At 32.6% G+C, this 72,089-nt stretch overlaps 1 protein-coding gene across 1 annotated transcript; it reads left to right on the forward strand.

Annotated features, from left to right (window-relative positions):
- Positions 1–27,557: 27,557 nt before the first annotated feature.
- LOC149484337 (peroxidase-like) lies at positions 27,558–37,810 on the forward strand. Its single transcript, XM_089700456.1, has 12 exons — positions 27,558–27,775; positions 29,817–29,956; positions 30,709–30,873; positions 31,816–32,003; positions 33,790–33,991; positions 34,337–34,534; positions 34,715–34,859; positions 35,181–35,331; positions 35,711–35,878; positions 36,382–36,580; positions 37,201–37,306; positions 37,557–37,810. The coding sequence occupies exons 1-12, from the start codon at positions 27,645–27,647 to the stop codon at positions 37,654–37,656; spliced, it is 1,893 nt and encodes a 630-aa protein (XP_089556582.1). The 5' UTR covers positions 27,558–27,644; the 3' UTR covers positions 37,657–37,810.
- The last annotated feature ends 34,279 nt before the right edge of the window (positions 37,811–72,089 follow it).

Below are 72,089 nucleotides of genomic sequence, written 5' to 3' on the forward strand. Positions count from 1 at the left end.
CAAGATGAAAACTTGTTTAAAAGAAATAAACCATTTTTATTTATTATTTAATTAATTTCCGAAACATAGTTACTGCCTATCTCGTATCTACTTTGCTATTATTATCTTCGTCCCCATAATCAAAACACATTGACAACAAAAGCTTTGATGTCGTAATAAACAGAAATAATTACAGGAAAATTGATAGTTACACAAAACAGATGAGCCTTTCTTAGCTTCACCCTCATGTGGCGTGTCGAATTATGGCTGTGGTCTGGTTCCAAATTAATATTTATATTCTGTAAGGGTTTGTTCGCTTTTCGCTTCATTTACTTTTTAAAAGAACAAGGATTACATTTTCCATGGAAAAGACATACAGATTATAACTGTCGTTTTCGCTGTTTGGATAAAGGTGTTTGTTAAATTTCGAGCATAAAATAAGAGTTATTTTAACACGTAAGGATTTTACATGTCTCTATTCCTTTCCGCGTGCTTTCATTATAACTGGCCAGAAACTTAATTTATCCTGTAATATAATATGTACCTACTTTGTATTTTTTTGCGTAACAGTAACACTGACCAGACTGAGCTATTTATGTGCTATTTATATTTTTAATTTTTTAGTTCTAATTTTGAAATCTATAAACATAGGTAGTATGTTTTTTTTATGGACAATAGGAAAGCGCTTGGGCCCACGCACTAGCCAAATGTTCTAGAAAAAAGACAATCGTTGGGAAATGATTCAAGGCACTACAGTTCAATCAGACGGCTATGATCAATACAGTAACTGGGTAAACAAATGGAAGAGGAATGTAAATAGCGGGGCACGGCTCCGATTTACCCCAGTTACTATGCAACGTAAGCTTTACCACGGTTTACGCTTTTTATCGAAATAATTGCTAGACGGTTCATTTATTACCGACTCCTGCAATATGCTTTGTCCAATTTTAAGTTTCATTCATTTTTTTTATATTTTCATTATAAAGTCCCGGGGTTTATGAGTAACATTCCAAAAAATCGATTTAAAACCGGCCAAGCGTATGTTCAATATTGTGTCTCGTAAAAAGTTCAGTATTGCAAAGATATAGGTACCTATACAGCCCAATAAATAGAGACCAAGAAAAGTTGATAATAATTATATAAATTAATATTCTGTCAATGCTTTCTTCTGAACGACTGCGACTATTTAACAACTCTATTAATTAATATTTAAGTTATTTTCACCACAAAGCTTTGTATAATTTTACCAGCTGTAATGTGTCGCACACGTGCGAACTAATCGATCGATGTTAAAACAAAAATAAACAAAATCCTCTTCAATTCACCCTCCCAACTCCCACTATGAACAATTCTTGATGCCAAACTGACGGTTTGTCGGGTCATGAAGTGGGAGATTTATTTACCTACGTATATAAGTTATAACATTCATACAAAAATTTAGTATTTTTTCCGTATTCAAATTTGATATGCATGAAATAAAAAGTTTATGTTGGATTTGATATGATAAAGCTTACTAAAATATTGAAAGTTTTTGCCAATTTTTGTTAGGAATTCTCTCTAGAAATTTCGTGTTATTAGTTGCGCGTACATTTTATATTGTAATTAATTATTATCTTTTAGATTTATATTTTGTGTCCAATAGTTTAAAAATATCATAAAATATCAGTACAAGTTCGGTGCACGTAAATAATCGAAATATCTAAAAGTGTAAGACGTAATAGGCCAATTAAAACTAAGGTAAACCTACCTACCTATTGTTGAACAACAATATTTGATTTAGAATTTAATCTCAATGAAAATAATACATGACTTAAATACACCAGCAATTTTGATTTAATTTATTTATTTATAATATCTACTATAATATTGTAACCGCTTTTTTACTGGCCGTGCGTACTCCACGCCACGTGACGTGACATTGTGTTCAAACTGACATGTCCGAAATCGGTGCGACACTTAAGTTAACGTCTTCTCAATACGGGGGCTTCTTCGAAATCGACTCATGCGATTTTTAACTTAATTCCTTTCACTAAAAGTTCGTTTTTAATCCGGGACAGCTGAACCGATTGTAAAGGTATTTTGAGTTTTGTATGCGTGTGATAGAGTTGTTTTTACTTTGCTGCTGCAGAGTTAAACTTTGTTCAGCGCGCAGTAAGATTGTTTAAGTCGAATTTTCTTTAACATACAGGGGTGAAAATTATAGGGGAGTATGAAATGCCGTGATGGATTCGGTTTTAAATTGTTTATTGTTAGCATTTCGTATTTGCGACGGCGAGTCCGATTGTGACTGATATTTTGTGTTTGTCAGATTTATATTGGAGTAACGAGGGGAGTCGAAAAGGCTGCGAATTTCAACTTTTTGTCACTTATTCAAATTTATCGAATTTGAATTTTAAATCAAACACTTTTGGATGATTTAAGCGTTAAGTTGCTTTTCGTACAATGGGAGATAAATGTGCGTTTGCATAAATAAAAAAAAAAAATTAAAAGATTTGTTTACCAACTTTTTCTCGGAAATATTTATTATAATAACTAATAATTTAGAACTTAAAACTTTAAATATACCTAGTGTGATTAAACTATAAATCTATTTTATTATCTTAATTCTGCAATTTATATTTGTATGTATCTTATTTAAAGACATATATACTCAAATGGAATGAGAATTGAACCATACAAACATCAAAAACCCTATCAAAGTACGAAACTTCCAAACACTATCCGTTCAGTACATTTCGTACAACAAGTACTATTTTAAAGCATTTAAAACAGAATTCGCCTGAAGCGTGAATCCGCCCCTCCGTCAGCGAAGCGTACACGCCGGACAATTTGAGGCGCGCAAATTGGCAACTTACTCTAATTAACGCTCTCGGCTCTGGCAGTGTGGGGCTAAGCAATCAGCGTTTTGTATATTTAGATGTTTAAATGAATGTTTGTATTAATATTAGAAGTGGCCAACTGTGAAAATAGTGGAGCTATTATTATTATAGTTTAAACATAGAAATATAAAGTAATTTAAATATGATCCTTGCTTTATCTCCCTACTATCAAATTCTGATTTTATATCTATAGGTTTAACAATGATAAAAAAAATTGAACAACTTTTAAAAATATTTTTTATTTTTCTATTTTAGCACAGATAAAATAAAATATTACGAGTAGTGGTATGAGTAACACGTGTTTCCTCAATTGAATAAATAACAATATCTATAGTTTATTGTCTTTTTAATTGAGTCTTTGATGTAATTTTTACAAAATTAACTAAGCTTGATCTTTATAGTCGCGTATCTAATGGCCTCCCAGACGGTGTCATGATAATTGATAACTCATGATACCACAGAGTTGCTCAGTGGCTATTTCAAATGAAACGTTGACACGACTATAGTAAGGCGATTAAAGAAAGCTTACGGCAAGCAATTATACGTTGTAGCAATTGCATAAATTATCGTATTTATTTTAAGTAGGTACTTCTGTGTATAATAATTGTGGATTGCTGTGCGATGCGTAGAAGATTTTATTTGACTTTGGTTGAAATTACACGTCATATTTATCGAAAAATAATAACAAAAGCAATACCAATACCAACAATAACTGTAATTAGTGTTTACCAATTTCGAAAAAAAAATCATACATAGAAAGCATTTCACTTACATTTTTTGTAACAATATTATTTAAGGTAGGTTTTGCCGCAGATTTTATTAGGTAGTACACGATTATAAATTAATTATTTTAAAACAAAGGTGTTTTTGTTTTGTTCAAAATGTTTACTTTTTTTGTTCTCACTGACTGATCACATGAGTTTTCATTTTAACACATATAAAAAAAATAGTGTGTGTACTTATGTACACGCGTTAGAAGTTATACTTCTTTGGCGTATGGAAAAAAATACTAGAATATAAATAACTTGAACATAGTTATCAATTTTCATACCACCTAGAACTAACTTCATGTTGTTAAATTTAGGTGTCGGTGTGCGCGCGCATCGTAAAAATTCACTCTCATTATTTTTCTCCATCGCGCCAAAAGAAGTATAACTTCAAAAATGTTAATTAAAACACACAATCATTACCCGGAAATTTACATATGCACCACTAAATCCCTCCCATACCCATAACTCTAAGTTTTGGGATAGCGAGTGAGGGTGTACGGCCAAACATACAAACAGTACAATAAACAGTCGATAGGATTATACATCGTCAATTAACGGATTAGTATCGATGTCCGATTAAGAGGTGCGCAAATAGCTTATTCAAATGGATCTGTTAAGCTGATTATAAGCTATTGCTTTTTTAGGTCACCTAGTTATTATAAATATTTCCAGTGAAGCTATTAAGTTGTTATTGAAATAATATATAGGTAAGTTATAAAATATATATAAATCAACATAATAAAAAAATAATAAAAAAAATAAAAATTCTTTATTTTTGCCTTTACAAAGTAGCATTTTCGTTGTAAGGGTAATAATTTTTGTTGTTTTGGTTCGTAGCTTTACTAGTAAATCCCTTAAAAAGCAGACCTTAGTCATCCAAAATGTAAAAACCTAAAATATCGATTTTAATAATACATATATAGATTCATCAATTCTATATTTTATAGCAGGTCAACCCAAGCAAAGCCGGGACAAGCAGCTAGGCAAAAAGATACAAAACATCGCGAATATTCATGTACCCAGAGTGGGGTCATAGGCATAAACATGGCGCATGCGCATTGAGTGATTTACACCTCGACCGGAGATAACAGGAACACAATATTCAATATATTTTATGGTCTTTTATGTTAATCTCACTGGGGGTTATAAAGCTTCGCGGTAAGATATATGATAGGAATTTGACACGTTTAAAAGTGATTAGCTGACCTACGACTTAACGTCAAAGAGCTTTTATTTGCTAGGAAACCTAACATCGCAAAAAAGATTAGACATTACTTGTATTGAAATAAACTGTTTTTTCTGGAATGTTTCATTTAAATCCGGAAACGTGGCAATCTCGAAAATCCTACTAAATTAGGTACAGCTATTTTGTATGTACAGACATAAGTTAAATCTGTGTGCACTAAAATGCTGGAAGTACAGATGTGTTCCACCCAAAACTGCCTTTATATTTTCACAGAAAAAATAAAATACCTAAATTCAGGGAAAAACGTATGCTGATGGGGTCACGGAAGAATTCTACCTATACCCGTGGCCCCGTCGTTGATGCGGCTTGACGGAACACAGTGGGGTTTGGGTCGGTAGGAATCCGACATAACCCACGGCCCTTTCCCCGGAGGCCGTGGGTATCTATGCAAGATTTTCCCCACTTAAAAAAAAAAGAAAAAAAAAGGGAAAAACGTATACGCATCAGTAAGCTTATATCTTACCTACCGGTTCATAAATTACATTCGTAAAAGCTGTCCTATAAAGGAATATGAGACTTCAATTACACCAGAAGAACATATATTTGAAACGTCAGAAGTCATGGCTTTGTCCAATAAGTATTTGCGCATACGCTTAACATAAGCGGTAAAAGGGCATTGAGAAATTTTAATAGCTCTTAAGTCTCCCTCAGAATCGAAGTAAACAGTTTCACTGTCCACTTAACGGTGTATACGTATCGATATTTTGAACTCTATCCCTTTGTAATAAGGACACATTCAGCTATCGTTCTAGAAGGTTCCGTTCGTGACGTAACTATGGAAACTCCGAGAATATTTTTGCATGTCTGCTGTTCGGACATTGTGTCTATTAAAATTGATGTACAGAGATGCAATTTATCGGCTCTGTGGAGGATTTTTGTCTGTAGTTGCTTTACACAGCTAGGCTTTTTATTTGAGATAGATACTGATCTAACACACATCAAAAATTCAGTAATTAAGTACAGTAGTTTTTGTGTTAGAATATCCAAGTTCTATCAAACTTTTCAATGCATTTGATGTGTGAAGAATAAACAGATTAATAATTGACATGGTGTTCTTCTACTAAGTATGTACGTATATATAACAGTAACCTTTATATTTACTTCGGGTAGGAAAAAGGTACGTAATGTATTGAAATTTGCAACGGATTTTCTATTTTAGATGCAAGATTTTCCTAACAGCCATATTTTAAAACTCAAAGAGACAGTTTGGCGACAGAAGCCACAGGATATTGGTTATTCCGCATTAAGTTTCAAGGAAATATGATACGTCCGACCGAGATTAATATAATATGTACTTGCTGACCGTCTCTTTAGTACATTAGGTATTGGAACAAAACGTTTTTAGTACGGTAGTTATTGTTAAACAGAGAAACGGAGGTATAGAGGAATAACTTATTCAGTAGCGCATTATAAAAATCTTAATTCAGTTTAAGTTTAATTACCCACTTAATTTTCCATACAAAAATCACAAAAACTTTCAACTTGACACAATTTCTTAGATTTTTCAGGAGGTAATTTTTCTTTATAAACATTTCACTATTTCTACAAAACAACAGGTCCAAATCACTTTTTTGACATTTGCAATAAATGCCAAGGATGTTTCGTTTTAAATCGTTAATTAGTTAAAAGCGACATTTCCGCAATAATTACCTACATTTAATTAATTCAGATCAGTCACCAAAATAAAGGAATTTCAATTCATCCTCTAATTAAAAACACGGGAGCAAAAAACTGAAACTCGAATGGACGCAGTAAAACATTTGTTTTTAAACGTTGAAAGGACACATTTTATCTCCCAACTTTTTGGAGTTTTAAAAAGCTAACCGTAATTTTAATTCAGACTCCATTGACACAGAATTTCGAATGTAACTTCAGTTTAAAATTCAAATATTTACTTAATACAGAAATCTCAATTGCTGGCTAAAATGTCAGATTGTCATTTGTTTCCATATTAAAATAAGTAATTGAATATAATGACATCCGAATTAACAATGATACTAGTAAATATTGTAATTGCGTCGCATCGTCCTTTCGATAATGAATAGAACATAGACTTACAAATGTTAGGAGCATGTTATGAGAGTACAATAAAAGCTTAAAAAATCATTTAAAAATAATTTATTGCGTTATGCCAAAAGTCGTAGAACAAATATTATTACTTACGATGTTAGCTATCGTGTCCTGCGAGGTTGCTGGTGTTTTACAAGTAACCCTGTATACTGAGAAATGCACATAATTTATTTTCAATTTTTTGATACTTAAACATATTTCAACTGTAATATTACGTTACCTATCTACAATATACTTATAAAAATCTATCTCTCCAGTTAAAAATACAGCAATATATTTATCCCACCGTATCCCAAATAGTTGGTACCACATTTACATTTATAAAACAAGTTGAAATAATTCAAATCCGTATTTATCCGTACTTGATGCAACGCTTGCCTTGACTAATGGTTAGTCGGTGCTGTCTCGAGATGTCTTCATAAATAAACGTCAAAGAGAGATTCCTGAAAATGCACGAGATTTATGCTGACGGTACTTTTGGTTATCTATTTGTATGTAAATTGCATTTTTATATGAAATCTTGAATTTTAAAATCTAGGTACTAGACTGTAAGAGTGTAAGTTGGTATTAGTTTGAAAAATTGGACAGGAAACATAGAGCCCATGTAAACAGAAAAATGTATATGCAGACACCTATTGAATGTATGTAGTTTAGCTTGTAAATTTGAATTCCAATTTTGTTTCCACGTTTTCAAATTGGTGTCCACAATAAAAAAAATATATAGATAGATTAAAAGCCGGACGAATGTAAAGAAATATTATTTGTTAAAGGTTGCATTTATTATTAAGACTGTAAGTAATATTTTCAAATAAACTTTGAAAACCACTAGTTTTGTTTCTTGATTAGAGTAGGTATCAAACAACTAATTTGTTAAAGGTTATTGAAGGAAAAAGCAAGCTTGATTCATACTCCGGTTAAAGAGCGTTTACACGGTAACATTTCCCACATGAAATTAACAGTAAATTTGTACTCGACACTTTGCATAATCCGATGTGACATTAAGTTGTCACTAATCCACTCCCACTTGAAAAACAAACCTTATAACTTTGAAATAGGGTTTATTTTCAATTGCATGTAACTCAAGATTTCTTAACGGTGCAAAGATGATATGTGACAGTAGAATAAGTGTTTGTTTTTGATTTTTATTGATGGTATGTTTTGATTTGTCTAACGGCAACTGTGGCTTGTTAATTGGCTTTGAATAACGTGTCGCGTATTTAATTTAAGAGTCAATTATCGTGGGTATGAACAAAAAGGATTGAACTTTATTATTTGAAACTACATTTACTAATTATACAACTACTTTTGAGGCCGCTCTTGAATCTTGACATAATTAGTTATCACCGATTCAGAAAGAAATTCTACACTGGAGAGCGGGCAAGAAAAGCTCCGAATAAAAATAATAATAAAATAATAATAGCGGTAATCTTATAAAACGTATAAACTATTTGTTGAAATATAAATATGCAATGTTTTCTTGAATCACTATAAAATCTCTAATAATAAGAGACTACGATGCGATAATATTTATTTTTTAACCATATTTATATTGCGCCCTATGTTGATACCGATAAGCTTTTTCTCGACAGAAGTTCTTGATCTCGAAAAGCTCAATAAAATGGTAATGTGCTTTGTATTTCCTACTCAAAACCACTAAAAACAATTTTAACAAAAAAAAATGTTGTGTGGTTTTATGAAACCACGGTAAAAGTGAAACTTAGGCAAAAATTATCGTATTTGTACGATAATTATCGTATACGGTTCGACCGTCACGCGACATGCGCTACACAGACCAAAAAGTTTGAGACGATGTAATAAAAGTTTCACTTTAAAATGTTGTTTTAACCATTGCACTTTAAAAAAGCAATCTAAATTCTTTTCCATACAATTGAATGTTTATTCCGTCACATCAAAGAAGTTAATAATGTATATCTTTATTAGAAAATTCTATTTATTACCAGGATCGAGTTTGCTTAATGTTAGAGGGGTTCCTTACAATTTCCCAAGGAAAACAAGGGGAGGCATTGAAGGAAACTTTTGAAATGCATTTCAAGTTACTATTTGCTTTTACTTGATATTGATCCGTATTTTCAACTGTGGGGTAAACTTGTGTTTTTGCAAATTTGCAAGTCTAAGAATCTATAGAGGAGTATTAAGATGACTTTTAAGCTATTGCATAGCTTCTATCGCGGGCCTTGAGCGCGGGGACCGAATCCAGAAATTCCGTAACGAAAAAACCTCACGCTCCCCACTCCGACGGACACGGAGGTGTGGCTTGAAGGCATGCTATGCAATAGCTTTACCGCGGCAGTCCCCGTGTGCCACACGTCTTTTTTTTATTTTCTTTACTAAGTCTACTACTATTCTAATGAACAGATGAAGAAGTTTCGCATGCTTCTCATGAATAAACAAAAAAACTGCCTAACTTGTAAAAGTTTTCAGATTCGGCCGAAATAAGATAATCTATAGCGTAAAACTCGAGATCGGCTCGACCAATTCGGCTATTTTTTTATAATTGGCAATATAGAACAACTTCTGCTGGGGCAGCTAGTTCTTAATAAATTTTTATGTCACTTTAGAACGCATTTTACATCACATTCAATTCCAGGTACCCAGTAATTTATTAACACGACACTAACCAATCTAAAAATGCAACTCGCTAATTATTTACCTTTACAAAATACCAGTATTGCTAACCAGTTTTATTTCAAGTGCTAATAGCAGCGTGTACTGTTCGTAGATCAAGCGATGCCGCGGGGCATAATTATGTTAATTTGCTACTTGAAAGCTGTGGCCATAGAATCATACTAATAAATGCGAAAGTTTTATAGGAGGTGATTGTTACTCTTTTACTTAAAAATGGCTACTCCGCGTCCGACGTAAATACAATAAGTTTTTGCTACTGATCCTTTTAAAAATCAGACTGTATAATTTTATGGGCTACTTCTCACTACACGAGAAAAGCTGCGGGCTGATGCTAGTCACAACAAAGTCGCTCTCTCTGTCCCTATGTATGCTTAAATCTTTAAAACTACGTAACGGATTTTGATGCGGTTTATATAATTTATTACCCAGGTTTTAGACAAAGCGGGCGAAGCCGCGGGCGGAAAGCTAGTAATAAATAAGTTTAACAAATTGAGATTGGTCTAATAGACCGGGAGATACTGACACAAAATTTCGAGTCATTTGTAACAGGATGGCGGTTCTACAGGGGTCTTAGTACGCAATGACAAAAAGAAAAACGATGGCGTGAACGCTGGTACCGGCGGCTTAGTCGCGTGGGCGTTAGTCGAACTCGTCGGAAAATAGCGAAAGTCAAACGATTTGTAACAGTATGGCACTTATTTTTCCTGTAAGTTTGAGAATCAACAAATATAAATACAAAATTTCAAAGATCTAAGTGTTGGAAATCCTCACTTATATAAATTAATAATAAATTAAGTTTTCAAGTATAACAGCACTTTTTCCCCCTACTAGAAGTATGGCAAATATAATAATGGTCACATTTTATCAAATACTCTCCAAAAATCCAAATGCAATACTGGTACAAAAAGTTTGGCGAAATAAAATTTTTTTGCAGATTTTCGGCGGTATGGCGACCATTTGGAATCGTCTGAAAAGTATGGCATGGCGATTTTCGTAAATGGCTGCACGACGATAGTTACCTGTGCAAAAGTTAGCCTGGTACAAATGGTTGAATGATTTTTTTATTTAAATCAACACATTCGCGTCGGTATGGCGGGCTGTAAGTCACACCGGAAAAGTATGGCATGACACTACCGCCTACTACTTTTTTATGGGCTATCGGTAAATTCTAAAATTTTTGTGTTACAAATCGTTTGACTTTCGCTATTGTACCGACGAGTTCGACAAACGCCCACGCGACTAAGACACCGGTACCAGCGTTCACACCATCATTTTTCTTTTTGTCATTGCGTACTAAGACCCCTGTAGAACCGCCATCCTTGTTACAAATGACTCGAAATTTTGTGTCAGTATCTCCCGGTCTATAATCTAATCTGTGGTAATAGCAATTGCAATTGCATTTACAAAAAATAAAACATAATAAACAATGCAATGAATGATTGAATTCTATTTTTGTAACGCAAATAATAACAAAAAGATGCATCTAATTAACGCTATAATGATTTCAAAACCGCTTCCTATCATTTATAAGAAATGTATCTTTATTTTTATGTAAATGAGAGGGAATTTATGCATTCCACTTTCTTAAGGCGATGTTTCAACAGTTTATTATTTACTTTAGTTTTTTTTTATTAGGTATAACATTTTTACAAACAACCACCATACTTTTATTTATTATCTGTAGATATGTTGTTCTTTTATAATCTGTTTCTAAGTTCACAATATTTTAGTGTGCAATTAAATTAATTAGGTATTATATTGTTTTTAAATCGGAAACGTGAAAGAGATATTTATTGTATGATATTTTTGAGTATAAAATATACATACTTATATAGTTTTATAATTTCGACAACTTTTTTAAAACTTGACGACTCTTTCTATAAAAAAGCAAAGTTATGAGTCTTCAACGTTTGTGCTATAATCATTCAAGAACATGTCTTTATGTACAGTTTAATACGTAGTATATTATTATTAGTCTGTGGTTTAATCATTATATTACGATAGGTATGGGCCTTAACACACAAATATGACTTATGATAAAGTTATTGACGTATTTTTATGGCAAGCATAAACATGGAATAGGCGGCGTCCATTCAGTTATTCTTGGATCTTAGCCAAAATAAAAGTAACACAACCGAAACATAATTTTCTATTTTATTTCTTATTGATTGAGTCTTAAAAATGATGATTCCGGTACACGTTTTTATAAATGTTTTAGACTTCAAACTTGCAGAATGGGGTTCGGTAAAACATTTAGTAACTAAAGTAATTTATTTTCAAAGATACCTGTGTGTGTGTTCTTAATAAATGATAAATCATTAAATAATTTCATTGTGATTCAAATATTGTACCAAAAAAATTAATCAAAGAATTTTGAGATCTTACGATTCATGAACATATCAAAGAATTTTTTGGTTATTGCAGTTGGAGTAATTTTAACTTTAATTTTACTTCCACGAAGATCACGTAAATCATAAAATACGATTCCAGTATCTTTGGAAATGTCTAATTAGTATATTATTAAGGATACATGATTGCTTGATCATAATGATTTTAAACTTTAATATGTAGAGGGTAGAGTCGAAAATTACATTTCTGCGGGTAGTTTTATTTTCTACAGGAGAAGAGCAATTAGTCATAGCATTTGATGTCGCTTGCACAGGATTTATGGTCGAGAATTCTTTCAAGTCCTAAAAATTAAATTCGTATTAATATCTCGGACGATTTGCTATATTCGTACAGTGATTTATTTTGTGTAAAACGTAATTTGAAAATAATTCCTTTGGGTGTTGGATTTTGTTCTCTAAAATATCTACACCTTCATTATGCCGTTGTTTTATTCTAGTAATCATATTATTACTAGTGGTACGCTTCTAGTACGTTATTTTTAAGTCTCAGAAAAATAGGTTTCAAACACCTCTTTCTCAATTTTCTATGAAAATAAACACTACCAAGCAAACAAGCGAAATAAGCCAGGCAACAAAAGTACTTTACTTTGCAAATGATAACAAAAAACAAATCCAATTTCCTATTTTAAAGGTATTTCTAGTAACCAAAGGCGTAGCATAAATCGAAAACCGTTTAGCATTTCATAAATCAAACGACGCCAAGTTTGAATACCGGGAACACACCTGCCACCTGCCTAAATTAATTCGAACACGTTTGCTAAAGATATTAATTAAAAGCAATTCATAAGGAATAAGGCGCAATCGTAAAAGGTTTATGGAAAGGAAACGTAATTTTCTATTGTAGATGTAAAGTACATTAAACGCAGTTAACAGTTCGTAGCTTTTGATATTAAATATTACGGAGATATAATTTTCTAATATTTTAATGTTAACGTCTATCGAATATAAAAATACACAAACCACTTTATAAACTTCATAAATCTCATATACTTAATGCATGTTTCTAGTTTTATTAGAAACTAGCTGCGCCGCGCGGTTTCACTCGCGTGGATTCGCCCCTGTTGGTCTTAGCGTGATGATATATGGCCTATTACCTTCCTCGATAAGTGGGCTATCTGACACCGAAATAATTTTTCAAATCGGACCAGTACTTCCTGAGATTAGCGCGTTAAAACAAACAAACTCTTCAGCTTTATAATATTAGTATAGATAGAACGTGTGCGATATCATTTTATTAAAAGTATATTTCTTGTGTAGTACTTAAACCGTTTCTTTTTTATACCGACAATTGATACCTTTATTTGCCCGTAAATATTGTGTTCATCTTCAGAAAATATGATGCAGTCACCTTTGAATATGAAACTTGTTAAAGCATTTAACCGCTGAAACACTCATTAATTCTACTTGAATGAATATTGAATAATTTATGTAGTTTGTAAACAGGAATAGTTTGTGCTGACGAGGCGGCTGGTGTATGAATACCCTTAATTCACTTTGCCAACTATTGACTCTGTGCACAGATGATAAAATACTAGATGGACATGGCGCGTCATTTTGTGTGGATATCGTGCCGAATATTCGAAGATCGTAACAATGGTATCATGACAATATCATGGAATGGAATAAAAAAATAGTAGCTTCTCACCTGAATATAATAATATTATGTAGGTACCTACTACATACTACTATATATAAAATACTGGCTAGATGAAAAGAGAATTGAATCGTGCAACATTAATCAACAATGATTGCTTTGTGCTTAACTAACTTAAAAAAATGTTATTTTAAATGTAATCGTGTGTTAAAAATATTTTATTTTCGATGGTGATATAAGCATTTCGGTTACTTGCATAATTAAATCCATATTATTTATTATATTGGTTAGCGGAACTGGAAGTTAACTGAAGCTTTTGAGAGCTTTGCGCATAAAAAGAATGATAAGTGGCACGAGCGTTACTAATACGTTATATTGGCCTCATCTAGTTTGATCTATATCTATGACTCACTCAGACGTATAATTGACAGTCGAAGTTTGCCCAAATTACTATTTAACACACTAAACTGGTATTTATTTCGTGGAAAATAAGAACCAATATTGCACGAAATTGTTGTTAAAAACTTCTGTGGACCAATTACAGTTTTTTGGTTTGAAATTTTGTAATTAACATCGAGATACTAGAGAGGTTATTCCAAACAAAAACATTGCGCGCGGCCGATGTGGTGGGGTACGTGTGGAACGAGCGAGGCGTGGCTTCAAGTTCAAAGATTAAGCAATGCGTGCAGATGCGACACATTGTGCAATCTGTTTACTCGGTACTATCTGGTGGTACTGATACTAGGGAATTAATAAAAAGAGGATTTTATATTAAACTATGTATTTTAATTTCCTTTAAATAATATCAAATTATCAATTTAGTAAGCTTTTGTCGTTTTGTGTAGTAATCAATAGTTTTATCAGTTTTTGCATTGGTTTATAATAGCCCTAATTAAATGGATACGATGATTCAATGTTGATGGCGTTTACGTATAAGAAACTCACATTTTGAAAAATCTCACGTGAGATTCGAGGATGGGGGAGGGGGTTGAATAAAATCTCACGACATCTCACCAGGGGGGAGGGAGGGGCAGAAAATTTAAAAAAACACCTCACGTAATTTATGGACGCCCCTTTACTCGATCACAATTTTTGTAACGAATGTGAAAGACGAAACAATAAATACGCAAAGCGGCTTTTACTATAAACGGAACTACATTTAAAAATATACTTTATTTATTGAGTTATAAGGTTGCTTCCATTCTGTTTATTTACATTCTCAAAAACATCAATCGCCGCAGAGGCGGCTTGCGACAAAGGCGGCTTGTGTCAAAGGCCTCGGCGATATCATTTAAGAACATAATATTATGTACTTTAGGCAAACTTGTAATAAGATCTATTTTACTTTCTTATTAGTCCATTTGACAAGGATATTGGGTAAGATACCTACTGGAATAATTTTATTATTATGTATGTTCTTATTAAATCCGCGAATAAAAAAAATTTTAGTCGCGAATATAGAAATTGGGTCGCATTTTTTTAATCCGCGAATAGTGAAAACGCGAATAAAGGAAGCGCGATTAAGGAACTTTTACTGTATTAGTTTCTGTGAATGTTGTGTTTATTTGTAATTGTTGTGCATAATAATTTATAAATCCTATTGGAACAACTGTTGATGAACCTTTTTTTAATAAATAAATATAGGTAAATAAATAAATATTACTTAATATAACCTACCGTTTTACTTTGCGTAGTCGGGTAAAAGTATAAATATTTAGGTACTACACCACGGTGATCTTTCCTAGTATATATTGTTTATTCATAGTTAAAAAATCCAGTTACATTTTTTTAACAGACTCATCGATAGTGTCACGTCTGTGCTGTTAGTCTATGAAAAATGGCGCGAAACGCAGAACGCGTGGTGATTTTTCGCAAAATGATAACAATATTACTAAAATGCATGACTTACTCATAATAAGGAAACTTACTGGTGAAAAGTCACTCCTCGGGCTTTGTTTGTATTATGGGAACTGTTAAAACAATATCTTAGCACACACGAAGGCATTTTGAACAGAGCAATAACACGTGTTGACGCGGCAAGCGGGGGGCACAGTCCGGCACAGACTAAAGAGACTTGTGATTCTTGCCTCTAGCTCGTGTTAAAGAGAGTGTAGTAGCGATCGCCTCTCTAGTACGTAGTACATATATCTCGATGGTAATTAACTAGAATTTTTCGTTTGGGGATAGTTTTAACGATGGCAAAAGTTTGAAAAACTCTCAATGTTTTCTTTTCAATATTTGTAATTGTAATTGATGAAAATTCTATTGTTATTCCTAATTGACATTATTAAGCACTAATAATAGTTTCGATTCTAATTGTTAATTTCGATTAATGTTAATATGTCCCATCTTGCATTCGTTGTTACCAGAATTCGCATACTACCTGGATGTGTAAAGTTAAATTGTACACATTTCAATAGGCATAGGCAATAACTTCATGTAGAATCCCTACAACAAATAAAAAATTAGCCCGTTTACTGACGATAGTTGAACGTGACAACGTCCGATTGTGCTTCTTTGTCGTTCGTTCCGCGCTCTCGCTTGCACTTCAAGCCTTTACATGGAACGCCTCAGAACGAGGTAACGCCGCATGAGTCATGTTTTTTCGTGCGTGCATCCGGCTCTATCGAATTATAAGACGTTGTCACGTCAAAACAAATAAAAAATCTCTTTGAAAAATACATTTACATGTATTCGTGAATATAACGACTAATATACAGCTCTTTAAATCGCCCTGTTGCAATATGAGCACAATAAAAACGAGGACACAGCAAATTCAGAAACTACAGAATTTCAAGCCCTATTAACAATGGCACTATATTACTACGAAAACAAATATTCAAGCATCGGGATAAAACATTGCTTATTGTGAAAGGCTAGTTTTGTATTATTTTGTAGCTAAAATATACACTACGTTTTAAAAAGGATTTTGGAATAACGCTATTTTTATGCAACTTTTGCAACTACATACAATAATTTATTATGAACAATTCTTTTTAAATATTTAATATTTTATACCTAAGAATTAATGTTTATTTGTGTTTGTTCTTACTTCAGTTACTTAGTCTTATTTAAACACAGTACAATATATATTTTACAAAATATATTTTAAAATTTAATAAATAATATCATCATCACCTAAATGAAAAAGGTGACAATTGGCTGAAGTGCATAGTTATTAGTTATCGTGATTGCATTAGTATTATTTTACTTAAAATGGCAATTTATCTAAAAATCGCATATAAATTGTGATAATTCCATAGCTTTTCTCATTCTGCACCGGAAAAATTGTTCAAAGTACCTAAAGTTATACAGTTCAATACAGTTTTCCACTCTAAAAGTATAGCATTTCTAAATAAGCAAGGGAAATGCGATTCGCAATTTTCGTTAAGCAAAAATAGTCTTTAATAGCAATACATAGGGTGTATTTCATTGTTTTTATGAACATATTTTTATTAGATATCCGGGTAGGGTAGGTCGCGACGCGTTGCCATGGTAACGGCACGAGTCCTGATAGAAAATCTCATAGGATCGTTTGTTTAATGCTAAATGCTTGAAAATATGTTTGCGAAGGAAATGCACGTTCGCAAAATACATTTAGTAAATACGGAGGTTTTATTTACTAGGAGGAGCGTGATAGACAGCAAATATAATTTTATCAAGAACCAGTTCGCACTAGATTCAACTGGATTGAACGAGGATTTAAAAAATAGAATTTTACAAAGAGTTATATTGGTTATGTATTTTTGTGTTTGTCCATTTTCTTATATTATTTTAATATAGGATTTTTTAAATTTTAATTACTTTATTAGATAAATATTGTTTTATTTACTGATGATTGAAGACACAGCCTTGACACCGCTGAACAAAAAGTACGTATACAGGGTAAAAGATCTATACAATTAAATTTAATAAATCTTACCCCTAATAGAAACCTCCTACAAATAGAAATAAATATAATTAAAGTTATATCTAAATAATCATAAAACAGAAACTCGCGCCTACACTTCTTCGTTAGCAATGTGGAATAACATCGTGAGGTAAGTGCTTTTCATAAATGTGCAACTATTTTTTTATTTTGTTTTCAGTATAAAGCGTTTATTTTGTTTTCTGTATTAGTGTTACATACAAGTGTCTCTCTTTAGTTTATACTTATACTATAATATCGATAATATTATCTTCTAAACTATCTCATATAATCTCTACTTCTGAGTTCTAACTTCTAGGTGTGAGTAGGTAGGTATATCATTTAAGTAGTAGTTAATTATTATTATTTTTAATTAAATTTAAATAAATAATGATGTAACAAATTATAAATTAAAATGTACTTACCTAAGACTTTATGAATTAGACGAGAGGTAGAGGTTTTGTCTTCTCCGAAAAAACTCTGCTGCACAATACACATGAATAATTATTATATTTTTTTATCATTCTAGAACATCAATAGTTGCTACTTTAATTATTAAGATTAACAATATTTTTAAATAATCATCCATTATTTAATACCTATTTGCTTAAATTAACACAACATATTATTCTAAAATACGAACAAATCCGAAAGTAAAAGTTAGTTTCAGGTTTCATTTCAGCAGGATATGAACAGAGAGCTCGAATACGTCAGGCTATTTACATTGTATCGTAGTATTCGGTTCAACAAAGGATAGTCATTACAGATATTCCAGTTACATATAAAAATGTTCGTTTTGAATGGAGCGCTGTATATGTGGCTTTCAAACTAGTCCATACAATCTGGGTACAAATTATTTGTAAAAATTGCCTGTGAATTGTGGTGAGCTTTTGCCTGTAGTTTTAACAGACTATTTATATTGAGATAAGATTAGAGCCAAATTAGTTCAGTTGATGTTGTATTATAGGCAACACGAAACAACATCGGTATCATTTTAAAATAATAATGTTTTTTTCATTACAATATCGGTAAATTCTAGGAATATCACGCTAAAAGTTATTATTATTAAATAAAAAAAGCAGTTTTAAAACAGGAGGATTATATTCAAATCCGCAGGCTATATTTCTTACATCAAGAGTTCCTTCTAGGAATTAATTAATACTAGTTCATTATAATTTAATATTTTATAATTTAATTTAATTAATAAAACGACTTTTACATAAAAAACATCATAATTATTATTAATTTGTTCAAGCCGTTTGAACCAAATGACGTAATTAATCACTGGACTCTGGTTATGCAAAAACGTGCAAACTACGGTTACTGTAGACTCTACTAATGTGTCAAAACAACACATCAGTGATTGACTATGCCTGCCCCCCGGCTGCTGGCGTTAGTCGCCAGCTTAGCTTGGACACGTGTACCTCGTTAAATGCAGACCCTTTATTTGTGCGGTACAAGTTATCAGAGATTTCATGGTATTTTTTATTGGATGATTTATGATTAATAATTAATAATAATTAAAGGTTTTGTAATGTCACTTGTTCATATAGGAAGAAAAGCAAATTGTTTAGGTATCTTTATAAAAATATAAGAAGGTAAGTATACAATTTAATTTTTCTCCAGTCATAGGTAATGAGTGGCCGTGTTCGCCACGCTCGAAAGACTTTTTAGTTTTATAATAACGAAAAACTCTTATAGGAATGTATGAAACTGGCCATGGTATGAAGAAGGTAAGGTATGAAGAAACTACTATATAACTATACAGGGTTACTTGTAAAACACCAGCAACCTCGCAGGACAAGATAGCTAACATCATAACTCATAAGTAACAACATTTTGTTCTACGACTTTTGGCATAACGCAATAAATTATTTTTAAATGATTTTTTAAACTTTTATTGTACTCTCCTAACATTTGTAAGTCTATGTTCTATTCATTATCGGATGGACGAAGCGACGCCCCTTCCCCCTCTCGTTCGCTTTTTGTTTACGTAATTTTTGGGAGGCGTAGAGTTTATAATTAAATATTCAAACGGAAAATTAAATGAATATTTATTTTTGTATGAAAATAAAATCTAACAAATTATCAAAAGTCGTAGAACAAATGTTGTTACTTATGATGTTAGCTATCTTGTCCTGCGAGGTTGCCGGTGTTTTACAAGTAACCCTGTATAGTCTATTCTTAATTTGTACTTGTATTAGTGCACAATAGAATTTTTGATTTTGATCAAACACTGCTTCACCATTCATATGTTAATAAAATACTAATAATAAAACGCTACCGCTCATGACCTGCAGTATCAGGGACCAAATACTTGTTACAATTGAATATTTTCAATAGCAGTTTAACCTGTTTAAAAAACTCTATAAAATAATAAAAATACTACATGAAAATGAAGTTTTAACAATTCAAGTATATTTACTAGATTTTGTGTTTGTAATACGAAATAATGACGAATACACATTTGCTTAAAAACGTTAACACGATTATATAATCTTAAGACATATTCACTCCAGAATCCACAAAATACACACAAACAACAAAAACTCATGTACCCCAAATGGTGAAACTCATTGCTCTTCATTAGGGTAGTTCTGTGGAAACGTCGGTGCCCTTAGCCCTTCCGTCAATTACACTCTCATCAATAATTATTCAGCAGCCAACATCTGGTTTTAATGGCCGTGATGTAGGGTGGTTCATGTAAAAAATAAAATTAAAATAATATGTTTTTGGGACATCATCCTGTTTATTTCATCCCCCAAACTAGGCTTAATGTGTCAGCAATTCTTTTGAAATAGTAAATTGTACTCAATATAAAAAAATAAATAAAATAAAGTTGATCTTCAATTAAGAAGATAAAGTATGAAAATCGGCCAAAGCTCACCTTTCTGCTGTCGAATGCTTAATAATTTACAAACAAGCAGATAGATATAGGTATAATTTTTCTAAACGAGGGAATTCTCAACCCACAAGCAAGAGGCCGTTGCATAAAGAAAAATGTAAAATATACTTAAAACAAAAGCCCTTTACAATCTGCATTCCCTAAGCATTTTAATCATTAATATCGATTCCTTTTGAAGCAAGTTATATAGGGATTTTCAAAGCACTTCTGTGAGTGACTGTACACTATATTTTATCTGTGCGGGACGCCTGTCAAAGCCATTGTCTGATTTTTCTACTCGTTTATCCGTTTGTTGGTTGGAAATATTTTTTATTCCTGTATTGAGGCGGTATAATTACTTAAATATTGTTTTATGGACATTGTTTTAATAAAGGATCATGTAACAATTTTACGAGTAAAATGAATATGATATTTACCTTCATATTCAAGAAAAAGCGTCTCTACATTTGCAATTGATTTCCAATATAGAGTGTAGAACCGAGGAGACCTTGGTTCGTTACCCGGTGGAGACGAAGAAAAAAAAATGTTTCGGTCTGGCAGGACACAAAAGGCTCATCACCTACTGGTCCATAAAAGAAAATCGATTAGTGAAACAGATATATGCCCCTTATTATTTACTAGGGGACACGGGACTTCACTTTTATTAAATTAACTAGCGGTCCGCCCCGGCTTCGCCCGTGGTACATGTTTACGTTTTCTCTACATAAGAACCATCCTCGTACTTCAAGGAATATAATAAAAAAAGAATTATCGAAATCGGTTCAGCCGTTCTCGAGTTATGCGCTTACCAACACATTTTGCGATTCATATTTATATATAAGACTAGCTTCCGCCCACGACTTTGTACGTGCATCCCCGTTTTTCCCCGTTCCCGCAAGAATCTCGGGAAATCCTTTCTTAGCGGATGCCTACGTCCTAACATCTACCTGCAAGCCAAATTTCAGCCCGATACGTCCAGTGGTTTGGGCTGTGCGTTGATAGATCACTATATCAGTCACCTTTGAGTTTTATATATACAGGGTGTCCCAAAACTCAACGTCAAGCCAAAACAGGGCGATAGGATTGATTGTAACCATCATGAGAAAAATCTGAAAAAAAATCTATTCCATGCAGTTTGAAAAATATGGGCATTTAAGAAAAACCTAAAAATTTGGTCAACCTGTAACTATTTTTCGGTTATTTTGGTTAATTTTTATTATTTTTGTTCATTTAAACTTTGGAACCGTAACCCTAAATAACATTTCTAGAACCACAGTCAAAAATAATGACACAATTGCCCCAAGTTTCCTTGAATTGAAGACTATTTGTTAAACTATGAATTTAAAATTTTCAAAATTTGTCGACTTTGACGGCCCCTCCTTTAAAAAAAATGTACTAGAGTATCTTGGCAAGTGCCATTAAAAGTTGGCGCATTTAATCAGGATTGTAAAAAAGTACAATACTTGTTAGTTTCATACTAAAAAAAATGAATGAAAAAATAAAAACCTCAAGTAACCCGATTTTTGCTAACCCATTTTATTCAGTTAAAATGTTTTTTATTCGCACAAACTCTTGGTAGGTTCTTAGTTTTACGGCAAAATGATAAGAGAGATGGATAGTGGACATGTTTGCCATGAGTGAGCGAGACAGATAGTGACGCCACTTTTACCAAAGTCAACAAAAGTAAGTAAAATTAAAAAAATAATTAAAAATCTTGACCTAGTTTACTTTAGGTTTATTGAAATAAAAGTCAGATAGGGAAATAACATTTTTTATTACAATAAATGTTCAAATTGTTTACCATCAGCCTCAATACACGCCCTACATCTTCTTAAAAAAGATTTACTTATTAGCCGGGCATATCCTCGAGAGTTGGTGTCCTCAGCAGCTTGAGAAATTCGTTCACGCAGCTCGGCTACTCGCTCAATGGGCTTTGAATAAACTTTTTCTTGGAGAACGCCCCAATAAAAAAATCCAGGGGATTTAAATCTGGGGAACGGGCTGGCCACGAGATAGTGCCTGAACGTCCAATCCACCTTCCCGGATATTCCTGGTCAAGGAAATCTCTTACTTGCACTAAACACGATCGGAACGAAACGGCGTCACTATCTGTCTCGCTCACTCATGGCAAACATGTCCACTATCCATCTCTCTCATCATTTTGCCGTAAAACTAAGAACCTACAAAGAGTTTGTGCGAATGAAAAACATTTTAACTAAATAAAATGGGTTAGCAAAAATCGGGTTACTTGAGGTTTTTATTTTTTCATTCATTTTTTTTAGTATGAAACTAACAAGTATTGTACTATTTTACAATCCTGATTAAATGCGCCAACTTTTAATGGCACTTGCCAAGATACTCTAGTACATTTTTTTTAAAGGAGGGGCCGTCAAAGTCGACAAATTTTGAAAATTTTAAATTCATAGTTTAACAAATAGTCTTCAATTCAAGGAAACTTGGGGCAATTGTGTCATTATTTTTGACTGTGGTTCTAGAAATGTTATTTAGGGTTACGGTTCCAAAGTTTAAATGAACAAAAATAATAAAAATTAACCAAAATAACCGAAAAATAGTTACAGGTTGACCAAATTTTTAGGTTTTTCTTAAATGCCCATATTTTTCAAACTGCATGGAATAGATTTTTTTTCAGATTTTTCTCATGATGGTTACAATCAATCCTATCGCCCTGTTTTGGCTTGACGTTGAGTTTTGGGACACCCTGTATATAGATAAACATCTTATAACGCAAGTTCTTTCCGAGTAATCAAGGTAAAATTTTATAAATAACTGACGTATTAATCGCTGGAAGGAACACACTCTCATATTATCAGATTCTATTGCTATAATTACATGAACAAAAAACAATAAGGCCAAGTAATTATAATTGTTTGTACGAAATTCAAGGTTTATGATAAATCTTTTAACGTAATGAAATAATGTGAGTACTGAGTAATATAGTGTGAAAGTTAATATGTTTGTTCATAATTTAACACGAAACATGAAGGGATTTAGATAATAAAATAATATACAATATAATATGGGATACTTTAAAATTTGAATAAACTAGCAATGACGCGCGGATTCATTCGCGTTCGAACCCGTTGGTTAAACAAGTATTTCTTTAGCTTATGTGTAATTATGATACTAATCCATAGACCATAAGCTAAATCACTGCGAAGTATTATCAAAATCTGTTCTGTGGTTTCCTCGTGAAACATACACACATCCATCCTCACAAACATTCACATATTTTATAATAATAGCAGGATAGGGTTAATGAAACGATAAAACATATACCAAATATATACGAATAAAACCGCTCTAGCATTATTATATTAGTACAGATACGATCTTAAAACAAAAACAAGTATTTTAAAGTAAAAACAAGCTACTGTATGGACTCAACTTTACAGTTAATTACTAAATAAAGTCAAAGGTTTATAAAAATGGTCTGTATCTATTAGTTCTAATTAATTGCTCCTTGCTATATACGAACAGATCTCAAAGCAAACCGCCAATACTTATTATAGCTTTATTATATTTTATGTGTTTGTCCGAGTTGTCAATGAATACTCGGAACCATTCAACATTCCGCGGCGCGTGCGTTGACTCGATCAATTTATATGCTACTGGCGTTTAGTTGTGTAAACGAGCGGGTGAAACGCCGCGTTTGTTTGTTTATTTATGTTTTTAAGGTATGTAATGTAAGTTAAAATATAATAGTTTAGCTAAACGCTGGTTTAAAACAAATAAAATTACGAGTGAAACCGAAGAGAACAACTTGATGATTATTGAGTAGTAACTAGTAACTGTAGTAGCTGTCAGTAAAAACTTTCTTGAAGACGTTTTCCTATAATTTCATAAAAACAATAATATAATTTACTAAATGTTAAAAAACCAAATACATACTACAACAAGTTAAAAAGAAATGTACTTACGAATTTCTTAACTAAAGTCATATTTTTCTCTCGATTGACGTTCAAAAACGCCCGTCCATCCGAATTAAGACGCAACTCGCGTGTGATTTACACTGAATGTTGAGATTCTTTTGTTTAGCGAATTTCCTACTAACATATTTCCATTGAAAGATGAATTGTGCGGTGTTAATTTTTATACATCCGGTGACCGATGGTTCCCTTAATGCTTTGGACGGGATGTGAGAGGAATTTTTGAGAATAATATTGGTATAAATTTTTAAAATGTTCTAAAAATATTATTTTTATTTATTAGAGTTGAGACTACTGTATTATTTTAATTAATCGAGTCAAAGGTTTAAAATATACTCAGCTATATCTATACTATAATGAAGTTAATAGATCCTATGTTTATTGAATTCTTTACCTTCTTAAATTATTAAGGCTTGAATCACAATATTTTAATATAAGGATTTCATTTGAAATATTAATACAAAATTTATACAGGGTGTCCAGCAGCAGATTTCAATGTTTGAACGCTTCTAGTTTTAAAACGCGACGTGCGAGGGGGACGCGGGGGGTGTCATTCAGCGCGTGAGTTCTGCGGATTTTTTAGTCGCCACTCGCCATGGAGCAGTGGAGCGGAGAGCATCGCGCTTATGCTATTGAGGCATACTTTTCGGGTGATTTCGTTGGCAAAAACACGCCGTCGGTTTAATAACCATTATCAAATTCATCGTTTAAGAGATGGACCTTCGATAAATTTGATACAGTCGTGGCTAGCAAGGTTTAGGGCTACAGGTTCAGTCATTAATAACCCTAGGCCGGGACCAGCACCATCAGTATCCACGATAGAAAACATTAAACTTGTTATGAATTCTGTAATTGAAAATCCTCGTTTATCACTTCGCACACATTCGTCGATATTGGGAATTCCTAAATCGTTTTTCAGGTCATTATGTGAAAAAAGGTTAAGCTCCATCCATACTAAATTCAGATTATTCAAGATTTGCTACGGCTCATACTGCTAATGTGTCAATGAATTCAGTGCGGCAGTTATTTCCTGAAAATCACATATCCCGAAACGACACCATCCCGTGGCCACCCAGGTCATCAGACCTAAGTCCATGTGACTTTTTCTTGTAGGGCTATCTAAAAACTGTGGTTTACCAATCAAATCCAACAACCATAAGACAACTGAAGGAAAATATCCGGGCTGAAATAAACAGAATTCCCAGTTCCCTTTGCAAACAAGTTTTTCTCAACATGCGGAATAGATTGAGGAGTGTGTGAGAGTAAAAGGGCGGCATTTGGAAAATGTAATTTTCAGGAGATAAAATCCGCACTCGTCTTCTTTTGACTTTAATAAAAATATTTTGTTTAGAAATAATACTTCTTTTTTTACAAGCCCTCAAACATTGAAATCTGCCACTGGACACCCTGTATTAATTCGACTGACTAGTCCCTTATATATTTTCCGTATATTAGTCAGATATTTGTTATCAAATAAGTGTAACTGGTGAAGGTTTCATAGAACAATAAAATTTGAAGTTTAAATGTAATTCACCTTGTATGTAATAGATAGACATTCGAAATATGAATAATAAATATTCAGGAAGTACGTAAAACTTTAATTTATATAACCTTGTGTGAATATTAAACGTAATAATTTAAGTCGTAACAAGTAAGTGTAACATTCAACAAAAAAATACCCAACCAATGAGATATTTCCAGAAGCTGTTAATCATTATGAGAAAATTCTACTTAAATAAAACATACGCAATATAAAGCCGGCTACTCAACTACCTGCCGCAGGGGCAATATTGGAACTATCTCGGTTGCACGGCGGTCGGAGCAAATTCAGCTGTTCTGTAAATTGCCCCTGCTTGCCCATGTACACATCACAATTAAGGAGCCAATTAAAGGTGCAATTCCAATATTGCCCCTGCTGCAGGTAGATGAGCAGCCGGTTTAAGTAAGATTCATTCTAATTGGCTTTTTTGGCTAGATAATTTATTAACCATGTTAGTGTCAAAAAGCAGATGCAGAATGCATGCTAGAATAGCATGGTGAAATATTTGTACTAAGGTAAAGTAGTATTTCTGCTGTGGTACATTTTGATGAAAAACGACCCAATTGCGCACTTATTCTTGCTCTGAATGAAATATGTATATTATGTTACATATAATGCATATGCAGGAAGGAGAAGCAAAAGATAGTTATAAGTGCCTTTTGGTGCAAGGCTTTTCCAGCAATGCCCATTTCCTGCTGCAAATAATATGTAAACGTACGTATAATTTAAAAAGAAAAATATGTTAAAACATAATAATTTATTTCAAAATAAAGTATTCCTATCGACTGATCTAGGAGCCATTCCTAGGATATTTTATTTTATACAGACAGACGATCAATTTCTTTTCCTATTATTTCAAATATTTATAAATTTTGTATCATGTATTATAAAAACAGTATATGAAAAGATGCAGTCCTTTTTGCGTCATAAGTTGACAGTTTTATATGTTTTTTTATTATTTTAATAAATAATACTGACACAAGGATAAGGTCAATGAAAGTTAAGAATTTCAAGTTTCAGCGTAAATTCCCAATTACGAAATCCAGTTTTTTCTTCGAATCCTTTACTATTTTATCAATATGCTAATGAGCAATTTAAATAATAAATATATTCTTACAGCATTAAAACGATTAATTCAAACCGAATGTTTGTATGTCTGTATGAAAAACCAACAATTTAACCTTCATTTTTAATGAACCAAATAACACAATTTCTATAAAAAAAATATTACAATACGATACGGGCTCTATGCAGGTTAAATTTTCTAGAATTTTCCACAAGTAAAATGCATAATGCGTGCATTATCCTTTACATGATTATATAATGTATATTAATTAATAATTGCCTAAAATATTATGTTGTCATTGTTTTCAATTTTTTAACAATACAAAATAATGTAAAAATTTTGTGAATAATCGTTATGAATTGTGATATATTTTTAATATTAATCTAAGAATTAATACGAATTAAATAAATAAATACAATTTTACTTCAGACATGGTGTTCTTCTTTTGAAAATTTCTGAAAAATAAAATTATTCCTATTTTTTCCCAATAATACGCGGACAAAGTCAGCATCCACAGCTAGTATACCTAAGTCATGGACCTTTCTGTTTATTACAATTCTCACAGCTGTAACTACAAATTAATAAAAACGAGTATCGTGTTATATTATACAGATTTTTCGTTGGTCTCCATTTAATTTGCCGCCGCGTGGCGTAACGAACACTACAAATGTTTGTAAAAAATAAATAATTAAATAAATAAAAAATAAAATGTTTTTTGTGTTAATATTTGGACTTCTTATATGTGGATATAGTGCTGTTCCTAATTATTATGAAACGTATTCGGGAAAGCCGATTTCGGAGGAGGAATATAAACAACATGTGAAAAGGAATACTTCGTTGTAAGTTTATATTTACCTAACTAATTAAATAAAACAATAATTATGTCTTAAAAATAATTTAATGTTATTCAGCTAATATGGAGGCTTTTAGGATTTTTTACGCATTCAAAATAAAATGATCATTGAAAATGTAATTATAATTTGCTGTTTATTTGTTGATGAATAATAACAACGGATGAATGGATTAGGACAAAATTTTACACAAAGATTAAATTAGCTCTATGTTAAAATTAATTAAAAATAAACATAAAAATGATGCTTACAGTATTTTTTTAAATGTTTTTATATGTCAATCAAGTATAATCCAATTTAACCAACACGAAGTATGGATATTTCACTTATCGATTTTATTAACAGGTAATAAATCAGTTCCTAGTATATTGACATACACACACAAGCATTGATTATACAAATATATCGTGTTATTTTAAAAAACATTTGATTTACGAGTGTATTACCTATTATTAATAAAATATTAATGTACTACCTATGTTATATTTTCTTTTTTACACGAGTATAGAGAAACCTGCACATTAGCAACTCAACGGATTTAACAATAATAATTATAGGCTAATAATAAATAATATTATATTTATTAACTAGCTTTCCGCCTGCGGCTTCGCCCGCGTTTTCAAAAAAAAACCCGCATAGTTCCCGTTCCCGTGGGATTTCCGGGATAAAACCTAGCCTATGTCACTCAGAAATGATGTAGCTTTCCAACAGTGAAAGAATTTTTCAAATCTGCCAAGTAGTTTCGGAGCCTATTCAATTCATACAAACAAACAAACAAACAAAAAATCAAACCTTTCCTCTTTATAATATTTGTATAGATTAAGTTTATTGACTTTTTTTCTATGAAACAGTTATCATATCGGTCAAGCAGTTTTCGAATGTACTTATCTTAATTCTTATGTAAATATGCAAAAAATGATTCGTTCAGTGTATAGGTACATATACATAGTTCGGTAACATTCAACTATTGTACATGATAAAATAATTATGATTTTCGGATATTTCAAGTGTCAACCCACACTTAGCCAGTGTGATAGAGTGATTTATATTATGTGTAAGTATAGCATGTAACAATTCCCACTAAAGACCCTCAAGTAACCTTGAAAAATCCCCACGTAATATAAAACCTTTTGCGTATTTACAAAACATGATAATTAAATAATAATACAGCATTAAATTAAACCTTAAATTATATTCATAAATATGTTTTAAAGATAGTTATTATAATTAGTTTTTGTTATCACGCAATTTACATATTTTATAACCTGCCTCGGTCATTGGTCTTAGTATTGGATGAAATAACTTTTTTTTCTTAAATATCTCTTGATCAGTTACTGATTTTATGAGGCTGGGAACGAGACAGTTTTTATCAAGTTTATTTATTTAATTGGATGAGATTTAGACTTTAATACACGTTGATCAAATATACTTTTATTATTTTATTTTGCACTTTATTCTGCGCATATCTTTATTATTTTCTTTTATACAAACTTTGTCCTGACTATAATAACGAAGACAAAGAAAGGATAATGCAAAGTGTAAACTATATTAGCTACATTTTTATTTCAATTGAATTTATCAAAAGTGTAATTGCAATATTAATTGTAATATCAGTAGACAATCGACTATAGAAACTTATGTAGGTAATAATATGTATTTTCATGCAAAAGATGATCTATGAAATTTGGTCGTTGAATTATCTAGGTGCAGGTAATTTATTAGGTATCTTACCTGTAAGTTAAATAATAATTGCTTGAAACTAGATTCTAGAGATTTTTATAAGCAAGGTCGGGGCAAGAAGTCAATGCAATGTTAAAAATGAAAGCATTTTTACAATACTTAACTAGTTATTTATTATAGCCATGGTCAGAAAATGGTGTTCAGAAATGTAAATATTTTCTACTATAAAATATTTGTTTCAAATGTCGATTTTATCTGGAAACCTCTGTTAAAATTTTTATACAATGACATATTATAATTATTAATTTGTATAAATATACAAATAAATAAATATGTTTTTTTTAATTAGTTGGTGCACCAACGAGATCCTACCATGCAGTCCCTTGGAAGGAAGGCGTATAGATGGCTCCTGCAACAACCTGAAGTATTTCACTATGGGGGCACCACACACCCCATTCTATCGAATGCTACCCCCTGTTTTTAGCGATGGTATGCTTATTGCTTAGTTTCAAGTGTTAATAGTTTATCCTGATATTACCAATGATATTGTGAGTAAAAAGGTGTAGATAGGTTACCAACACAACATTCAGTCAAAAACGACACACTATTGCACACACGAATGGCAAGATTCAACTATTGTGAACGAAAAAGCGACAACTCCAGTAAAATGTGGCTGATTAGATATATTTCGACGTGCTAATAACCTACACTTTTTACTTATAATGGTCCTTTTTAATTACTTTTTTTTTGTATAAAAACAAATACTATTAATACATTTGTACAACTGTAATGCACGTGGACGATGCTGTTTTTCTGAAAATGATTTACGAGCTGTGTTTCACGCGTTAAGATTGATGAAATTTACACTTCAATTTATTATTTATAGTTATTATTTAAATTTAATTAATATAAATGTAAATAACGATAACAAGCGTAGCTTATCTACTCATTTATAATATTTGTTATTTTTGCATTTAATGCAATTAATCATTATTTGGAAAATTTTGAAGAATTAAATAAAAATAAATATTACAATCACGATCCAAACACAAAATCTCGAACACGCGTACTTCGCTAAATTTCAAATAAAAATTAGGTTAATCATATTTAGGAACTGTTTGGACTCTAGCGAAAGACGCGATTTCGATTCCGCCTCGTAATTGTTTTTTTTTCTATTCTTAAAAATAGTATAATTTTAAATGCTATAAAACTTAAATTAAAATTTATTCATTTCTTGTCAGGATATGAACCAAAAACAACAAAGAGTGGAGACGCCATGCCCCTCGCTCGTGCTGTAAGAACTAACATGCTGGCAGAGGGCCGGGTACCAGACCTGCAGCTGACCCAGATGTTCGCACACTTCCTCGTCTTCTTTACTGGTGATTTCGTCTCTTTGCATGATACTGGTAAGCATTTTAAGAGGATTTTATAACATAGAGTTTCATTCTTTATCCGAACCGCGAGGGACTGCTTCCTGAATCTGTATTCCCCGACGAGTACAATATGGGGTTCTTCAAGCGTAGAGTGAACAGGTACCTTCAAGGGAAGCGCGTATCATCTTAGACCACATCTCAGCTTAACATCAGGCGAGATTGGGGTCAAGCGCTTTCCTATTCCCAATAAAAAAAAACGTCTTACGGCTAAAAATATATATCTCGAGAAAGATAACGCGATTTACTAAGATCATATTTTGTGATATTATGCTTTGTATCTTATATCTCAATTTCTCCTTTAAATTTTTTCGTAGGTATCATTATATTCATTATATTTTTATGTAAGGAACATCACTGACCTTTAACTAATTGTTTTCATACGAGTTCTTGTATTTGTTTTTGTTCTTGTTAATTAAAACTTAAAAGGTGCTTTGATTATTCTCAGATAACATTATCTGCATAAATTAAATCGTTATTTATTTAATAACAAATAAAACTGAATAACCTTATTTTTTTCATTACCTTGCCATTAATCTTGTTTTATCAACAAGAAAAGTTTGATTTAAATGCCTGTTTTTAAATTGGGTCAAAGTCTAGTCTAAAGTCGATAGCGTATATAAAAAAAGAGTGTGTGTACTTATGTACACGCGTTAGAAGTTATACTTCTTTGGCGTATGGAAAATACTAGAATATACAACTTGAACATAGTTATTAATTTTCATACCACCTAGAACTAGCTTCATGCTGTTAAATTTAGGTGTCGGTGTGCGCGCGCATCGTAAAAATTCACTCTCATCATTTTTCTCCATCGCGCCAAAAGAAGTATAACTTCAAAAATACAAGTATAGAAACGTGAAGCTAATAAAAGCGTGTTAAAAATAAAACAACATATTTAAAGTCAATAAATCGTTCCAGTAAACTACATTGTCTGGAAGCCGTACTGCTGCTTAGAGAAAGGCAAGCAAGATCCCGACTGTGTTCCAAATTACATCCCCAATGATGATCCAGTACATCGGTTCTCGAATGTTCGCTGCTTGAACATGACGAAGCCAGAGTCCTATCAGTCCGTGAAATGTCTGCCCAATAACACACTGCCTGAGAGAGTAAGTAATTACACAGATAATAATACTATACTGTAATAAATAAATAAAATATATAGTAGGTAAATAATGGTACAAGGCTGCAGGCCCAAATGGCGAAACGAACTGGACTCTCATTGCAAGGAATGGATGATGAAAATTGCTCACAAAAGGAAGACGTGGATGGAGGGAAGAGAGGATTATGCCCAGCAGTGGGACAGCCATGGCTGAATAATAAAAAAATAGTTAATAAAATCTATATTTTTACAAAACATTATAACTACTTTACATCACTATTTAGTGACTCTTTTAGTAGAGCTCTATATCTTAAGTTTACTTTTAGTGTTATTATGTGTGGCGGTGTTTTGTGTTTGGATATGATAATAACTGAAGCCCCATGTCGAGGGGGGCACGGGCCACATGCATTATTCATACATCAGTTCCACTGATTAATTTTCTTTAAGGTCAAGTAGGTGATCAGTCTTCTGTGTCCTGCCATACCGAAACATTTTTGTTTCGTATTTACCGGGAATCGAACCCAGGACCAGTCGGTTCTACCACTTTACCAAGGAGGTGATAAAGGTGATAATATGATAAAAGCCATATAATAAACATTCATGATGCCGTATAATTTATTTATTTATGTATTTGGTGCTGCATGCGCTCCGCGGTTTCACCCGCGTGGCTTCGCTCCTGTTGGTCTTAGAGTGATTATTTAATATAGCCTATAGCCTTCCTCGATGAATGAGCTATCTAACACCGAAAGAATTTTTCAAATCGGACCAGTAGTTCCTCAGATTAGCGCGTTCTAACAAACAAACTCTACAGCTTTATAATATTAGTAATTATAGATTTAAATTAGGAATATCACTTTTCAATGTAATTAAAGAAACGTGACATTTTCAATTGTTAAAATAGACAATGCAGTGAAATACCTTTTTATCTCAAACACGACTTCATAAAATAGGTTATAAATTCATCACATAAGTATATACCGGAACTGCAACATTATATCTACGTAATGTATAACATATTATGTATGTACAAATATCATCAAAACCTTCAGATTGTGACCATAGTGATAATGTTTTGGCTAACATTTTTACTTGGTTTCTTCTTAATAAAATACAGAAGATAGGTATATGAAATCGGTATACACCAGCTATGATTGTCTATATCATGTCTGGCTGTTCTTATATTTATTCTATTACTGTGTAAAATATTATGAAGAATCACGATATCGATATTTCAAGCACGAATAGTTGTTTTAATCGTACACAAATTTTCAACACATAGCTGCATAAAACCTTGAGACACTTTCTGAAATTAATCACGTAAAGGAACTTTCGACAAGGTCTTGTTCAAACACAGGTCCTGGATATGAAATTATATGAAGTATTTATTAATTTACAGTAATTACATACAACAATTATGATTACACGTTTTAATTTCAAATAATTGAGCCAATCGGCGAATTCACAGAACAAATAATACAGAATTTGTTATAAGTAGATGTGGTATTTATGGTGATCATTTAAAAGTCATAAACGATTTACTCATTGAATGTTTATTAAACTTATCTCCTGTGCACTAGATATATAGTCTAGATACAACTAATTTATAAATTAACCTACACCTAATTTTCTACTTCAATGTATTTTTCTTAAACACGAGTTAGTGAAGTAAATACCTATAAGATAAATAATTTCATAATAATTATAAATATCTAGTGTTTTCTTGCATGCGGTTCATTTTGCGCGTGTATGTAGAAGTGATAGACTTTAACAAATATCCTCTATTTATTTTATAGATTTCAACATCAACACCAACGTTTGACTTGTCCCACATTTATGGAAACAACATGCGAGCTCTCAACGAAAAGGGAAGGTTGTTTAAAGACGGTCTGCTAAAATTCGAAATTGAGGCGGGAAAAATATGGCCGCCGAGCACGAAAGGTCCTAACCTATGCTATGCGAACCAGAAGCCTCATGAAACGAGATGTCATGATACACGTAAGTTTGTAAACTAGAAAAAAGCTATATTTATGTCAAGGGTGCCTTGAATATTATTGCATATTGTGCGTTGTCTTGTTCTTGGTATGTTTGACAAGACAAGAGTATTTTGTATTGACCACTATTCCATATAAAAATGATGCCACGAAATCTAGATTCGGTCAAGTTATTCTGTGTGGGTTGAGGGTTCAGTATCTAAAAAATGTCCTAGGTTTCATTAAATTACGACTGGTATATTTTAATCTATATTGAACTGAACTTTTGCTTTGGATACGTATTAAATTTGCTTTAAAATATTTTATCCTTCGTAAAACATCTAACTAAACATCTTTGTTATTATTTTAGCCGAAGACGGTCCCAACACGATCCTGGGTATAAACCTGATGTCCATTTGGATCTGGCGTTACCACAACATGATAGCATCAGCTTTGAGCAGCATCAACCCGTGTTGGAACGATGAGAGGCTGTTTTTCACCACCAGGGAGATAGTCATCGCCACAATTATGCAGATATCGTTCTATGAGCTGTTCCCTGCGTTTATGGGTAAGATTATATCTGTCCTACTAATGTTGTAAATGCGAAACTTTGTAAAAATCTATGTACCTATGTTATCCATTTCACAAAAGCGGACGGATTTTGATGATTCTTGGCAACATTGGTAATAAACTAGAAAAAGGAAAACGTTAATATAATAGAAAGTTATGCTAAAATTGTTATTTTTAGGTTATGACAATCTCGTCCACGACGGCGTCCTTTGTCCCGACCTGGGCTTTAGAGATATTTATAATGAGAATCTACCGCCGCAGATTTCTTTAGAATTCCCGTTTGCATGGAGGTGGACGCATACTATCCAAGAGGGAGTTATCAAGTATGTATATTTTATAATAATTTCAAAGAAATAGAATCTTTTACCTTAATTTACTGTTCTAGATTCTTAAAAGTTTATTTAATTGCCAATTACTTTTTTTGTTTTATCTGTTTTTATTTTGTTTGATGTCTGTACTATTCCTTAAATAACATTTTTTATCTTAACTTTTAATTGAATTACGGCCGTAATGTTTTCAACTAAATTACTGAGCTGGAGATTTTTTGTCTAAAAATTATCCAAATTTATATTTTGTTTCTATGAGCTACTTTTTCTCAAATTCGATTTTTTTCTCCTTAAATATTTACTAGAATATGTTTACAGGCTTTACGATGACAAAGGGTACCACTTGAAGGACACAAGATTAACGAACATGACGTTAAGGACTGGTTTCCTGGTGGACAATATAGATGGTATAACTCAGGGTGCTATTCGTCAGGCAAATGCTAAATTTGATTACGTCGTTGATCCTGATGTAAGTACAGAGAACTATTAGAAATTTCTTGGGGTACCTAATATTGAATTGGTAAAACGTAGAGTCTTCTATTAAAATGAATATAATTATTATAAAGAGCTAAGTGCACTATCGCTTGATAGAACTGAGTCTTTCTTGCTTCACGTAAATGTCAGTTATATTTATGTACAACAATAATTAAACCAAGGTATTGATAATAATAATGAATTTTAATAAAATTATCTTAAAAAACATGAAATGTTATCCGTGGTTATATTCATCAGCCAAGGTTCATAGGTAATCGGGTGACTTTTACGACGACGATTTAAACTTATTTTCTCGTTTCGCCATAACTAAACGACATAGCATTATAGCCAGTTACATATACTTTTTTTTTCAGATGGCCGAAGTTGTGCTCGGTCCACACCAACATGCATCAGACGTATTTACAAACGACCTTGCTAAGAACCGTCAGTTCTTATTCCCACCGTATATTAAGTACAGAGAATTCTGTTTCGGCAAATCAGTTAAGAGCTTCAGCGATCTGCTGGAAGCTATCGGTCCTGAGGTAATGTTAAAAAATTGTAGTTAAATATTGTTTCTTTAAATTTCAAAGTATTACAGTCACGGTCAAGTTTCCTTATTTCTTCAGTCTTAACACGCGAAGCAATTATAATATTTACTAGCTTTCCGCCCGCGGCTTCGCCCGCGTTTTCAAAGAAAAACCCGTTCCCGTAGGATTTCCGGGATAAAACCTATCCTATGTCCTTTCTCGGGTATCAAAATATCTCTATACCAAATTTCATGCAAATTGGTTCAGTAGTTTAGGCGTGATTGAGTAACAGACAGACAGACAGAGTTACTTTCGCATGTATAATATTAGTATGGATTTCATAATTTTCAATGAATTAACTGGTATTACACAATACATTTTCTAGCATTGATGCATTAATTGATTGTTGTTTTTTATGCTTTATTATATATAATATTATGTATGATTTAAATTATGTTTACAAGGATTTTGGATTTCGTATGTTTGTTCATATTTTTAAAATCTTCAAATATTTTCAGAGACTAGACTTAATCAGAGAGAAATATAAAGCCGTGGAGGACATTGACCTAATTGTCGGTTTATGGTTAGAAAACTACATCCCTGGAGGTCGTGTACCAAGCACCTTTTATTGCATTATCGTCCAACAATTGCTGAGGTCCATAGCATCAGACAGACATTGGTATGAACGACCGAATAGACCAAATGCTTTTACTATTGGTAAGTAACCCATTGAGCCCCGAACGGCCCGATCGGTCCACGACACAATAGATTTTCTATTGTGTCTCTGATTCCGGGGCCTGAGTTAGTAATACGTGGGATTTCAGTAATTTTGTATGCTATGAAGTTTGTTGAAATATAACAATTAGAAAAAAGATTAAACGTCTGTTCTCATAAATAATCTTATCTTAATACTCTTCTTTCATAAATAATCTTATCTTATTATAAAGGCGAAAGTTTGTAAGGATGTATAGATGTATGGATGTATGGATGTTTGTTACTCTTTCACGTAAAAACTACTGAACCGATTACAATGAAATTTAGCACACATATAGAGGGTAACTTGGATTAACACATAGGATAGGTTTTATCCCGGAAATCCCACGGGAACGGGAACTATGCGGGTTTTCCTTTGAAAACGCGGGCGAAGCCGCGGGCGGAAATCTAGTACCTATATATTTGATCAAATACATTAAATTTGAAATTAGGAATAAAAGTACATTTAACATTTAATAATTCGGGTTCAGGAATTGACGTCGAATTTAAATAATACGTTATTCTTACAATGTATTATACACTTCCCTTGTAAAACTACAATAATATTGTACTTATTTTTATAGATCAATTGCTGGAGATAAGAAAGGCTACAGTATCAGGATTTTTATGCAGTGTAGGAGATTCCATAACAGAAATACAACCACGTGCGTTTTATAGGGCTGGCCCTGGGTGAGTTTTATTTTATTCATTTTATTTATTTTCCTTTGTAATTTTTAACACTATTTACTTAAAATTTCTATTTTATTAGTACCTATTAGAAGTAGAGAGTTATAAATGTATGTATGATGTTTTTTTTCTTACCAAAGTTGTGTTTTATATTTTGTTCTGAAATTTTAATTTTAATTTTACCATCAATTTTTTTAAACGTTCGACTCAAATTGAAAAAAAAATCCAAAATGCAAATAATAATCTTTTTCAGAAATGAAATGGTGAGCTGTAATCAAATTCCCAAGATGAATATTTGGGCGTGGCACGACCCTACGTGTAAAACCAACCCCTATCAATTCAAACAGGCATAAAATATGTAATATCTACTAGTAAAGAGGTTTAGCATTTTTGCTAATCACCTATAAATTACTTTAATAATTAATTATTTAAAAATAGTAATGTCTACAGTATGGATGTGTATTGAATTTATTTTTGAATAAATGAATCCTGTGTTAAATGATAATATTGTGTTGTTTTATTTCCTTGATATCAACTCTTATTTTGTGAATTTATCAAAACGATTACGATAACATTAAAAAATCCATATTAATTTTATTTAAAAACCTTTAATTTCAAGTTCCTACTAGGTATATTGTTAGAAATCGAACAAACATTAAGCGGTTAATACTGGGACATTTTTTTTTATTTTTGAAGTGAAACTTCTTTATCGAGGTTGGAAAAAAATTTAGTGTAACATTTTTTCGTTACGCGTGACATTTTTCCGTTACGCGTGACATTTTTCCGTTACGCGCCATGTTGTTTTTATTCCTACCACCCGTGATTGACGTATTTCTGTAAAGTTGCATATAGTAAATTATTTTTTTGAAAAATAACGTCATAAAGAAGTTTCACTTCTTACGTGTGTACACTAGTACACGCACACATTTTTTATACGTTATTTTTTCTATTAATTTACATATCTCTTAATAAGTTCTTAAACGATTCAAATATGAACCTTGAATCCTAATTTGGAAACCTAATTAAGAAGGTGTAATTAAAACGTCAATCAAACCTTGTTGGATATTGACATGTGGTTTGGTTTACTTTAATAATGTCTTATCATCATTCATACAGATTAAGTTTAAATTTATTCATTTTTAACTATATAGAAAAAAATTAAAACGATTTTAAATTTTGGACGATGTGTCAATTATTTTTAGAATTTATGATTTCTCGTTGCATTTACGCAGCTATAGAGATTTTAATATTATTAATATTATTGTGATTATATGTCAAAATTCCTTTTAAATTGTGGAAAAGAAATAAATATAAATTGAATATATGAAAATTATTGTTATTTATTTATTTAACACTTTATTGTGCATGAAACAAAATATACATAAAGGTTACAAAAATAAGATTAAAAATAGGTAAAATAGACGGAGAACAACGCGGCGATAGCAGCGGATGCTAATAAAATACTTTTCATAAAATACTTTTTCGTCGAAGCTTAAAATATTAAAAAATGAATAGACCGATTCCGTTCCGAATTTTTGAAATACAAATAGACATAAATCTTTTATTTATTCCAATTACGGAAAAAAATTCAATCGAATTTTCACTTAAAATAACCGCAAGGCGCTTAAATACTTTTATACGAATGCAAAAGCGTGAAATTCGGGTCAGAGAATTTTCGGGACACTCGAAAATAATTAGACACCAGCAAATAATGATCCGTCTCAATTCCATGAAATTGTACAGAGTAGTAAACAGTCTATGTTGACAGAGACGTAATCCGTCCGTTACAGCGCAATAATTCTTTAGACGGAGTTTAATATTTCGACTTATCCGCTCTGAATGGTGGCTGCTCTGCGAAGTCCGTGTTATTAAATGTTCGTACAGGGATTTCAGTATGAAAAGGTGTCATATTGACGGTTAGCGTTTTGGTATAGTGCGCGTATATGGCGGATTTAAAGTGTGGAATTTTGAAGCTGGGAGCGCTGAAATTGTATGCAGTTATGTATCTAAAATATTGCTATGAAAGAATCCGCTTGTTCTGGAGACGTTGGTTAAAAGAGGTTTTCATGATTTTCCGAAAAATATGTATTAAAAATTTGATTCAATAATTCCTTCTATTAGTGTATCAAAAGCTTTTTCTCTCCTACTCATCGTACCTGAACATCGTAACAAAACGAATTTCATAAATTTTTTTTAAATTTGCCTTGAATCCAATAATCTGGCTTTAAAGCGATACTTGGTAGGTACCAACAAAACAAAACATAGGTATGTTTAATTTCAATTTAATTCAAAATAAAGACTGCATCAGTTATAACGAGCATGGAAATATCTTAATTCTACTGCTTAACTTATCTTTGATACTTTACAATAGTAAAGTATCAAAGATAAGTTAAGCAGTAGAATCGTCATCATAGTATACCTACAATTAGACATTTATCATTTAACATATAAGACAGAAATCCTCAATACACATAAGGAGAAATTCATATTAAAGCTTTTTTAAGTACTTGCACCGTACCAAAATTTATTCCAATATCCCAAATGTATAAAAACGAAAAAGCGAGTGCATTTGAATAGTTTAACAGTCGATTCGGCTCACAGCACGCACAAATCGGTTTACATGCTGACATGAGCCGGGAACGTGACCGGGGTATTGCGTTGTTATATTTAAAACGATTCAGTATTTTTGTAATAAGGTTCTTTTTTAAGGATTTTAAAATATTTGTTTATGCGTTTTATTGATTTTATTTTAGAGTACCTAGTAAGTATTACATTTGCTGAATGAACAGTCACAATCAATCACGCTTTGAATCCGTTTTAAAGGGGTAAAATTTTCAACATCACAATCTATACATATAATAAATCTGTAGAAGGGTCAATTCTGTACATTGAAAATATTGAAAAAATAAATAGCAGGGGGTGTTACTGGATCGATACCAAACCCAAATATGTGATTAAAAAAATTTTTGTCTGTCTGTCTGTCTGTATGTTCAGGCATCACGTAAAAACTAACAGTTCGATTTCGATGAAACTTGGTATAATTATACCTTATTATCCTGGGCGTAAAATAGGATACTTTTTATCCTGGAAAAATACGTAAAAAAAAAATAATCTTAATTTTTCAGTTTTATCCATAGACGTTGTTCTGTAGAACCGCGAACACACTTTGCGTATTATTATAGGCCTAGCCGTATTTGGGTCCAATAGATATTTATAAGATGTCATTGTCAGAGTTACTCAAAATGGAGAAATAAACCATCCACGCGAAGACCGACATCCGCGCGGACGGAGTCGCGGGCGGAAGCTAGTGTTAAATAAAAAAGGATGGAAGAAAGAAAGTTTTGAAAGTAGGTATTAGTACATATCGTGAAATTACTAGGTTTATAAAGTTTAGTAATAAAAATATAAGATATGAATTCTATGTAGGCTTAGGTAGAATTTGCTTCTGCAACTAGGTAACTATTTGGAGATACCTACTGTAAAATATTGTTAATATACTCAACGTCATACAACCAACCAGAAAAGGACTGTTCAGTGATATCTGTTTCACAGAAATCTATATAATAATCTTATATATAAAATTCTCGTGTCACAATGTTAGTCGGTTAGTCGTATATCGGGTAAGTCTGAGAATCGGCCAACATCTATTTTTCATATGTACCACGGGCGAAGCCGGGGCGGACCGCTAGTTATATATAAAATTCTCGTGTCACAATGTTAGTCTGCATACTCCTCCGAAACGGGTGCACCGATTCTCATGAAATTTTCTGTGCATATCGGGTAAGTCTGAGAATCGGCCAACATCTATTTTTCATATGTACCACGGGCGAAGCCGGGGCGGACCGCTAGTAGATATATAAAACCGAAAGGTGACTGATATAGTGATCTATCAACGCACAGCCCAAACCACTGGACGTATCGGGCTGAAATTTGGCATGCAGGTAGATGTTAGGACGTAAGCATCCGCTAAGAAAGGATTTCCCGAAATTCTTGCGGGAACGGGGAAAATAGGGGATGGACGTACAAAGTCGTGGGCGGAAGCTAGTTGTTATATAAAGTAAGAATGAGGCTTTAATCCATCTATAAATAAGCTAGAATAGCATACAACTTGTAATTAATAAAAGTAAATACAAAAAACAACGTAAAACGAACGCAACAAGTTTACAGTGTAATTAATGTGTCATGAGCCTCATTAAGGGCGCAGTGGATTTTGTTTTATTAAATTATAAAATAGTGTCCTTTCAACGATATTAATATTATGACACGGTGTCCGACAGTGACGCCGCAGGGAAGGACAGGGACGGATTACAATGTTTGTAATTTTTACCTCTATTTTAGTGGTTAGACCGTAAGAGTAGGTATATGTTGTCGAGAGTGAGAGCAACATAATATGTATATATTTTATATTGTTACATTCGGTGTGCATTACATCTTTTAACACATACACTGATTTTTATTTATGTTTTAGATAAAAATGTGTGAACTTTCCATTGATTTCCAATTTTCCATTGTGTACGCTTGTGTCAAAATGTTTTTTTTCAATACACTTAATACATTTTATTTTCCTGAACAATACAAGTTGGTATATTACACATACGTTTGTTGCTTCTATCATAATAGTAGAATATATAAAATACAAAATTTATAGAGTAGAATCCAGCCCTGTGTTTAGATATCATCCTGGATTGGAGTTGCATTTTATAACGTCCACGTAAAACACGAATGATGGATTATAAACAACAATTTATAATTTGTTGACTCGCTTCGTGCAAAACACGACTTTTTCAATGTATGCAAAACTTCTTTGCATAAAATAATGTTTGATAAAAATATAATTTATGCTAGCTGAGGTTAAAATATGTAATAACGACATTACAAAAGAACTTTTTAATAGAATTGAAAAGTTCTGATTCCTCAAAACCTTTTAATTAAAATACGTAATTTACTAAATATACCAGTAAATACGAATATTCAAGTATAGGTACTTTTCGCAAACAAAAACAATTGTATACGAAATTATTTAAATTGCGACCAACTTAAAAATCATAAACAACCACAGCATTCAATTAATATAATTAAACTTTCCGGCAACAGAGTGTCATAACAACGATAAAATTTCAACAAAAACAAACAAAATTTCTCCGTCGGAATAGAATTTAGAATTATGCAAATGGTTGCAAATCCAATGAGCAAAGATTATTTCGCAGACACTGCAAATACTTTATGAAAATAAATACCTGAATAGAACGTATTATTGTTAGCTTTTGTAAATGAAAATGTTCTTTTTTAAAAGGCGTTCAGTCGACATGTTTATATTTCACGTTCATGTATCAGAATTTTTTGGAAATAATCTATACTAATATTATAAAGCTGAAGAGTTTGTTTGTTTGTTTGTTTGTTTGTTTGTTTGAACGCGCTAATCTCGGGAACTACTGGTCCGATTTGAAAAATTCTTTCGGTGTTAGATAGCCCATTTATCGAGGAAGGTTATAGGCTATATATCATCACGCTACGACCAATAGGGGTGGAGCCACGGGGGTGAAACCGCGCGGAGCAGCTAGTCATTGATATACGGTATAACAATATTTTGATCTATAGTTTATTTCTAAACTAAAATACATAATCCACCTATAGTATCTACACTTAAATATATTACGGTCTATAATCTATATGACAGCTTGATAACACGAAATGAATATGTAACCAATTTAACGTATATCTTCCGTTAGTATAGGCTTGTCCCTAGCGGATATTTGGTGCTATAACACGTTCACGATTCACTATAATTTCAGACTTTTAAGATACATTGTACAACCTATATGCGGGTACAACAATTTTGGTTCATTCAGCTAAACTTTGTTATACTGATCTATATTTTCTTGAATATTGCTATAAAAGAAAGAAAATAAGCAGTTCCTTAAAAATTTACCTATTTTAATAAGCAACTATAATAAACTATACCGGGGTTTCTTCACGATTTTTCTTTTAATTATTATTTATAATAATGGATGATCATTTCATTGGATAAAGAAATGACTTAGTTTTAAGTTTTAACAATACATAGGTATATTCAACACCAACTTTGGTAAAACTCTATGCCATATCTGCCAAAACGCTATTATTTGATATTCCGTAATTAATATTTCTGTAGCGAATTCGCATACGTAAAATTTGAAACAGGATATTTCTTACTCCTTTGATTATTATACCATGTGTGTATTTATTAATATTTTATATAAGGAATATTAATTATTATGTCGCATTAGAGTATCAATGCTTTTAAGCTTCTACGTAATGTATTTACTAGCTTTCCACCCGCGGCTTCGCCCGCGTTTTCAAAGAAAAACCCGCATAGTTCCCTTTCCCATGGAATTTCCGGGATAAAACCTATCCTATATGTTAATCCAAGTTACCCTCTATATGTGTGCTAAATTTCATTGTAATCGGTTCAGTAGTATTTGCGTGAAATAGTAACATACATACATACCAATACATACATTCATCCTCATAAACTTTCGCATTTTTAATATTAGTAGGATAGGATTTATTATGTTCCATTCTTACACTTCTTTCTTAATTTGTTTTAGTATTGTTTGCACAAACAAAAAGTTCATAAATTTATTTAAATAACAAAAAACCGGGCAGTTAGTTTTTACTACTCGCTGATATTTAGATCATATCGCTGATTCTTGATAGCATATTTTTTACTTTTTGACGCAAATTTCAAAACAGAATTATGTTAAACGAAAGATAAGCTAAAGAAAACATACCCAAAAGCCTAGAACTGTTTCTAATCGATTAATTTACTAATCTAGTGGTGATCTTGAGCGCACATCTACCCCAAAGATAAGTGAAGCAAACCCAATTGAACAAACCTCTATATTAATCAAATAATCAGAAACACTTATCGTGCTACGGTCATTCTAGGGTTGTCACCCAAATTATAGTGAATTCTACGCGAGTATATTTTGAAACTGTACTTATAGATAGTATTAATGTGTGATTCATTAAAATTCGGACTTTTATGAATATAAATTTTTTTTTTTGCGATACATAAAATAGAGAAACTTTTAGAAATCTTTATAACTCGCAACTATAATATAACTAGCGGTTTCCCGGCTTCGCCCGTGGTACATGTTTACGTTTTATCTCCAAAAACCATCCTTGTACTTCAAGGAATAATAAAAAAAAAATAATTAACGAAATCGATTCAACCGTTTTCGAGTTTTGCGCTTAGCAACACATTTGGCGATTATTTTTTTATTATTCTATAAATCTAAATAATATAATAAAATGATTTAGATTTACTTGGTATATCATTTTTCATCGTTCTATTTCCGTGTACTCTATATTTATTAGAATTGGCAACCCTTAGTCTACTTGACAACAGCTCATTTCACCGCACACTACATTTCACTCAGGCGATCCGACGAACATTTCTATTGGTTGGAATTATTTCTCCTCTATTGACAATTATTGCTTCAGCATTCCCGAGAAAATAACAATATTTCACAGAGCTTTTCATGTCGATTTGTTTCAAACTTGGAAAGAAAATGTTATTGTTATTATAACAACGCAAGGAAAATTTGTGTTCTATTGTTTCTTGTTTGATTGATGTTTGACTTTACAGGCAAATGAGTGTTAATAACATTAATAATGTCATTATTGTTTTAAAGCATTTGTTGCCTTTGCTTTAAAAGTAGCGACCATTTCCTGCTGTCTGCTGTGATACTGAAAGAGACATAAGTGATTATATAAGCAAAATATGATAAACAAAAGAGTACGAATATAAACTGAAATTCTATTCCTATGATATGGTCATTACCACTTTACCATAACTCGAAATTTCACCAATAAAACACACAGAAAAATATAACGAGGAGCGTATATTTAAACGTTTCACCGCATAGTTACAAAGTCCTTAAATGCGGCTATTACAGCGCAAAATGTGTTTTAATTTTCGCAGCGGGCAACAATTTACGAGCGCTCCTTACCTTTAAACAACTATGGAACTTGGCAACGATACAAATCAGAATTTATAGCTGTATGTTTTATAACTAGTGTTACGTGAGGTCTTAAAAACGTTACGTCAGTGTCCAGGTAGAGGTTTTGTAGGGAAATGCAGACCTTGTATGAGACTTTGTTTTTAGTAGAAAATTGCAATATGAAAATTATTATACTAACAAAAGTAGTCAGGTTTCAGCGATTTTTGAGAGGAGGGTTGGGTCAGCTTTAATAATAAATTAAATGCTTCTGTTATTATGACTTTCACTTGAAAGACTAGATTCATTCCCACCACATTTTCTCTGTATATTAATATGTTTCATCTGATTTGGAAGTATTGTATCATATAAGAATATTCAGTAGAGTTTCAGGGGTGTTTATTGATAAAGGATGTTTTTTTACAAGCAAAAACTTATGTGAATAAAATAGATGCGAGCGAAGACGGGGGCGAAAGCATATTCATATAAAAAAATTAATAATCTATACTAATATCATAAAGCTGAAGAGTTTGTTTGTTTGAACGCGCTAATCTCGGGAACTACTGGTCCGATTGAAAAAATTCTTTCGGTTTTATATAGCCCATTTATCGAGGACTAACAGGAGCGGAGCACTGCGGGTTAAACCGCGGAGCACAGCTAGTCTTTCATAATTTCAGTCTTTACAAGTCATAACGTAACTCCCAAAATACGCAAGGATCTTACGTGTATGATAATACAATACACACGCTATGTATGTATGTTCTCTCGTTTAGCTAATTGTTCGCAATTAAGCAGTGCTGTTAATTTACGAATTCCCGTCAGCAATATTAGCATCTAGAATGCAATTAATCACAGCAATTTGATGGTATTAAACTTGTTAACGGGTAATGTAAATATTGATTTGAAATCATTAAAAAGCATTGAGAAAACTAAATAGTTGCATTTGGACACTTCGTTTTAGAACTACAATAAGAAAATAATTACTTACTTAACAAATATTTAATATGAAGAAGTAAATATAAAAAGACTATAATACTCTTATCACAGAATACTTAATAGCTGTAGGTACCTAATACTCTTCACGAAATCACTGAACGATTTGAACACTGAAAGCATCCCTAGAAAGAGAAAAATGCAATTTTATACTTCTATTTATCAAGCTCTTCAAATTCACAATCACGGTAAGCGATTTTCCATTCAAATAGGCAATATTATAGTTTGTACAAACACTTGTGAACCAATCTGTGACACGTGTCGTCTTATATCTCAATTTTATCGCCACTTATTACCCTCCAAATCGAGCAAAAAACAATCAAATATAACCCCTATCGGAGAGAAATAAAAGCGATAATCGCCTGTGAATTTCTCGGGATTTATTTGATTTTTCTTAAAGTGCTGGATGAATTAATATCCTGTGAAAACGACATCTAAGTATTTGATGTCACATGTGGTTGTGTTGGATATGTTTGCTATTAACTCACACTGTGACATGTTTATCGAGTGTTTTATTAAAAAAATAATGGATGAATGAATGAAATAAATTAATTAATAAATGCACTTGCTGATACCAGATATTACAAATTAAAAGCAATGCTATAAATAAACAAAAGACTGTCTTCATGCTGTAGCAGCGGCCAGCGTTCTTTCAGGAAAAAAGGATATGCTATATAAGGAGAGTTTAAAATTTGTAAAAATTTAATAAATCAGCTTAAACTTTTCACTAATTTCTCAGTAAAATAAAAAATGAAATAGCTTATTACAATATACTAATGTATGAAAAAGCGTACAATATACATTCAGAAACCTTCGGATTTCATTTATTAATAGGAAACGCAACACATTTTGAACATACCATTCTCAATAACCAAAAATCTAACAATGCACCAATCTAAACCAATACCTGTCAATTATTTTAACAAATCGTTAAAAAGTTAGCGCTTCGATATTGTATGAAAAATGATCATCATTTCGCCAGTCATCTTATTGGCAATTCATTAATCACAAGCGACTTATATTGAGGAGTTATCTGACAGTTAACATTTACTTAACGGTGTTCCCTTATCGTTTTATCTCTTGCTAAAGATGGTGTGGAAATAATTGTGTGACCAATCATTAATAAAAAAAATGCAAGGACTGTTAAAGTCACACGCAAAATATTTCGATGTAATTTTATAAATCCTTTGATAGACCGTACTAAAAATAACTTATTTTGCAACTAAATTAGTGACACACTATGACAAAAGGAAAATTCGTAACTCAATCAAAAGTATTGTTAAATCCATATTCCATACTTAATATTATAAATGCGAAAGTAACTCTGTCTGTCTGTCTGTTACTCAATCACGCCTAAACTACTGAACCAATTTGCGTGAAATTTGGTATGGAGATATTTTGATACCCGAGAAGGAACATAGGCTACTTTTTATTGCTAAATATGTACCACGGGCGAAGCCGGGGCGGACCGCTAGTATTACATATGCATTTAATATGATTAAAGATTTCCTTTTTTATGAGAAAATGTTTATTGGATCGACAAGTCTTATAAACCCTCAGGTTCAAACGAATTAAAAATCATACCTACAGCCTACAAAATATTCTCTTTCTCCCTCCTCCCATTCACCACATCAAATATTTCATCCGCACCCGGAAAATGAAATAACAAACAAAATGACAATTATTCACGATAAGTTCTTTCAAGTCTCCGAAATACTCGGAACTAAATAACGTCCATTTGATGTAGCCGTGCCAAATGCTCATGTCACGTTTAACTTGCCATGAATAGAAAAACATCCGCTGAATGAAATTGAATGTCACATATGGTTCCGTACTGCGCGGAATGTCGAAATCTTCAAGATTTGGTGGTAGTTTATGATTTAGAACTATATCTTTACGTTTGTATAGGTTATGTTTAGTAGAAACTAGTGCTTAATAAGTTAATAGTCATGTGGCTAGATTGCAAACTGAGGGAGGTGAAATATGGTGTATATGTCGGTCTGTTTAAATTCCGATCTATTTGATGAAAAATTTCATATCTCTTCAGACGCTTTGATATTTTTGTTTTAGTTTGAAGTGAATTCTGTACACGAATTAAAACGATTTACAATCGATAATTACTTAAGTGATATGTTGTGAAAAAAAAATCAAATATGAATGAAATAGCTCTTTTATTAAACTTTACATATTAAATTAAATTCTGCACAGTCAGTAAACTTCCACATCCAAACATTTTCATTTACAAAAGGTAATTCTGTAGTTCGTTAAAGTTGCCATCGCGTGCTTTGGATGCAATGGCGGGTGACTCTCTTTACAATATATTTAGAAAACTTTACAAATATATTCGTAGCACATTCCAGAATATTGTTTACCTTAAACAAACACATAATAGTATCTCTGCAATGTTATGGGTGTTTCATAGGTACTATGAATATCAAATTAAATTAACTCTATCATTGGAAATAAAATATGCAAAAATATTGTGTTTATCATGTGGTTTATCACATCTTTATTAAAAAAAAAACATAAATAAGTGGACGCATGGCAACTTCTGAACATCTTCTGCCTAGCTTATCTGCCAGTTAAAATGGTAAATATGAATTGAAATAAACGCAATAATCAGCAGGTAAGTGACCAAACCTAACCACAGCTTAGATAATAGTTTGCCCTAACGGTCATTTATTGATGTTGATGTTGTATAGGTTGATTTAAATTTTTTTCTCTGCAGATTTACATTAAAAAAATTATGGACTTCGATTTATATCACATAATACAAACAACCTTTAACCTAATAACGGTCCCAAATCTTTAGCCAAAGCGTAAAACAGAATCGGCTTGACACATTAAACATCAGGTCACGTAGCATCCTTGAGGCAATGTTATTAGTACAATATAGAAGCTTGTGTAATATTTTTTGGGCGACTCTTGTAGGGTTTAATAACGCTTTCAGTTGTAGTACACAATAACAAATTTTATGATGGGTGTGTGAAGAGGGATTATCTTTTAACTCATCATTTGTGTAGCATGGATAAGATGATGAGATGTTTTTTTTTTATTTAAATTCTGTTGCATATTTTCTTCAAGCCTTATACAAGATGCACAATGAACATTGAATGAATGAATGTACAGAATATTTTTCGCCCATCCGCATCCGTGAGTTCCTGAAACAAAAACAAAAAAATACAGTTTAATGATGTATTACTTAGAACCTATTGATTAAGTACTAAACTGTCTATTTATATAATAATGTTATCTTATACCTCGGGCTATAATTTAGTTTCAGAATATGTATCTACCAAATTAAATATTATAGTGTCCACGCCTACTTGGGACACAAAACGTCTACCTTAATATCTGTTTATCCATTATTCTTGGACGACACCTATAATGAAACAGACGCACTCCTATCTGCATGAAAACGCATAAAGTCTATCTGAAACACGTTCTATTCCTATCTAATTTAATCCAGTGACATCAGCCAGGTGCTTGTTACAACGACATTGACTGATGGGAATTGAGTTGCCGTCAGTCATACTGCACCGAGATTGGAGATCTACGTGTCGAGTGTAGTGTTGAACTGTATGAAAATTTGCTGTTACATGTTTTGGTGGCGTAATACGAGACAGTCTGTAGTCTGTAGACATTGGTCTGATTGTGTTTACAGATTACTACGTAAAAAAATTGTCTTATTGGCAGGGGCGTGCACAGAGTTTTTGGACAGGGTAGGCAGAAATATTGCAATGATAATAAGTCATAAAAACTAATATTTCATATTGTAGTACTGATATTTGATTGGAGATACATCATACATAGTATTTCCGCAAAATAATGGAAAACATATCACGAACATAGGTCATATTATCTATAAATTAATTGTCAAAGTAGGTATGATATCCTAACTAGTACCTATTCTATATTATGTAATTAATGATTAACTTTACCTTTGTGTATTACAAATTCCGGTATAGATCCATTTATAGATCGGCCTTTTTCCTATCACTCTCTGTTTGATAAAAGTTTATTCATAAAACAAAAATAAGAATTTTTCGTTAAATTAGGTATGCCTTATTATCTTACAAAATACACTGATGATATACATAATCTATTTAGTTACTCTCAAAACACTTCACTTGCAAAATATTGTCGTAGTAAACATTATTAATTTTCTCAAAAAACAAATTTAACCTCAAAGTAAACGTTTGTTATTTCCAAAACAAAACAAACGAATAATGATACTATTTGCAGATGGTCTTTACCGCTACAAAATTGTATACATTATCACACTTCTTAAATTGGTCGCATATTCAACTTCAGTTTCGACTTTCGATGTAGTGTGGTTCGTACCTACCTAATTCGTATAATATCTTCGTAAAAAGACACTGCCTACCTTGTGTGTTTGTGTGCGTGGTTTTATTACATCAGTGTGCCGTGTTTATAGGCACGCACACATATAAAATATGCGTAGACACGCAGAGCACACATATAAAAACTTAGACACGGATAGTTTGTGTCTTTGCCGTCCCGTGACGTACTGGGTCCTGTGGCGGCGCTAGTGCAGCGCATGAATAGTGACTTGAGCCGAGCCGGTGTTATAGAAATTAGATAATAATGCTACCAAAATACCGATAGATGGATCTAAAATATATTTGAAATATATTTTTATTTCATAACTACATTGCGCAATTAATAAAATTTAATGACGCTGTGAATTTCATTTATGCATATTAAATATTGATCAGAGTTTGGTAAATGGTAGGGTAGGCAGTGTCTTTATGTCTTTATGGAATGCACGCCACTGCTTATTGGGGGTTGGATTTCAGAACCATAAAGCTACCAGCTACAGACTGGAAAACTTCGTTGTGTATTATGATTCTACAATAGTACAATAAACGGATCGAAGGTTCTGCATAAAATTTGGCGCAGTACTAGTTTGGAAAAGCACTAATAATGTCTTTTATCTGTAAACAATTCCTATTCAACTAATTCACGTATATTAAACTCATAATAGTCATAATAGGCATCCGCCCCGGAATGGCGCGAAAGGATGCGGGTTCGAGTCCCGCCTCGTGATCGAATTTTTTCTATTCTTTATAAATTTATATTTATAAAGCATATTTGAATGCCTTAACCAAAAATATCAATTCCTTAAAACATACTAAATTGATAATTGTAGTCAATAGACAGATAATACCACAATAGGCTAATGAACTTATCATATGAGATCGCATCAGATCGTAATGCTAATTGTTTAAGTCAATGTAAATACGTTTATGAAATTGCAAATTACTGGACGTGTCGTTGATTATTCATTCAATTAACTCGAATTGTTAATGAGACAGCTTCATAGTGTATTTAATGTTTTTATACACAGACAGATGTCAGCTAGACTGATTTTTTTAGGTATTTTAAAGTTATTGCCTATTACCTTTTACTAAATTGAAAAATATTATTATACAATATACATATATGTCGGCGCAACGACGATAAACGACTACCCTCAAACTACTAAATAATTATAAATAGCTAAAGTTTACTTTGATCTTTTTAAATAAGTGGTTGATTCATTAATCAACCACTAATGAAATAATTAAATTAACGAAATAATTAATGTTTGTTAAAACTGATGAAAATTCATTGTAAAAATTCGAGTGGCAACACTCAAACTAATTCTTGTGAGTCATGGTTCGCTTTAAATACGAGCGCCCGACGGCACAGAACACATTCACTCGCCGGCCGTCGGAGCGTTCGGAGCTCTCTCTATAATTTCCACGTAGATTAAAAAGGCAGTAAAATACCTACGGGCGTTCTACTTCGAGTATGAGCGCCTGCTCTGATGATGGTGACGTCAGAATTGCTGGCGTCACTCTTATTAAAAATAGCCTTTGGGCCCTTCTTCCGTCATCAGAAGTGGGATAGAATTCAAGCTCACTCTTTTTAAATGTTAAACGTTTACGTAGTTTTGTAACGGCATACTGGCGTTTGTGTTTTTTCGTGCGTTGTGTAAAGTAAAAGTTTGTTACGTGGATTATTGTAACGGGAGTGTAGTTCATCGAAGGAATTGTGTGTGTTATCTGAGCAGCGCCTCTCTTTGTGATAAACATAAATCTACGAGAACCTCCGAGAAATCTACGAGAACCTTCGAGAATCTGCCTATATCACAAATGAGTAGGTGTTGATCACATGATACGCGAACGGACTGTGTCTGTCATGTGGAGTGTTCAGTATTCTGAAAGGTCAGTGTGGCCGAGGCAGTGTGTTTTTGAAATCCCGAGATGAACTACCGTAGTGTTGTAATACGAGAAAAGGCGTACGAGGACGTACGATTGTCAGTATGGCCGTGTTAGACTTAAAATCTACGAGAACCTCCGAGAAATCTACGAGAACCTTCGAGACTCCGAGAACCGACACAAAATACGCCGAGAATCGTTCTCTTCTTCTTTGTCGATTCACTCTTGGCAGAGTGGTCGTGGTCAGGTTGAGACATCCACATTGGTAGTGGAGGCGGACATAGCTTTCCGCACGATCTCCCGCCATGTCTTCCTGTTACTAGACTGTCTGGTGCAGTCTGATACACAAATTCCTATAGCAGATTTCACTTGGTCAGTCCAGCGCATTAGTGAACTGCTTTTACAACGAGACATTTACAACAAGGCTGGTGCAGAGCGCGCACCGCCTGTCAGTATGGCCGTGTCGGCGCAACGACGATAAACGACTACCCTCAAACTACTAAATAATTATAAATAGCTAAAGTTTACTTTGATCTTTTTAAATAAGTGGTTGATTCATTAATCAACCACTAATGAAATAATTAAATTAACGAAATAATTAATGTTTGTTAAAACTGATGAAAATTCATTGTAAAAATTCGAGTGGCAACACTCAAACTAATTCTTGTGAGTCATGGTTCGCTTTAAATACGAGCGCCCGACGGCACAGAACACATTCACTCGCCGGCCGTCGGAGCGTTCGGAGCTCTCTCTATAATTTCCACGTAGATTAAAAAGGCAGTAAAATACCTACGGGCGTTCTACTTCGAGTATGAGCGCCTGCTCTGATGATGGTGACGTCAGAATTGCTGGCGTCACTCTTATTAAAAATAGCCTTTGGGCCCTTCTTCCGTCATATATTATGTACAATCTTATTCACTCAAAGCATCTGCAGTTCGAGATTTCAACGTTATGACAAACCGACAGGAACACAATATATTGTATGATTTGTTTATTAAGTTGAATAACCCAATTCACTCTTCACAGCAAGCTATTTACATGATTTTGCAGAACAATGACTTATCCTTTCTCCTTGTTGTTTTTCAAATTAGTGTTAATTTAGTAGGTAAAATAATTTTATATTGTTTACATGTCAATTAAATTTTTTTTTCATCACTACATAGTGTAAAACAAAGTCGCTTCCCACTACATCTGTCCTAGGGATGTAACGATACATGATTTTGCCGATACGATACCGATACCGATATTTGTAGTAATAAATCGGCGATACCGATACCGATACCGATATCGATGGCTTGGTAGAAAAATAAATAGTGAATTATGCATAAAAAGTTACCAACATTTAACAGAGACAACTGTTAATCGTATTCTTTTAAATAAAAATGCCAAATCAAAAAACAACAAAACCATTTATTTTAGTATTATTATTTTACGAAGTCAGTTAAACTTTAAGTAATACACATACAATCAGTACCTAATAAAAGTTTACTATTCTGCATTGCGATAATATTACTACGTATGGAGGAGACACCACGAACAAAATCTGTGCGCCATTTTTTTGCTCTAACTAAGTTTTAAAAATTATTATCTAGTTAGGTACTTACCGATGAAAGTTATTCCTTTGCACTTTTCCGTATTATTTGTATTATTTGTGCAATATCGTAACACACACGAAGGCATATTTGATGCGTTTCACTTTAAAACCATTAAAAAAACCGCTCAACATACGCCACTTGGCGTATGTTGAGTGGAACATACGTGATGTAGGCGGTGTCGTCTCCATATTAATTTTATCTCAATGCTATAATTGGTAGAGTTTTTTCAGAAAACAAAGTGCGCACGCGCGGGCGGCCTCCCGCATCGTTCATTGGGCGCGGATTTTTGAATTATTTGATATCAAAAAAATTGGTTGTTTGTAAAGTAGGTTTACGATCGAGATGTTTACGTGATAACATAATGCAGTGGCAGCGCTCGAGATGAAACGGGAGATCGGTCCGTCTCTCTCTCGTTATACCTGCGATCGCGCTCGTGAGGTTTTGGTGTGACACAAGTTTATGAACATGTCACCCGACTAAAACGATTTTAAAAACGTTATCACGTTAAAAATTAAAAAAATTCAAAATTATTTATTTCTTTCCTTTACATAAACAAATTTGTGATTGGAACACTCCTAGTAAGCAAATAAAATGCTTGTGTCAGGAGGTTCCGCTCTTCCTTAACACTATTACAGAAACAGAAATAAAACAATATGAATAAATACAATGCAAAAACATAAAAGAAAAGAAATAATTTAATAAAAAAATATCGGTATCGGTTGATTTATTATCGGCGATACCGATATATCGGCTTGCCGATATATCGGCCGATATATCGGTATCTGTATCGGTATCGTTACATCCCTAATCTGTCCTTCTGACCATATGTATGCTTAGATCTTTAAAGCTACGCAGTGCTTTGATGCATTTTTATATATAAATAGAGTCGCTCTTGACAATATATACAGCTCGTGTTAGTATGCAATTTGTTCAGTTTTGGACAAAGCGAACAAAGCAGTGGGTGGAAAGCTTGTCATAATATAAACCATAACTCGACCAACCAATACCAACCAAAATAATCTCTACATAACTATACACAGTGTCACAGTATACTGTCTATACGTTGATAAAATGTCCGAAGCTAAATCAATTTGGGTCCGCTTGCCCTACCGTTAATTAGGAGCTGTCAACGCGGGATTGCCACCGCGCAAAAATGTCTGACAGAATATAAAATCATACGATATTTCTGGTTGAATGGCATATTTTGTTGTCTTTGTTTGTTTTTTTTTTTTAAGAAAATGTGTTTCTCTTCGTATCAATAATTTTTATAATTAAGCCGATTTTCTATTTAATTTGGCGTGTTGTTTATAATGTTTTAATGTTTATGTTAGTTGTAACTAACAATGTGGTTTTCGCATTACTTATTTGTTTTAAATATTTTGGTTTAATATTTCAACTAAGCAACACGATACATCTTGAAAGTTACTTAAAAAAGACATATTTGATTTTTAGAACACGATTTTTTATATTTTTTCTTTGTATTTATGATAACTGAATTCGGATATAACAAATCTATTGTTAAGCAAAATTAGCAGAACATTTGATATCATAACTTACTTTGATTTATTTCCTTTGCCTTCCTTTCCTTCCATTCCACACCATTAGCACCAAATAAATTAGTTACCATGATATATGACTGATTCTTAAATTGATTTCTACCTCATAACGTCCGGACTATAAATAATATGGGATTCTCTTTCTTGCCCACTAATTGTTTTTTTCTATTAAGGCTGTGCCAAATGGGTCTGCATTTAATGAGTCATTAGAAATGGTTTATTGAATGTAATGGATGTGGTTTGCAAATGTAGCGTTAAATACGAATATTGACACTTTTAGTAAACATATTTTTTACTTAATATTGCGATAAGTACACAGTGTTCTATTTTTTCTTTTAAGATTTAATAGTACTCAAGTTTTCATGGGAAAGGAGTTGTTGAATTGTCAGAGTACTAGCAATTTTCTGAGATTCGATTCTTAGAGCTTTCCAAATAAAGGCATAAAGGGTCGGTCTCCTACAATCTACATGCTCATAAAGAATATAGAAACAGCTTAGACCACATCTCAGCTTAACATCAGGCGAGATTGTGGTCAAGCACTTCCCTATTCCCAATAAAAAAAAACTACCTACAACTGCTTCTTCTAATGAGATGCATTTGCTCCATCTCTCACCAATGATGTCACCAACATTTAATAGTGAAATCAATATTTCACTATTAAATGTTCTTCAGTCACTCAAAACTATCATCAAGTAAATAAAACACATGGTAAAGCGGTAAGTACTGCCATTTCATGCGGAGCTGAAGAATGAACAATCAGGAGTACCAAGTAATTACACACAGAGGGTGTGTGACAATGTAAAGGGGAACAACAAAAGTTTTGTTTTACTTTAATATTTCACTCCTGTCGAGGAAAGATTTCCACTGATTAAAAATGTACTTTTGACGCTCTCCCTTTATGTGCCTTTGTTTTTCAAAATATTAAAATATGGTGACTCATAAACGGGGAACTGTAGCATGATATATGTATGTTTTGATTACAATTTGTAGGTATACTAGCTTTCCGCCCGCGGCTTCGCCCGCACAGTCAAAGGAAAACCCGCATAGTTCCCGTTCCCGTGGGATTTCCGGGATAAAACCTATCCTATGTCCCGGGGTAAAAAGTAGCCTATGTCCTTTCTTGGGTATCAAAATATCTCTATACCAAATTTCATGCAAATTGGTTCAGTAGTTAAGGCGTGATTGAGTAACAGACAGACAGAGTTACTTTCGCATTTATAATATTAGTATGGATTTACAATATATTATAGTAACTAGCTAATATGTACATAAGAATAAATTACTGCGTCTGTTACTAAACTATGACTGTATTTGCTTTTAATAAAACAAGAGCATTATAATATTGTGATGTCTCCCTTTAGTGGAATTAATAAAGGTTGATGATAATATTGATTCATTAGCTGTGATTATTACAACAATATTTCTAAAAGAAAACGTATGTTCTCTTTCTATAGAAAAATAAGTCTTGAGAGATTGGTGAGGCATTTGTATAATAAATTAACACTTTGCTGTTGTCTATCATCATTTATCATTGATAGTGAATTTTTAAATGTATGGTAATGCGTTGACATTAAAAGGTTGTAAAGAAGGTGCTCTATCCATTTGTCATGAAGTTTAAGTGATTTTAATGGGTATTGAGTGATTAATTCCCTTAATTTATATGAATCATTCGGACTGTTTTGTTGATCTCATCGCTTGAGTATTTAAGGACAGATCAAGACGTCTCAGGTTATATAAAAATCATTATCAACAGTTTTAGGTAGTGAAAATAATATTTTAAAGTATGAAAAATATCATAAACATAAATAAGTAGCCAACTGATCGTCTTGGACAGAGTAGATCGTATTTCATGTCTTGGAGCTTGCCCATACACGGACAGAACCACGAGCGTACTGCGTAAGATAATAAAACTAAAAAAATGTATTATTTTGGTATTATGTAGGTGTGCTGCCGAACAGTCAAGTTTCATTAAAATCCCTTCAGTAGTTTTGGCATGACCGAGTCACAAACCATCCATCCAAACTTACGCAAAAATGAAATTAATAACAGACTTCACAGAAACAAGCACTATATTTTCGCAACATCCCAAAGTAAATAAATCTTTCATAAAACATGGAACTCTTAAAAAGCATTACAGTATCCATTTCTCTAATTAGCGTGGATATTTTTACCTTCTCTTTCGTAGTTTTTAATACGAATTTCGTACATTCAACGCGAGTTCTAATCAGATGCATTTGCATAATTACAAAAGTTTCAAATTAAATCCGATCTCAAGAGGGCCTTTATAAAAGTGAATTTCGCGCTGTGATGGCGGAGTTTAAAGAGGTTATTACATCAAGAATATCGTTTATGTATGGTTATACGTACTTTGTTTTAGAGTTCTTACGTTATATTATTCAATGATATCATTTTGTCGTTATAAATTCTATAAGATTTAATTAAAACATACTTTTTTTTAAGTGGGAAATCTTCCAAAGATACCCACGGCCCCCGGGGAAGGAGCCGTAGGTTATGACGGATTCTTACCGACTAAAACCCCACTGTATTCCGTCGAGCCGCTTTAATGATGGGGCCGCCGATATTGGTTGGAATTCTTCTGAAACCCCCTCGGCGGCAGCCCGTCTCCAGGCCAGGCGCAAGCCAAGAACAGGAAAGGTGGTTTGCCTGTTCTACCCTCCCGTGGGCGGCATGAGCGGAACACGTCTCAAGCCGCCTCACCGCACCGGACGATGGATTACATAATTAAAACATACCTAGTATATTTTACAATTGTGAGTCGAATCAGTATTGTATATTTTATCTTTAATGTGACTAAATTTAAGAGAATTAGCAACAAGTACCATCTAACTTCAATTCTAGTCAACATATAGAGCCACCTCTACGCAGACTCGATCAAAAGCTGAATATAGATTCACGAAATAACAAATATAATCTTTAAAACACAATAACATTATTTTATCAATATGTCCATACACCTATTCAAAAAGATTGTCGTCTGCGAATTCAATGGAACGTCACTTTGTCTTTTAAAGTTAAAACGAATCGTGCTACTGGAAAATAGTCCCAAATCTTTGTTCGTAGAGCTTAAAATAAATAAGCCAAGTAATCCTATTGAAGGCTCTAAGCCTTTGTAAATGCGGGGATTTGCATTGCCAATACTATTTCAGTATGTTCGTCTCTCTGTTTAGAATAATCCCAGTTTTAAAGTTGGATTGTAAACTTAACTAAATCTTATGTACAAATAGTGATGTATGTCTACAATTAGAACTAGTAAAGCTTAGTAGGATGTGTGATAGAATATGTTTTATTGGTAGTGATTACAAGCCTTATAATCTATAATTATATACAAAATATCTACTTAAGATGAGATAATGGCATCTGTATTCTTATTCATCACTAGCTATTCCCCGCGGTTTCACCCGCATTGCTCTGCTCCTGTAGGTCTTAGTGTAATGATATCTAGCCTATAGCCTTCCTCGATAAATGAGCTATCTAACACCGAAAAAATTTTTCAAATCGGACCAGTAGTTCCTGAGATTAGCGCGTTCAAACAAACAAACTCTTCAGCTTTATATTATTAGTATAGATATAGATTTGCTAACCTTTTATAATATCTATCATAATAAATTAGTTATAAAGTATATTTATTTACTTATCTATCCATAAAAATGTTACATAACGTACAAGGGTTATAATATTTATGCTGCTGAATATTTGAGTGAATATTACTGGCAAAATAATACCAAGTTAGGTCCGTTGGGGCTTCGCTTGATTGCATTAGTTTCCTACAAATTGTAACACGTCGAATATTATATTTAGGGAATCCAATCCCGCAAACGCGGGATCCCGCTAATGCGGGATCCCGCACCTTTTTTGCGGGATCAAAAATGCGGGATTACTCATGCGGGATCCCGCACGTTTGCGGGATTGAAAAAAAGTAAGAAAAATAGGCTCAGACGATGATCGGAACTATAATCGGACGGAACGGAACGTAATCAATGTCAGTTCCAGTACTCTATGACTGGGGATTCCCCTACGGCGTACGGGGATTTAACTTTGCGTGTACTGAATGGGTGGCAGAGTCTAGAGCTGCTGTGCGTGTACCCACTCGAGATAATTCAACTGATTTGATATTGATACTTTTTGAATGTGGAGGGAATAGGGGGAAGTATTTGGAAGCTGTTTATACATAATATGTAAAGTCAATTCCGGCTACAAGTGTGGAAGCCGAGCTTGCTTTTTCAGCCGCTAGCTATTTATGCAACAAGATAAGATCAAATCTAAAAGATGAAACGTTAGATACTTTATCATTTCTTCGAAAGTATTTTCAAAAAAAAATAAGCTGATTTTAAATACCTCTAAAACCAATGAATATGTTCTATTCTATTTCAAATAAAAATCTAAATATGAAACGTGAAATATTGTGAATATTGTATTGTCTTAAACATCATTATATTTAATTTATAATATAAGTGATAACTTTGCTTCAGATGTTAATAAGAATAATTAAAAATATTTGTGTGTATTTTCTTTCTTTAAATTACATGAAACAAAAATAATAATAATTAAAATCAATCCCGCAAATCCCGCGGGATCCGCGGGATTGCTGATCTTAATCCCGCAGGCTTGCGGGATCGCGATTTTGATGCGGGATTGGATTCTCTAATTATATTGCTCTTTGTAGATCTTTGACTCTTTGGGGACGCTCTGTAAGGTTACATAGTTCTTTTAAATATTAACTAGCTTTCCGCCCACGGCTTCGTCCGCTTTGTCTAAAATCTAATCTATACTAATATTATAAAGAGGAAACCTTTGTATTTTTGTATTGAATAGGCTCGAAAACTACTGGACCGATTTCAAAATTTCTTTTACCATTACGAGGGATTCTTCCAAATCCGTATAGGCTATATTTTATCCCGGAAAACGTAAATATGTACCACGGGCGAAGCCAGGGCGGACCGCTAGTAAAAGTTCCTCTTGCATCACTCTATCTATTTAAAAAAAACATCAAAATCTGTTGGTCAAATAAATAAATATGAAAAATGTTCTGTTTTTTGTCTGTTATTTTTACAATAATAATTATAAAATTCTAAACACTATTGCAAGCGAGACCAAATTTTAACCACATAATCATATTTTCGTTTAAAAATGTTAACTGTTTACCCATACAATAGATATTTCCCTATTACGTTTAGAACAAGATATATACAATTACCGTGCCGTAAGGAAGCGTATAGAAAACTTAAGACTTCACAAAGGCATCATTACTCGCTAGGTTACAGTTTCAAAGTGTTAGTGAGCTGTCGATCGCACTCGTTAGTAGCACTACACTGTAGGGATCTGTTCATACTGAAATATATTAAAATCTGACTTGAAACAAATCGCCTATATTAATCACGCTTGTTTAAATTTTTCATGTTTCACATGTTAATAGAAAATGCACGGTTAAATTTTTGGTTCTATCAACGTAAATTTAATTAAAACAAACTTTACCATATCGTACTCAAGGATTATTTCAAAATTATGAGATTTCTTATGAAAATCAAGCCAAACCAATGTGATTGCAGTTTACATGTCAACATATTACATAAGCAGTAACATTATCAAACTTCCATCTAATATTTCTTTAATTTTAAACAACTATAAAACAACGTATACACAATACACATATACACAGTTGTCAGTTCCAAGCACATCCAATGTGTACACAGCTTTATCTTAGGAATTTCTTTGAGGGTCGTTGATGTAGAAATTAATAACATCGATTAAGTTTTCAGCGTCTTGTAGCAGCTGTATACAACCTAGACTAGACTAATTAGTGCGCCCTTATAATTATACAAAATAAACGTGGTTTTAAATAACAAAGAACCGTCGAGCTTTTAGTATTATTAATAAATGTTCTTTCTTAATAATTTTCAGACCTTTTTGTCTTTTCATACTTATATTTAAATGTTCAGAAGGTCTTTTTGCGAAATAACTTAAATATAAAATATATACTGTATACATATTATGATCTTAGCTTATACTTGAGTCATTTCCACATTTACTCTTAGGCAAGGGCTGCAAACTTTTTGTGAACGTATATCCTACGTGTGTTAATACGTTGGCATGTTTTACTACAACTATTTTTGCACTGTGTATATCAAAATAAGAAGTAGCAGTACGTGGAAACATTTTATATAGGACTAGCTGTGCTCCACGGTTTTACCCGCAGTGCTCCGCTTCTGTTGGTCTTAGCGAGATGATAATAATATTTATAGCCTTCCTCGGTAAATGGGCTATCTAACACCGACATAATTTTTCAAATCGGACCAGTAGTTCCCGAGATTAACGCGTTCAAACAAACAAACTATTCCGCTTTAGAATATTAGTATAGAATATAGATGATCAAAAATTCCTTTATAAAAGAGTATGAGTTCTTATAATATTTCACTGTGAAAAAATCTCAAACAATATTCTTACTAACAAAACAGAAACTCGCGACAAACTTTCGCAACTCGCAACACTCAATAGTTTTATACTCTGTGACGGAGAAAAATTGATATTCTCCAAGAATATATAAATCCGTTTTAGAGGTTTCGCTTTACTTTCGACAAGTTTACGCATCTGGAAACGGGATAACGTGGGAAAGTTGCGAACTATTGAATATAAAATGTGCGATTTTGTAAGTAAATACTTACAAAATCGCACATTTTATACAAAAGAGGACACCTAAATAGGTGTCCTCTTTTGTGGAGTCGGTTTATATGACTATAGGATAGAGATGACGGGGCGATGAATTACTTTTGACTGTAGTTATACTGTTATTCTTTTTGATGGCGAAATTATACGAGTGTACCTAAGATGCATTTTCATAAGATTTTCATAACAATATTATAGAGATGGATAATCCTTTAAATATAAAATGTTTGATATAAATAGCATTTGCGTAAGTAATTAAGACAAACAAAAATAAAATTTCATAAAAATTTGTATTATCTGAATAGGATCTTCTAAATTAGGATCATTGAAATTAAAATTGCAAAATTCTCATAGTATTATTTTTATTTTTAACCTACTAAAATTATGGCCAAAATGTCCTGCAAAAATTATTATAAAAAACAATCGAATAACCCTTTTTTCAAGTCAGTTAAATAGCATACAAGTCCCATCCCTAACACTGCTCAATAGATGCATCCTCGTTCAACTTTAAATTACTCGAAACTGTTATAAAGCATTCATTGTCAGTCTTTCGCGATAACAAAGACAGCATTCATAAAACAGGACCTCGGTAAAGAATCAATAAACTATCCGAGCTAAACTTTAATTAAATTTTGTATTGTCTCTAATTTTGTGGTGCGAGTTGTAAGCTTATTGCGTGGTGAATATGATTGTGGAAACTGAGCGATGAAATGAAATGAAAAATTATTTGTCAGAATTGTGGTTACAATGATTAGTTGTTTTATTGAGAACTAGCTTTCCGCCCGAGGCTTCGCCCGCGTTTTCAAAGAAAAACCCGTTCCCGTAGGATTTCCGGGATAAAACCTATCCTATGTCCTTTCTCGGGTATCAAACTATCTCTATACCAAATTTCATGCAAATTGGTTCAGTAGTTAAGGCGTGATTGAGTAACAGACAGACAGAGTTACTTTCGCATTTATAATATTAGTATGGATTCGATTATTTAAAATGTTACCTATTTAATTATTTATCAATGAATAAAGAATTCAGTTTCTAGTTGTAGATGGAATAGGCTTTTTGAAAACAAATTTTATCCTAATAATGCCCTTTATATGCAAGAAATAAATTATTAATTGGCATCTAATAAAACTGTGTCAATAACAACCCTTTAAAAAGTTATTTAATTACAATTATACATAATTACTTGTTCTAATATTCAATTAAAAAAAATATACACTTGCATGTACTATATGTATCCAACCGCTGTATCTTATAACATGGACCATAGAGCGAGTTATCGCTATACTTTGGAAGTTTAAGCAAACTCTTTGGCTTGGGCTGGCTTGAACCTGCCAACAGTTTAAATTTTAAACTATTATTAGCATTTACTAATATAATAGAGAGTAATTAAAACGTGAAAACTCATTAAACATTCAGCTGGCAAGTGAATCAGACGTGTTTGGAGTTGAGTAAAATGAACGAAAGTTTTGTATTGGAAATGATATGTAGGTGTTATGTTCGTATTACGTATAGAAGACATAATTAATTTAAACAATTAAAAAATAATTTTTTATTTCTTCTCTTGGTGACGATATCACGATTGGACCGATTAGTAGGAAAAAAGCTTTTGAATATTTAAGAAAACTTTATGCATTTGAAAACTGCGCGATTGTCGTATTAGGTAATTGTTTTCTTTTTATGAGTATAGAATTAAATATTTTACAAATATCAAATAAGTTGGTATCGCGTGACCCATTTTGTGATTGCGGTTATATATAAGCTTCTAAAGATAACAAAATTCTCACAATCACTTTATCTTTTTATTATATTAGTTTGGTAAACATCCTTCCTCCGGTTAAGGATATTTAGGTAGTATGATCGTATATTTTATCTTAATTATTATATTACTTGGCCATATAGATTATCCTAGCTCAGTTTGATAAAAATTAAGTATATTCTTTATGAGACAAAATATTATGTTGGATATGGTCTTATATTATAATCTCCTTTTAATTAATTATTTATGTTACTCGGTTTAAAAAATAACTTCTATGCTAATAAGCTGTCTAATATTAGTTTGAATTCTAACCATAAGAAACCTTTATGAAATGGGGGAGAAAAAATAATGAAAAATAAGCGAAGCATAGTACCTACTCATTATACAAACGTTAACATAACACACCATCTGAGAATTGTGAAAAGTTCCAAACGTAATTCACTTGCTTCCTATTATTTATTCCTTAGTTATAGCCGTTCGCAAATATTATTCTTATGCAAATAATTCCGTGGGGTTCTTTAAATGCAGTATTTCGCTTTAAAACGCAATATTGTTGGAACGTTCAGAAAATTTCACGTCTTCGAAGCAATTTTCAAAGGAATAGCTTGCCTTTGTGTTAGGAATTCACTGGAAAATTAGGATCGCGTTTTATTTACAAAATATGTTTGTTTAGTCTGATGGTATCGTGTGACGAACATGCGAAGTTGGAACCTTCGGAATTGTGCATAAGGGTAGGTAATGATACTATTTGGAAGATACATGCATTTTGCTTTTGAGAACAGATATCTTACAATTTATAAATAGATGTATTATGAAAATATATAGAGCTGAATCCTTAATAACCCCTCCTTTGTGTTTCGTTTATTTAGATTTGTCTTCCTATATTTGTTTATTGATGTATAGTAGTATAAATGATTATTCAAAACTTGAGAAGGAAATAGTAAAAATTAAAAATATGAATCGTGATCGTTATTTAGAGTCCAATTTTTACTATTAAAGCTTATCTAATTAATTTTTAAAAAGAGCTTATTACTAAAATTTTAAAAATATTTTTCTAAATTTGTAACTACCTATTATAAAAGTAATACAAAATTAAAAGTTTCGTTGTGAGCCTATAATGTTAAGTTATCCACTAGTCATCCTTACCTAACAAAAACATGTAAAACCTTAAGCCATCCAACGACAAACAGGTCACGGAAAGGACGGTGCCTAGCATACGAATGAGTAGCCTTCCATAAAAAAGCTTGCGAATTTCATAGTAATTCGATATATACATTACCTGGCTGGTACCATAAGTTGTCCAGCTTTCTATACATTGCCAGCAATGTATTCTAAATATACGGAGAACATCTTTTCCTTGCAAGGTCTTGATGAGGAAATTGAGCGAATTTTGTTCAAATACTTGACTCGGTGTCTGTTATTAGGTAAGGTGGAATTCTTTTATAAAATGTACGAAAGTCAATATTTTTCGTAATAACGATGTCACAACCTACATAGAGAAATGTAATGTCAACAATTGTTATACATTTTATATTTAAAACATAATATTTAATTTAAACATCTCATCCTAGGTAGGTACGTCCTGTGTAGCTTTGTTTAATTTTCGAATAAATAAACAATAAATAAATAAATAAATATTTCAGGACAATTTTCACACACGGCACAATCTGATCCCATACTAAGCTTTCGCTTGTGTTATGGAAACCAGATGGCTGATAAACATACATATCTAAGTAATTTTTAAATAAACACTTATATAGATAATTAACACCCAGACACAGAGCAAACATCTATGTTCATCACACAAATATTTGCCCCGGGTGGGAATCGAACCCACGACCTCTGGCTTGGAAAGCAGGGCCACTACCAACCCAGCCAACCGGTCAGTCATGTATGTCAAATGTGTGATTGCTGATTATTATTACATAGAATACATAATTGATAAAAAAACATAGATACTTTCTAAAAAGTAAGGCGTTGTAAGTCACACCACTGTACTACGGCAGTTAACAATTCTAGACCATTCCATAGTAATTTAAGCACTTGTTTAAATTAAATTTCAGTTAGCTTTCCCTGTAGATTCTAATTTCTAACTCACACAACGAATACATATAATATTCGTGTTACAATTTGTTGGAGAAAGTAATTCAATCAGGCCAAATCCTTAGGGAGTCAAAGTTTCCTACCGTCTGGGATGTTTACGGGAACAAATCACTGTGGTTTTGTCAATCCTATGTCTGAGTTATCAGTAATTGTATTTCTTCTAAATAATGGAGAGATAACCATGTACATTGTACATATAGTAAATATATTTTGTATATAGTGGGTTTAGGGCAACGTTGAATGAATTAATGAAAATGAAGCTTAATTGTTATCTTTTTTATAGGTAGATAAAGAAAATAGAACAGTTATCAGTTATCACATTATTATATAAAACTAGATAATATTTTTATTTTATTTTATTTTATATAGAAAGATACAAACCGTACCGTCTACAAACAAATTGTGATCAACTTACTACTATAACTATGTATGTATTTCGCATATTAATAATAGATTCTAGAGATGAACATTGGACAACATATTGAATATTATAAACTGAAATTTGAATCGTAAATAATTATTATTATCAGTTTCTTGTTCAAAATGGGATAGTTTTTCAAAGATAAAATCGATTCTATGTATTCCTACTTGCTGTGAATTCCATCTTAACGTCATCTTGCCTTAGCAAACATAATCCGCTTTCTATATTTATTTTACCCTTCAAGCGTGACATGTTGAAATTCTGTTCAGAGTATGTCGAACACCTTACCCGGCCTGTTATCCGGGAAAAATATCCGGGTCAATTGCTCCAGGGCGCGTAAGTAAATAAATTAACCGCTATCGGATATCCTTTACCCGGGTAGACCCTGTAGGTACTTCTACTTTTGTAACTTGTATGTAACGCACGTGTTTGTCAAAACTTCATTGTCCGACATTGGGTTTTTTTCGTTTGGTGGAGAATTCTTACTAAGACTCATCACGTAGCCAGTTCAAATACGTATTGATTAAATTATTTTTAAAATATGTAAGTACCAGATTTCTGCCCGCGGCTTCACCCGCGTTTTCAAAGGAAAACCCGCATAGTTCCCGTTCTCGTGGGATTTCCGGGATAAAACCTACCCTATGTGTTAATCCAAGTTACCCTCTATATTATGTGTGCTAAATTTTATTGTAATCGGTTCAGTAGTATTTGCGTGAAAGAGTAACAAACACATCCTGACAAACTTTCGCATTTATAATATTAAGTAAGTAAGTATCTCATATTTATAAATTACGTAAGTATAATTTTTATTGAGAACAAAAAGAAAGCAACACTGTTTTATGGAAATTTCAGCATGCGTTAACTGCCTAGAATTATATGACTGATATCAGATATGTATCTTCTATATCTATAACAAAACAATGGTAACCATCATAAATACTAGTTTACAGATGCACTATAAAACGCTTAGTTACTATAGAGATGCGTCGAATACGATTTGATAAATAGTTTAAATCTCCACTAAATCTAAGGACTTCGCGAACTTCGTAAATAAAACAGCTCTAACAGACGGTTGGCCGTTTCAAATAATTAAAAACTTGCTTTCCAAGTCCCATTGTAATAAAGTGGATTTCCGTTTAACAGCGAGTTAGTAAGAATCGGAAAACTATTCATTTCCCGAGGGTCGAAACCCAATCAGGCATTTATTCAATTAGATGCTGATTGACGTTACATTTTCTGGTTAAATTGAAGGAGGGTTTGTAAGCTTTGTGGAGTATGACTTTTGGGAAAGAGTTTTGTCGATAACCTAAAAGTTGCCAGTTACGATAATTGGTTTTTCGATTTAAATTCTGGTCTTTTAGTTTTTTTTTTGCAGACGGATTGTAAGCCATAGAGCCCATTTAACTGTTATATAAGATTAAATCTTGCATTAACCCTTAACCGTGTAACAAATCTATACATTTTTTTGTTCGTTGGTTTATTGATTCACTTAATGATTAAATAAAGCATCTATGACCGCGTTGTATTCATTCATTACTGGTAATTGTATTATTTAACCATTTCCGTTTCAACACCGTTAAATGGCTAGAAATAAATTTTATGGGAACTTTAGAAAATGTAGGTACTCCTTGAAAAATATCGTGTCTGTTCTAAATATTTTTTGAATAATATTATCTTTATCAAATCTAATAATAAAGTATATGAAATATTATACGTAATTTGTTTCGCATACGCTCCTTTACCTCCATTCGTTCGATTACAGGATAAATAAAAAGGAAAAACACACGACCTTTATAAAAGTCAAAAGAAATAGGGCCGATATTAAATCGCTCAAGAGAAAAAACATATTTATTGACGTCACCATAAGTATTTGTGATCCAATAAAAATACATGTTCGTAGAAACCCGAATTGTTTGCAGTACGTTTGATAATTCAATCGACTGCGGTTCAATCACGTTTTATTTTAAATGTTTTCATATTCAATGATTGGAAAATATGTTTTATTGACTTGTAAAATAGAAATAGAAATAGACGCTATCTATTATAGACTGATATGAGAAAATATACATGTATCTCTTTTCTAAATTGATTTTGAATTGAAATTGAAATTAATTAATTTTTTCATAAAACGTGGGTAAATTTAGTATTTTTATAATAAATCAAATACGCCATTAATTGAATTCCAGAAACGATTATAACGCGTCAAATGGTACGCGTTTTCATTAAACACACGCTAGCCGCAAACGCGACAAATTAAATAAGTCCACTGATGCGTTAATAGTTCAATTGAATTTCGTCATTTATCACATACTTACATGTTTTACAGTGTTATATAGGTACACTATATTCGGTTATTTCATAAGTTCTCGACTCTAATTTTTTTACGCATTATGTGCAAATTATGTGATATATATATCTTCCGTGCGCGGTTATTTCAAATTCTGTTTTTTTTTTTTATGACCACAGATAAGTGTAAACTTGAAAGCGCGCGAACTGTTACAATGACATTAATTTAGGCTGAGGAAACTTTGCAAACAGCCAGATAATAACTTTTTAAACTGATCGAATTTGAAACAAATATAATCATATTATCTTAAGTTTCTATCCGCAAAATAAAATTCAAATAACTGGAAAACGGCCCATTTAAAACGTTGCTGTTTATTTTGGCTCAACATTTGGAGCTCAGTGAAATCTCAATGTTGCCCTATATGTTATTCCGCACAAGTACCTACGTAATGGATGCTAGAAGCTTTGAATTGAAACTGTAAAGCGAATTTTTACAGCAGACCATCTATTATTCTCACAATGTTGTTTTATCGCGACGCATAGAATTTTCTATGTGAATACGTGTTGAATTTTTAACAGAAGTTTTGATGCGGTCGCCTTGTTTGGAAACAATACTGGTTTGAATTATTTTCTACGAATAGGGAACTTAGTTGGAATGAACAATAAGCGTATTGTGGAACTTTATCGTTGGATACGTGTGCATATCTTTCCTGCGAGGCCATTTTGATATTCCTTTTATGATTTTTATGGTTTCGAATCCTATGAAGTTTCTAGGATTGTTTCGTCTGTGTTTCGAACATAATTTATTATCTGTGCATCGCCATCGCTGAGTTTGGGGTAAAATATGAAACAGTTGTTATTTTTCTTTATTGTTTTATTACAAACTCCCTTTTCAGTTAAATGGATGCTTGTAATGCTTCCTTCTTAATATTTGATATGTTTAAAATATACTAAAATGAATAACAGCGTTTTATCTTTATTGCCATATTATAATAAATTTAAGCTTATTCAATTCAGGCTAAGAGCCAATAAAATGTGAAAATGCAACAAATCGGAATTGGATGTATTCAAATATTTTGAAACGATAACTTTTTCTGAATAAGAATAAAGTTCTGTAAAAAAATAAAAAAATAATTACTCAAATGCGTGGATTGTGAATATATTGCGACCTCAAACTAACTAGTCATTTGAAATTCGAAAAGCCGAGTGTTGCCAGTAAAGCTTACAAATTAACCGTTATTATTTTCAATAATCTATGGATAAAATGTCAGAGATAAACTTTTGACAGGTATTGCGTTTGATGCATAGCCGCTCTAGTTAACAAAACAGTTAAGAAATCCATAATATCTCGAGGGGTTTTCAACAAACTACTGAATAAACAAGCAAGTACAATAAATCATAGATCAAAATTATAGCGTAGAGTGTAGACATATAAATCCTCTTTGGTTGACTGGCTTTTATCGAACGGTGGTGTTTTTTATTGTTTTTCATTTGCTTTTCATACTTAGTACAAATGGTGTAAACGGTTGTATAATTATTTCAACGGTATTGTTGAAGTGAAAACTTCTTTAGCGGCGTTGAGCACTTTTTCTGTAATGGGTATAAAATCTTAAACTCGCGTCAGGACACGTGACCTGATCGAAAAAGCGTAAGACGGATACCATTCCAAAATATCAAACATGCTCAACGTTAATAATCAAGTTTTCACTTCTGCCGGCACTCCCGGAGTGCAACCCGTCTTTTATTTAAAAGTACGTTATTTAGAACTATAATTATTTAATCCTTATTCTTAGTTTGTTTATTGTTTTTTTTTAGTAATATCATCAATAACGAAGACAATTTTTTAATTTTTAATTGTGTAATCTTTAAATTAGTTCTTTAAATTAGTTCATTAATTCGATCCGTTACGTTTTGTTCCAATTTCTAACTCAAACTCAATTCCCACAATTTGCTGCAATAAGTCTATTTGCGCAAAACACGTAATTCACAATCGTCGACTGGCCACAAAGCGAACTAACACACAATCTTGTCACCATAAAAGACATAATTACATTTTAACGATCCATCTCCCCACAGATATGATCAGAAAATTGTCCAGCCAACTAAATCGCTATCGAGCGAGCAATGCAATTGGCTCACTATAAATCTTGTCGCCAATAAAGTACGGGACGCAATTAAATCTTGAGATTAAATGGAACCATTGTGCACCTTTATGTGGTCCCTGGAAGAGCGGACTCTTGTAGTAGTAAAGTCTTGATTAATTGTTCTGTAAGTACTGAGCTATAAAGGGGTATTTTTTACTTTATTAGTCTAAGTTGGATGAATGGGATAGACTGGTTTAGTGGAATCAAAAGCTAATGCATTTGAATATAGGAAGCAGAATTGAGAAACAATTGCAAGAATAATAGATGTAATTAATTATATTTAAAGGCTTCATTTAATTAAGCTTTTATAGATGTAAACCTAAAATCAATTATTAAAAATTTTGCAAGCAGATTAGACATACGTTCAGCAAATGACTAAGGCGCGGGTCAAACACAAGCGGCGCGGGTGCGGGCGTGCCATAAGCGCACCTCTTGAATCTATTTTGCACCACGTCCTTCTTATACATTTTGTATGAAAGAATTTTGGACAGGCGTCGAGACGGCACGCCACGGTTGTGCCAAGGTTGCGCCAAGGTTGCGCCTTTCCAAAATTATTTCATACAAAATGACAATAGCGCACCCGATGCACGCCGGCAGCGCGCCCGCGGCGAGCTCGCGGCGCGCCCGCGGCGCGCTCCCGGCGCGCTCCCGGCGCGCCCGCGGCGCGCCGCGCCGCTTGTATATGTCCCGCGCCTAAGCGGGTAAATAAATTAAAAAATACCGTTAATGTAATGACCTTTGTAAAGTCCACCTGCAAAAATGAAAATAGCAAAATAATCCAATTTTAAATTATTGCATAAGTTCCCTCCAATCCATTACAAGCCGCGGCATTCAGTCTGAATGGAACTATCAACTGGAGCATTAAGAAAAACGTAAAAAATATATGAAAAACATGGAAATTCGTTCGAACATATTGCGACCGATATGAAAAAATGAACCACAGATATTTCAGCTACGGACTTTTTAATCATATTGAACTGAAGTTCACTTTATGCTCGACCTTTTTTGTTTTAGCTCTTCACTGGCCGTCAATACATTTTTT

The sequence above is a fragment of the Colias philodice genome, chromosome 11 (assembly GCF_061535455.1).
Source record: "Colias philodice isolate Cphi_HAF_F1 chromosome 11, ilColPhil1 Martin Lab GWU primary, whole genome shotgun sequence".
Taxonomy (NCBI): domain Eukaryota; kingdom Metazoa; phylum Arthropoda; class Insecta; order Lepidoptera; family Pieridae; genus Colias; species Colias philodice.

Excerpts from the sequence above, each read along its gene's own strand:
- LOC149484337 (XM_089700456.1), top strand. The coding sequence starts at position 27,645 with ATGTTTTTTGTGTTAATATTTGGACTTCTTATATGTGGATATAGTGCT. Across the intron at positions 34,535-34,714 it reads GCTGTTCCCTGCGTTTATGG|GTTATGACAATCTCGTCCAC; the intron begins GTAAGATTATAT and ends TGTTATTTTTAG. Across the intron at positions 35,332-35,710 it reads ATTACGTCGTTGATCCTGAT|ATGGCCGAAGTTGTGCTCGG; the intron begins GTAAGTACAGAG and ends TTTTTTTTTCAG.